Source organism: Lolium rigidum, chromosome 4 (genome assembly GCF_022539505.1).
Source record: "Lolium rigidum isolate FL_2022 chromosome 4, APGP_CSIRO_Lrig_0.1, whole genome shotgun sequence".
Taxonomy (NCBI): Eukaryota; Viridiplantae; Streptophyta; class Magnoliopsida; order Poales; family Poaceae; genus Lolium; species Lolium rigidum.
In genome coordinates, this window is record NC_061511.1 from 110,422,955 (window position 1) to 110,495,043 (window position 72,089).

The 72,089-nt window shown below is 45.1% G+C and overlaps 1 protein-coding gene across 5 annotated transcripts; it reads right to left on the reverse strand.

Annotated features, from left to right (window-relative positions):
- Nucleotides 1-21,970: 21,970 nt before the first annotated feature.
- On the reverse strand, nucleotides 21,971-48,976 carry LOC124650424 (phospholipid-transporting ATPase 3). Of its 5 annotated transcripts, XR_006986990.1 has the most exons (28): nucleotides 48,504-48,976; nucleotides 41,382-41,447; nucleotides 40,669-40,730; nucleotides 40,366-40,447; nucleotides 40,161-40,271; nucleotides 39,934-40,011; nucleotides 39,721-39,817; nucleotides 39,467-39,573; nucleotides 38,454-38,519; nucleotides 38,247-38,368; nucleotides 28,442-28,526; nucleotides 28,290-28,367; nucleotides 28,100-28,216; nucleotides 27,730-27,885; nucleotides 27,535-27,639; nucleotides 27,159-27,301; nucleotides 26,591-26,692; nucleotides 26,445-26,508; nucleotides 26,156-26,368; nucleotides 25,319-25,484; nucleotides 25,070-25,149; nucleotides 24,303-24,542; nucleotides 23,640-23,861; nucleotides 23,391-23,558; nucleotides 22,949-23,311; nucleotides 22,757-22,863; nucleotides 22,168-22,636; nucleotides 21,971-22,048 (listed from the first exon to the last, which is right to left on the reverse strand). XR_006986990.1 is itself a non-coding variant. In XM_047189954.1 (27 exons), exons 1-27 carry the CDS (start codon nucleotides 48,732-48,734, stop codon nucleotides 22,318-22,320), a joined length of 3,750 nt encoding a protein of 1,249 aa, XP_047045910.1. In that variant the 5' UTR covers nucleotides 48,735-48,976; the 3' UTR covers nucleotides 22,077-22,317. The 5 variants fall into 5 exon arrangements, 4 of the variants coding, with proteins under 4 accessions (XP_047045910.1, XP_047045911.1, XP_047045912.1 ...); XM_047189954.1 differs by lacking the exon at nucleotides 21,971-22,048 and having other exon boundaries at nucleotides 22,077-22,636; XM_047189955.1 differs by lacking the exons at nucleotides 21,971-22,048; nucleotides 28,290-28,367 and having other exon boundaries at nucleotides 22,077-22,636.
- Nucleotides 48,977-72,089: the final 23,113 nt, after the last annotated feature.

A 72,089-nucleotide genomic window follows, 5' to 3' on the forward strand; every position in this document is an offset into this window, starting at 1 on the left:
TTCCTCAGCCAATGTCATTGCATCAAGTTTCTCTGCAGTCTTCTTAACCTCTTGAGTGACAAACAAGTATTTCTCATTACTTTTTGATCCATCAGATGCTACATTGATACAAACTTTGGATAGCACATTAAATCTCATGACTGCACTCTCCAGTCATCTCCAAAGGTACATTGTATCTCAAATCCCTTATATCTTTCTTCTCTCTAGGCATCCATCTAGCAATAAAATATTTTTTGTAATGTGCACAATGTTTAGATGGACAAGAACCTTGAGAACATGAGAGCGTAAAATTCCATCCTTGTTGAACTTAGAACAAGTGCATATTAAATCTTCACTTGTTAAATCAACAATAACTAGATATCTCCTTGTCCTGTAATCTCTTGTTGCAGCCAGGCCAGATTTGTACACTTCATATTCTTGTTTGACTCATCATCTTGTACATGTAGATAGACAGTAAATTTCAGCTGCTTCTTAAACCTGTAAAGTATCTTCCGATTGTACCTTTTTCGGCTTGCACTTCCATGTCATTTCCACACCAATAGCTAGGTGTTGTTGTTCTAGTGATCGAATCTTCGTGTTTCTCATTTTCTTCAATATTTTCTGCTATCTTATCATACTCACTCAAGAAGTTGTTGACACTGTATGTAGAGCCAACATTGTTTTTGAAAATAGCATTAGTGCCTTCACTCATTGTTGTACTGTGAATGAAGGGGAAGAAGTCATTCTTGAAGAATACAGGGACAAACTTCGCCCTATTCTCCCACATTGTTTTCAAGTACTTAAGGTTGCTGACTTCATATTTCTGTATCATTTCTTGCCATGGAGCTTCAAACTCAGCCACTATCAATGAGAAATGGATAGTGTCTTTCAATTCATTGTGTAGATTAGGTATTTTTCCAAAGCTTCTTGGATATTTCTCTTCAGCTTTCTTTACAACATGGAAAAAGCAATTTATGTGTATGGCATATAGGAAAATTGCAGGAATTTCTTTGGCTATAGCTGCATCTTGGCTAGTTATGATGGTCTTTGGACACCTTCCACCCATGCATTTCAAGAAAGTTCTGAATAACCACTCAAATGTTTCAGCACTTTTATTCTGAAGGATGGAAGAACCAAAAAGACAGTTGTCGCCATGTCTCGTTACTCTGACAAAAGGAGCAAACGGCATGTTATATCTATTGGTCTTGAATGTGGTGTCAAAACTGATACAATCACCATATAGCTCATACATTCTTCTAAATGTAGCATCACACCAGAAAATGTTCTCCACTGTATTTGTTTTCTTGTCCACTTTAAAATCATAGTAGAACCTTGGATCATCAGCTTGCTTCTTCTTAAAATATTCAAGAGATTGCATCATGTCATTGAGCCTGCTTTCTTTTCTTATTGTAGTTCTTAAGTTGCTTACATATTTTTTTGGTATATGGAACAACCCTTGAACAACCACCTCTCAAATAAGTTAGTATTGCCATGATCTTTCTTATGGGAAGCTTCACTGAATTGAATGTCCTTATGAAAAGCTTTTCGCATTTGGCATGTGTTTGTGTGACCTCAAAAATCTGGATTCTTCGGTGGGGCTCAACTCATGGTTATGTTCCATATTCAGACTAGTGATCGTCCATTTATCTCCTTTTAGTGTCACAATCATTTTAGCAAGACAACCTGTAATTTCCACATTTTTACTCTTTCTCTTTTTACGTTGATCCGTAGGTTCAACTACTTCGGGTTCGAGAGGTTGCTGAGGTTGCAAAGGTACAGTCTCTCCTTTCTCTAGCATTTTATTCCAATTTGTCTCCTGCCTCTTGATATCTCTTTTCTTCTTTAGTTTTTTCATCTAGTACTTTTCCAGAACGATTGCATTTGAAAGTATACCCAGTAACTTTATTATTCTTTCTGCAGTGATAATTCCCAGCTATTTTTGCTGAAAAGCTGATAATCTCTGAATATAAGTTGTAGAACTCAAAAGACGATAATCTCATTTGTATCAAAAATCTGATTAATATGGGGTACATGATGACTACGCACCTCCTGACTGCATGTTTTGACTGCATGTTTGAGCGGCCATCACACTTTTGTTCTCAAGGTACATTTCAATATCTTCATGACACAGTTCTTGTACACCTCCATCTACTTCCAATGACCTTACTTCACCATCACTTCCATCTGCTGCTAAATCATCTGTGCTACCAACATTTGGATCATTTTTCTTGTCATGAATATCTGGCCGAGAGCATTCTTGTTCATCACAAGAACTTTTTTTCTGAATTCTGATCTCACTGCAGTGGATTGACCCATGTGTCCTTGTACTTGTATGCACTATCTCCATGACCATCTGAATACTCTGCTGGCTCAAAAATATTCCCGCAGGTGTCATTGTCGAAGCAGTCATTATCTCCTTGAGCATCATCTTCCTCACTATTATGAACATATTCACTTCTGCCTGTTATCATGAACATTTTGTTCTGCAATTTGACAACGAAATACAACATGTGTGAAACAATAATATTTGTTTGTAATTATTGTTTAAGATTTTATAATTTTACCTCATATCCCATTGGTCCAATTAGCAAATCAATATAATTGCATTTACCTTGCTGAAATAATCAACATATTAGTGCAATTCCTTTTTTTGTGCAGTTTGTTGAATAAGTGTAAGAATTTAAAATGTTGTGTGCATTAACCTTTGAAAATTGCATTGTATCCATGCTCTGCATCATTTGAGAATATGACATGCCACTGCCTTGCGATAGATTAACCTGCATTTTTATAAGGTTTCAATCAGTTTATATTCTTTTTGTAAATGTACTATATCATTTTTCAAAGAATGGAAATTCCAAACTCACTGCAAATTCATCCATGTCTCTGCTTGCAGGCACTAGGTCTAAGTGTGAGAGCGGAGGAACCTGTAGAAATATAAAGATCAATTTTATGCATTGTTGCGCATTACATCAGAAACTACAAGACAATAAGATAAGCAAACTCATTTTATACTCTCGTAATTATACATTTTCCATGTTTTGTCTTACTGTTTGTTGTTGTCCTGATCCACCATAGTAATCCATGTTGTAGCACATGGCATCATCTTTTCGAACCTACCATAATTTGATGAAAATACATATTAGTTGGTTTTATCAATTTTGTATATGTATTTGTACACTTACCTGTGTACAATCTACATTGTGCAGACCTTTAAAGAATTCAAACTGCATTGCGAAAACATGTTCAAGGTCGGTACTAGCAAAGAAAGAAATTCAAGATACAACATACGTTGTAGGTTATTACACATTTATCTGAATTTACAAGCGTCACTGAAATGCAAAACTTAAGAATCTAAATAGTATTTCATATGACAAGCATAAAATCTTCATGGCTTCTTAACTTATTTTTTACCTGTGAACTAGATGAAGAGCCCATAATAGGATTCATGAAGGCAATGTTCTATGAATCTCTTGTTGAATGATCATTTCCAAGCAATCATTGAATTTTGGTCATGTTCTTTCATACTGAATTTTTACAAGCTAATTTCATTTGTTTCGCATTCTGTGTAAAAACTATCACCTGACTTCTATCCTTCAGGTATGAACTATATGATCCATATAGTCTTGCCTCTTCTTGAGCTCTGTCATTCCCTGTGAATTTAAACACAAGTTCATGATATTTTGACAACTGTAAATGCGAATATGGTCTCATCCAACATAGTTTCAGTAGTAGTAGACTTGGCAGATTGTGCTTGTCATTTTCTTTTCCTTTTGCATGCACTGTTTTGATCATACTGTAAGTGCAAATTGCATAACAAACAGGTTTTGCAAGCTACTATGAATTCCATCTGATCTGACAGAATGCTTACATTTTTTATCTATATCCTACATGCAGGGATCAACAAAGAAGCTTGGTACTGTAGGATGATGCTGGTACTGTGGAACTTAATGGAAAAGCTGGGCTATAGAAGGACCAGATTAGGTAGAGCACAAGCTCCCCTCTTTCTTCTTCTTGCCAGGTTGATGCCTTTGCTGCTCACATGACTATTGGCCCTATTTTTCGTGCAGTTATCTTGAACTGAAACTAAAGTGGAGATAGATTGGCAGTAAGACAAGAAGACATGCTGCTCAACAAACTACTATTTCACAGAGAAGATCTGGGAGGAGCTTATCAACAGAATTTTTCCAAGATTTACAAGACAACATACCAGGGTAAGATCCTGATCTATCCTCCATGTCCAGCAAGATTCCTGTCGGGGGAGAACAGAGCAGATCTTCTTCTTTTGTATCTTTTCTGGGATTTTTTCGTGGTGATGCTGGTTTCTCTTAGGGTTTGCTCCACTCTCTTTCCCCCATGGCTCCGATGGTGAGGACGACGGATGGGGGCGAACTGATCACGCAATGCTCGTTTCTTTTCTTGCAGAAGGGGTCTCGGTTGGAGTTGGTGGTGAGCCCATGGACCAGATAAAAACCCGGCATTAATTATCAGGTGGCAGCCCACATAAAGACAACACATGGCCAGGTGACAGGTGATAGTGACAGGAAGCCCAGACAAAGACAGGTGATCGTGGACTTTTTGTGATCAACGGCTGAAAGGATCGACCGAGACTAAAGGTTTTCTCGACTGTGACCCAAGCAGTCCCTACATTATAGAAAGCACCCATACAAAGGCCAAATCTGTGTTTGTAAATTGTCTGTAAGTCATACAAACTATTTGTACTCGGAGAGTGGTGTTTTAGCATATGGGAGTATATGCTCCATATCTAGAAGATGTTAAGAAGCTTTTTTCAGACAGAGAGAGTAGAATTCCTCTGAAAAAATATCTGTAGAATTAGGGTGTGTTTGGTTCCTCAGACATGTGGTACTGAAAAAAATATTCCTTTTGGGGTAGCTAGACAAGCCATGCTAGGATCTCCTCGCTTTTGAGTGAGAGCCGAATTGGCTTGCCTCCGACGGCAAACTCAGATCGGGCGAAACAAATCCACGGAACTGCCAGGGACAGAGATCCAGGCAGCAACAAATCGATGTATTTTCGTGAACCGTCTCTTTCCTTTTCCCTGACTATTTCTCATCTTCTTTCGATGTATTAAATTGAAAAAGCGATCGTGGTACGTCGCGCTGTTTTTCATTCAGGCCCCTCGAAAATTTTCTATTCAACCTACAGTACACCATGTCGTCCTAGCGGAGGAGCGCAGCAGAGTGCGGAGCAGGGAGGGGTGGTTCTTGATGCGGACGCGAGCGACGGGCGGCTCGAGCGCTGCATGGTAACAAGGTGCGACGGAGGAGCTCAAGCTACGGGTAGGCCGTCCTGGTCATGGCCAGTATACGGAGGCGGAGGAAGCCCCGGGCAGGCCAGATGCACTAGGCCGCAGCAGAAGAGAAGGTCACGGCGGGAGTGAAGAGGCGGGGCGGCGGGCGGTCGATCTGGGGAGGAGGCCGTCGGGTCGGGGGGTCGGGGGGTCTCGCGCCGGTGCTAGAAAGGTGCATCCATCGGGCTGCGCGGGAGGCAGGTAGCTGTGGGATGAGAAGAAACGAGGCGAGCTGAGCGGCAAGGCATGCGCGACATGGAGGCGTTGTGACGACACGCGAGGAGCTAGGTCCTAGGGGCGCAAGCGAGCACCAGATGGTGCTGAGCAGAGAGGCGAATTAGCAAGACTCCAAAAAAGCAGAGGAGGCGCCGCCACGCGATGAAGCATGTGGCACCAGATGAATCACACGAAGAATTGGGGATTTCTGGAAAGAAGTCCATATAACCCCCACAAGTTTCAGAGTCTGGACGCAGCACCCCCTCAAATTTGAACTGGCGCACTTAACCCCCCAAACTTTGCAAAACCGGGCAAATGACCCCCTAGCCATGTCTTAAGCTGTTTTGGCTGGTTGTTTTACATATGTGGCAAGCGGTTTTGCACCGGCTCGCTTCTCTCTCTTGTGAAGTTGTGATCCGTGGTACGCGTGCAGCCGCGAATCGGCGCACCCGCGTCGGCATCTCCAGCTCCGCGTGCACCGCCGCCGGACCAGCCGTGCCCGTGCATGCCGTTGTATGACACTGTAGCTATGTCCGCGTGCTGTCGATGGCTGTCGATGTCTGGCCACGACTCGCCTGGTCATCAGCCCATGGCCCCATGCGCTTCCGCTATATGCAAAGTATGTGTGTGCTCGCCACTAGATGGATCGGAATCAGCTGAGCAATTAATGTATGTGTGTGCTCGCGTGTATAGGAACCAAAGCAAACAGCTGAGCTACTAACTCAGGTTTATTCTAGACACTCTCACTAGTGGAGAAGAGGCCTTTGGTCCCAAGCAAATGACCCACTGCTGAACCAAACCGGGTCCAATGCCCCCATTGGACCCGGTTCGTTTCTGCCCAGGACGACCCCACCCGCTGGCGCCTGTCTCGTAGCGGCCTTTGGACCCGGTTTGTCATATAAACCGGGTCCAAAGGGTCCACCCGCAGGCCGCGGCAGGCCGTGTCAGCCTGGGGAACCCTTTAGTCCCGGTTTGTATGACAAACCGGGTCCAAAGGCCCCCTCCGGCTATATAACCTTGCCCCTGCCCAAGTGTGAGCCACACTTAGCCATTTTTTCACTATCTTCACAAGAGGGTGTATTGCTCTCCTCTCTTCTTCACATGCACAAGAGGTGTTCGATGAAATGCTTAAGAGGATTTGCCACTTGAGTTTACACAAATCAAGCCACACTTAACTTGCTTTTTTCTTCTTCATCGAGGTTAACAACTTTATCCTTTTCATCCGCAATTGATAAAATGCATGTGTATATATACATCGTGATGTTCCGTAATGGTTTTGACCAGCTTAATTATATCATGCGGATGAATCGGCAATGGATGTACATTGACCGACGGTTTGACGAGTTCACTGCGGGCCTGGATAATTTTATGGCCGTGGCGGAGGCAAACAAACATGGTGGCTTCATGTATTGTCCATGTGTGGACTGCAAGAATACCGTAAATTACGCTCGCTCGAGTCTCATTCACGACCACCTTCCGCGATCCGGTTTCATGCCCGAGTTACTATTGTTGGACCAAGCACGGAGAAAGAGGGGTTATGATGGAAGACAATGAAGAAGAGGAAGAGGATGATGACGGTTATCCCAATTTCCCCGAATACGATGATACTGCAGAAGGCAATGAAGACAATGAAGTAGAAGATCAAGAGGCACCAGATGAGCCTGCTGATGATGATCTTGGCCGGGCCATTGCTGATGCAAGGAGGAATGTGAAACTGAAAAGGAAAGGTTGGCCTTCGACAAGATGATAGAAGATCACAACAAATTGTTATACCCAACTTGCGAAGATGGCCATAAAAAGCTAGGGCAAGCACACTCGGAATTGTTGCAATGGAAGGCGGAGAACGGTGTCACCGACTCGGGATTTGGAAAGTTGCTCGACAATAATTAAGAGGAAGCTTCCAAGGGGTAACGAATTGCCCGCCGGTACGTACGAAGCGAAGAAGATTGTCTCGCCCTCTAGGATTAGATGTGCAAAAGATACATGCATGCATTAATGACCGCATCCTCTACCGCGGTGAGTACGAGAATTTGGATGCATGTCCGGTGTGCACTCGCATTGCGGTATAAGATCGGACGAGATGACCCTGGTGATGTTGAGGGCGAGCGCCCCAAGAAGAGGGTTCCTGCCAAGGTTATGTGGTATGCTCCTATAATACCACGCACTGAAACGCTTGTTCGGGAATAAAGAGCACGCTAGGTTGTTGCGATGGCACAAAGAAGACCGTAAGAAAGACGTGATGTTGAGGCACCTCGCTGATGGATCCCAATGGAGAAAAATCGATAGAGAGTTCCCAAACTTTGCACAGGATGCAAGGAACTTAAGGTTTGGTCTAAGTACGGATGGCATGAATCCTTTTGGAGAGCGGAGCTGCAGCCATAGCACCCGGCTCTGTGACTCTTTGTATATATAACCTTCCTCCTTGGTTGTGCATGAAGCGGAAGTTCATTATGATGCCGGTGCTCATACAAGGCCCGAAGCAACCCGGGAACGACATTGATGTGTACCTGAAGCCATTAGTCGAAGAACTTCTACAGACTGTGGTCCCTAGCAGGTGTACGTGTGTGGGACGAGCACAAGCGGGAGGAATTTGACCTAAGAGCGATGCTTTTCGTAACCATCAATGACTGGCCTGCTCTTGGTAACATTTCAGGACAGTCAAACAAGGGATACAATGCATGCACACACTCGTTTACATGAGCTCGAAGGTGATTATTTGGAAAAAGGTCGGAAGGTCGTGTACACGGGGCATCGTCGATTTCTTAGGATTACCCATCCCGTAAGAAAGAAAGGAAAGCATTACGACGGTGAGGCTGATCACCGGAGGAAGCCTCCCCATCGTGATGGTGTTGATATATTTGGTATGGTCAAGGATCTAGATGTAATATTTGGAAAGGGTCCCGGCGGACGGTCCGTTCCGAATGACGCTGCCGGACACGCGCCCATGTGGAAGAAGAAATCTATTTTTTGGGAGCTAGAATATTGGAAAGTCTTAGAAGTCCGCTCTTCAATCGATGTGATGCACGTGACGAAGAATCTTTGCGTGAACCTCGCTAGGCTTTCGGGCGTGTACGGGAAGACAAAAGATACACCGAAGCACGGGAGGACCAGCAACGTTGGAAAGACCCCAAAAATCTGCATGAGAGAGTTAAAGGACGTCATTTATCCAGCTACGCTCTTACAAAAGCGAGAGAAGGAGATATTTTTTGAATGTCTTAGCGAGTATCAAGGTCCCGTCCGGCTTCTCCTCCAATATAAAGGGAATAATAAATATGGAGAAGAAAACATTCCAGAACCCGAAGTCTCATGACTGTCACGTGATAATGACACGGTTGCTTCCGATTGCATTGAGGGGGCTTCTACCGGAAAATGTTCGACCGCCCATTGTGAAGCTATGTGCATTCCTCAATGCAATTTCTCAAAAGGTAATAAACCCGGAAATTCTACCGAGGTTGCAGTAATGATGTGGTCCAATGTCTCGTTAGTTTTGAGCTGGTGTTCCCACCATCCTTCTTCAATATTATGACACATCTCCTCGTTCACCCGGTCGATGAGATTTCCATTCTCGGTCCTGTGTTTCTACACAATATGTTCCCCTTCGAGAGGTTCATGGGAGTCTTGAAGAAATATGTTCATAACCGTGCTAGGCCGGAAGGAAGCATCTCCAAGGGCTATGGAACGGAGGAGGTCATTGAATTCCGTGTTGACTTTATTCCCGACCTTAAGCCGATTGGTGTTCCCGAATCGCGGCATGAAGGGAGACTAAGTGGAAAAGGCACGCTAGGAAGGAAATCAATGATATGTAGGGACGGGATTTCTTTGACTCAAGCACACTACACGGTTCTACAAAGTTCCACCATGGTGGCTCCGTATATCGGTGACCACAAGAACTTTCTACGCTCCCGAACCCGAGGCGGTCGAACGATTGGATTAGACGTGAACACATGTCGACTTTCGGCGGTTGGTTGCAAAAACATCTCCCGAATAACGAAGATATTGAAGATCAGCTGTACTTGCTGGCCCGGACACCATCTTCGATCTGTAGTGACTTTCCAAGGGTACGAGATAAATGGGAATACATTTTACACGATCGCCCAAGATAAAAGAGCACCAACCAAAACAGTGGTGTCCGCTTTGATGCAATAATGAATGAAGGCCCAAATGACACATATTATGGTTACATAGAGGATATCTCGGGAACTTGAGTATGGACCTTCTTTTAAGGTCCCTTTGTTTAGGTGCAAATGGGTCAACAAAACAGGAGGCGGGGTTCGGGTAGACAAGTTGTATGGAATGACAACAAGTGGATCTCAACAATCTTGGGTATAGAGACGAACCATTCGTCCTAGCCAAGGATGTGGCCCAGGTTTTCTATGTGAAGGATATGTCTAGCAAACCAAGAAAAAGGAAACATAAGGAAACAAATACATCAAACGATGAGCCAAAGCGCCACATAGTTCTTTTCGGAAAAAGAAACATCGTGGGAGTGGAGGACAAGACAGACATGTCGGAAGATTATAATAAGTTTGATGAAATTCCACCCTTCAGAGTGAACATTGATCCAAGCATCAAGTTAAATGATGAAGATGCTCCATGGTTAAGGCCGAAGAAGATTAAATGATGAAGATGCTCCATGGCACAAATGAGTATCTCAACATGGCAATCAATTTCCCATTTATTTTTGTGTAATCATTTAATTGTATGTAAGATATGAAAAGTGGAGATGTGGTTGGCTTTTTGTACCATATATATAGAGGAGATGTAGTCGTTCACGGGTTTGCGGGGAAAAATTCCGAGGCGCGGTTTCCGAAGATGCCGTAGGGCATGTGCACCAACAACATCTTCGAGAAACCGCGCCACGGGAGATTTCCCAACCCTTTCCCCAACACTATTAGAGGAGATGTAGTCGTTCAGGGGGCTTGCAGGAAAAAATTCCGAGGAGCAACTTCCGAAGATGCCGTAAGGCTTGTGCACCAACGACATCTTCGAGAAGTTGCGCCACGGGAGATTTCCCAACCCTTTCCCCAACACTGTTAGAGGAGATGTAGTCGTTCACGGGCTTGCGAGGGAAAAAATTCCGGCGCAGCTTCCGAAGATGCCGTAGGGCGTGTGCACCAACAACATCTTCGAGAAGCTGCGCCACGGGAGATTTTCCAATCCATGGGAATGAATCTCCGCTTGGCTTGTTGATCTGCTTGGCAAGCCGTATCGATGCTCCTTTTATAGGCACAGCACCGCTTCTACTCGACAGGGCGTCGTGCGCTACATGCTTTATCTCATCGAGCGGTGCGTCCACCCATGCGTTCTTATCTCGCCGACATCTTTAGTCCCGGTTGTACCCACCAGCCGGGACTAAAGGTTACCCACACGTCCTTATCCCACCGACAGTTTTGTTAGATGACAAAAAAGGATCTTTAGTCCCGGTTGTACCCACCAGCCGGGACTAAAGGTTACCCACACGTCTTTATCCCACCGACGGTTTTGTTAGATGACAAAAAAAGGATCTTTCGTCCCGGTTGTACCCACCAGCAGGGACTAAAGGTTACCCACACGTCTTTATCCCACCGACACTTTTGTTAGATATGACAAAAAAATGATCTTTACTCCCGGTTGTACCCACCAGCCGGGACTAAAGGTTACCCACACGTCCTTATCCCACCGAGCAGTTTTTGGCGCCACTCGCGTTCCCGCCTATTTTTCTTCCCGCGCTTTCCACCGCTTCCCGCCTCCGTCCTCCCGCCATTTTTTCACTATATATATGTTGGCTTGGCCTCCATTTACATATCACATCTAGACTCATATCTGCAAACCTCATCACCAGGTCACATGGCTTCCATCGTATCTCTAACCCTCCGGGAGGCGGAGGCGCTTTGCGCGTCGAACTACCCCTGCCCGCCGGCTACCGCGTCCCTACCGGCTGGTTGCCGAGCGTCGGAGGGGTACCGGTCCCTCCTCGTCCCTCTAGGTGTGGCGCGCGAGATGGCCATCACGAACCACTACTACTTCGAGCTCACGCCGGAGCAGGCGGAGGAATCCCCGGTGGCATCCCGACTACAGCCCGACTTGGGAGAGCTTCTTCATCAATCGGCGTGAGAGGGCGCTCGCCGAGCACGAGGACGGCGGCCCGCCTCCTTCGAACTTCAACGAGGCCGGCCGTCGGCTGTGGTGGCGCGACCGAACTCTCCGGGCGTCATGGCCCACCGTGGCCCCCGCCTCGCGCTACCCTCGGTCCCAGCCCACGCGTGCTCTCCCGCCGAGGTTTGACTACCGCGACCCCGATGCCAGCGACGATGATGACGGCGACTACGACGACTACAGTGGCGAGTACTATAGGGCCAGGCACGAGTATGACTGAATGACTCGAACTGTCGAATCTGGCCATGTATCTTAATTAATTTTCAGTTGAGCTAGGCACGAGTACTATAGGGCTAGGCACGAGTACTATCTGGCCATGTATCTTAATTAATTTTCAGTTGAGTTATGTACTTTAATTCCACATGTAATCCGGCGGGAAACTTTTCTCATCATCAGCGTCTGCCACAACGACTTTATTGAAAATACAATAATATAGATAAACAACTAGTCTAGTCGATCTACTCGTCGTCGGAGGTTGTCTCGGTCCAAATGTCGTCCCACCGAGGGTCGTTGTCGGCCCAAGTTGTATTCGGGTTATCGAGCTCGAACACGGCGACGGCCCGACGATGGCGCCTGTTGGACCTGCGTTGTGCCCGGAGGTCAGCGAAGAACGCGGCGGTGTTGTCGACGTCGTTGGGGAACTGCGCCCTCCACCGGCGCATCAACTCCTCGTCGTGCTCGGCGATTGCGATCCGGCGCTGCACCGGCGGTGGCGGCGACGGTCCTCGTCGTCGACGAGGCACGGCGTCGGCGCGAGGAACTCCGCCTCCTCTAGCGATTCGACGTCCGGGAAGTTCATGTCGCACCGTGGCCGCCGAAATCGCCATGCGGCCGCGTCGTAGCGCGCGCCGCCGGCTCCGGGGTGTTGTACGTGCCGAGGGTGAGCCGGAAGCCACCGGCACGCATCTCGGCGTAGAACCTACCGTTCGGCCGCGCTCGGACGCCACGGAACCGGACGAGCCGCGACGGCGCGGCGGCATCCCGGCGACGAATGAACGGAGGCGACGGCGACGTGTGGTTCCGCGCGCACGCGGCGCTTATAGCACGGCCGACGCGGCAAGTTTGGCGACAGGTGGCGCGGGGAAGCGGCGGGGCGTGGCACGTGGAAGCGGCGGCGACGGTGGCGCGGGAAGCGGCGGGCGTGGCACGTGGAAGCGGGATCTACACGTCGCACGGCGGTGGCGGCGGGGCGAGGCACGTGGAAGCGGCGGCGACACGTGGCACGGGGAAGGGACACGTGTGGCGGTGGCGGTGGTGGGCAGTACACGGCGGTGCCGACGGTGGCCGGCACACGGCGGTGGCGGTGGTGGGCGGTACACGGCGGTGGCCCGTACATGGCGGTGACGGCGGGGCACGGGGAAGGGACACGTGTGGCGGTGGCGGTGGTGGGCAGTGCGGTGGCTTTTTTTCATTTGAAATAAGGCGGGAATGAAAATTTTTAAAAAAATTTGGCCTTTGGACCCGGTTTGTATTACAAACCGGGACTAAAGGCTATTTTTGCGCGCGCAGCAAAACGCAGCAAAAATGGCCTTTAGTCCCGGTTTGTATTACAAACCGGGTCCAAGGAGTCTTTGGACCCGGTTTGTAACACGCACCGGGTCCAAAGGGGGGTATATAACCGACACTTCGTCTCCGCGCGGAGATCAATCGCGCGGAGACGACGGGAACGACGCCGCCGAGCTGCCCCGCCCGCGGCCGCCGCACCGCGCCGCCGCCCACCGCTCGCCGTCGCCGCCGCCGTCCGCGCGCGCGGTCCGCCGTCCGCCCACCGCGCCGCCGCCCACCGCCACGCCCGCGCGCCCGCGGCTGCTGTCCCGCGCGCCGTCCGCCCGCCGCGCGCCGCGTCCGCCCGCCGCGCGCCGTCCGCCCGCCGCCGTCCGCCCGCCGCCGTCCGCCGCCGTCCGCCCGACCGCCGCCGGCCCGCCGCCGTCCGCCGTGCCGCCCGCCGCGCGCCTCCACTCCGCCGCGGCGCCAAGGTGAGCCGGCCACCATTTTTTTTAAGTTTTAAGATTTTTAGATTTTTGTTTTTATATATGTTAGATTAATTAGTTTAGTACAAAAATAGTTAGTTTGATTAGTTAGATTAATATATGTTAGATTAATATATGTTAGATTAGTTAGATAAAAAATTAGTGTTAGTGTTAGATAAAAAATTAGTTAGTTTGTTAGTGTTAGTGTTAGTGAAAAAGTTAGTGTTAGATAGAAAATTAGTTAGTTTGTTAGTGTTAGTTTGTTAATTAGTGTTAGTGTTAGTGTTAGAAAATTAGTTAGTTTGTTAGTGTTAGTGTTAGTGAAAAAGTTAGTGTTAGTGTTAGTGAAAAAGTTAGTGTTAGAGTTAGTGTTAGTGAAAAATTAGTTAGTTAGTGTTAGTGTTAGTTAGTAAGTATGTAGTGCCACCGCGCCCCCGGCCCAAAATAAAGTATGTAGTGCCGGCGCCCCCCAAACGGTAGTGCCGGCGCCGACTAAGTAGTGAAGTTATTTTTTAATGTATGTTAACGTTGGTACATATATATATGATTTGTTTTCGTAGCTACGATGCCGCGACAGCGACGGCCGGCGGGCCGTGGTCCGACTCTCACCGAGGAGATGGAGCGGATGGGGAGGTCCGGGACCGGGCTCCGCCAGGGTGGCACCGGGAGGTCTTAGCTTCCGGGTCGCGCACCTTGGTGCGGAATCCGAGTCCCGTCGTCGACCCGGATATTCTATGGTGGAGGTCTTATGGGCCACGGTCGTTTCGAGAGGGAGCCGGCCCCGCCGGAGGAGGTAGCTCGGCGCATTGCGGCGGAGGACGAGCACGTTCGCCGTTACATGTACGCGTTAGACAACATGTATAGGACCGGATGGAGCGTTATGCGGGGATCTCATGTTAGCTATGCTCCCGTTGTTGTTCCGTGGCTTTGGGGGCACACCCAGCGCGGCTCAGGACCCGGTCGGCGCCCTCTAGGACCCGGTCTGCGCGGTTGAGTGGTTGTAGTAGTGATTGATATGTATTAGGGTTAAATAAACATGAACCCGATCTATGTATGCATGTAACTGCACTATCTGCTTTTAGCACTATATTATCGATCCTTAGTTAAGAACTACACATATGTAACTCCATTTTTCGAGTTTTACGCATTATCCTTAATTTGATCATATGATGGTTCCTATGTATAGCTTGCAGGTCGTTGTAGAAAGCATGGAGAGAGATGAAATTCAAGAAAATTTCATGGAGGAACTCATAGCAAACGGTACTCGGATGATCGCGACGACGACGTTATTCCGGATGATGGCGGTGACGATGTCACCGCAACTTATTTGAATGACTCCGGTGAGGGAGCGGAGAATATTGAGGAAGAAGATCCTAGTGGCGCCGGTGAGGAACAAGATCATCATAATGGCTCCCGAACTGTAGTTATCACCGAGGTATATAAACTAATTAAGCCGTTGTTGATCGACTAGATGCATTAACTAATTAAATTGTACCGACTATGAATTATTTCTTTTTTAGCCCTCCGGATCGAGCACTTGTTCCGTAAAGTCGAGGAAGCGAGGCCCGGCCAAAAGTTGGATGACGGTGTTAGGCACGACATCACCCACATCGAAAATGATGGTAAACCGATTGCTCCGGAGAAAGGTGCAAAGGCATTTATAGCTCAATGCGGAGTGCTTGTTAGGGACCACGTCCCGATCACCGATCGAGAATGGCACAAGCCGAAGGGACTAGTGTCTGTCTCGCAAAGGAAGAAGGTCAAGGTCTTTATATCGATGATGTAGCCAAAAACAGCATTATGGACAAGCTCATGTCACATTTCAACATAGTACCCGAAGAGGGGGTGACGCCGAAAAGGCCAAGATGGAGCAGGCCCTCCGCGAGTTTGGCAAGAAGAAGATGGCCGAACTATTCAAGAGCCACAAGAAAAGATTGCGCCGCCTTATCAAGATAAAGAAGACTCCGGACAATGAGAAGGTAAAAACTCACCGGGAAGAATTCGTGAAGTACGGCACGGAGTCGAAGAATTTAAGAGAAGGTCGGAAATAAATAAGGCAAATGCTGCGTTGAAGCTATATCACCAAATTCCGGGTCCAGGTGGATACGGGGCTAACCGTCCTAAGTGGCGGGCAGGCGAGGCGGAACCGACCGATAAAGGGATCAGATTAGGGACACACGGTTGGATCGAACGGTGCAAGGAGTGGTTCTACGGGATTGGGGGAACGTTGGATCCAGAAACAGGGAAGTGCATCTATAAGAAAGCTCATCCGAAGGTTCCCATTGATGCCCTGGAAAAAGCACATAGGGACGTGGAGGCGGGGTTGTTCCAGCCCGAAAGAGAGAACGATGAGCTGACACGCGCCCTTGGGAACAAAGAACACGGCGGACGAACACGAGGCACGGCGAGGCTCCGTTCCGTGGAAGTATGGCTTTCCTGCGGAAAGGAAGAGATTTCACGATAAAAGCCATGAGAGGAGGAAGGCAAGGGAAACGGACCGCCTGGCTAACCTAGAGGAGGGTATGAGCACCATGCAAGCCCAATTAAGCATGGTAACCCAAGTACTTACATCTCGGATGGCTCGGGGGCGGGCGTAGATCCTGCACTTGCTCAATGCCATCGCCCCGCTGCAATCTCAACCACACCGGAAAAGCAGCGTGGCTTCCTCTCGGCAGGGTGGATAATGATGATGATGATGACCAGGTGGTCGAGCCTCCTCGCTACCCCCGTGGATGATCTCACCGAGAGCCGTCCTTGTGAGCTGCATGTTAAAGTTTTCAACCTATCCTTCAAGGCGGCGGTCGGCATCCTCTTACCTACAAGGTCTTACCATTGCCGTTCGGTCCAAGACGACTTTGCTGTTGTGATGGTGGATGAAGTGATGAGCGCTTATGAGGGGTTGGTGCTTGAGCACCCTGCAGGTGAAGATGGGGAAATCGAGCACCCTGCAGGTGAAGATGGGGAAATCAAAGAACTGGGTGAAGCCCGTAGAACCACCGTGCAATGGCGGAAGGAGAACATTGTGTTTCCAGGTGAGAAGCCAACAAGCATGCCACCTCCGCCTCCTCCGCCACCTGAGTCTCCTCCGCGTGATGATTCTCCCGTGCGCGATGATGATTCCCCTATCCATGACCGGTCCGCTCCGCGTGAAAATACTCCGCCGCCTCCTCCTCCTCCTCGTCGGGAGACTCCGCCGCCTCCACTTAAGCAAAAGAGGAAGCTGTCCGCGGCACCTCCTACAGCTCCGAAGAGATCATCAACTCCAATGAGGGCACGGACTCCGGAGTTGTTACCACATGAGCGGACCGAAGAGCAAAAGGCGTTTCTTGCGCCGAAGAAGGTGTTTATTCGACCGCGAACGGTGAAGCACTTTGCCGAGACGAGAATGAAGAGACCTGAGCCGAGAGCTGATTATGACCGCTCTCTTGGACAGTCCTCTAGAGCGAGCAAAGAAGCAAAAAAGTCGCCCGGCTTGGACGAGCAGGGACATTCGGGCCGTACCCCACTTCATCGTGGAGCCATATCATGATCCGGAGACGGCATCGATGATCGAACGGGCGGCTAGAGCTCGGGAGCATCGGTTGAGTACGAAGATTACTATCCAACGGCTCAAGTGGTAAACACGTATAGATACGGAAAAGATCTCGTCAAACCCGGCGAGCTCGCGCGTCTAGGGACTCGGATGCGAAGGTTGCATGACTGGTACCGAAAGCCTGTCGAAGATGTGAAACCTACCTCACGGTGTATCTTAGAGATGAGCATTACTTCCGGGGGAAGACGAGATAAACCTTGAGTTATGCGAACTGTTTCAGTTATTCAATCAAGACGCCCTCGACAAAGTCTGTCATCGGTTGCTACCGCTCGTAAGTGATTTATTTGTGTAATTAAGTTTGTAGCTCATTCATTTGCACTAACAATTATCCTCATTATATTCTTTGTGTACGCTATACATTTAATTATGCAGAATGAAGAAGTCTGGAATACAAAAGAGGCAAGCTCCTACCGCCGGGGTTCATAGACCCAAACACAGCTCATGAAGTTACGGTTCGAGACTTCGCCAAGGACACAGAGGACAACATCGTAATGTTTTTAGAGAAGCAAGCGGACAAAGAGGATATATTCTTTCCCTACAACTTCAAGTGAGTGTTATATATAACATACATTATGCTTGTGCATCTTCCACTTTATTCTCGTAATCATTGAGCTATGCTTGTGCAGTTTCCATTTTATTCTCCTAATCATTGATCTTCACCTTGGAGTCGTAAACGTCATGGACTCGAAACGTACGAGAATATGCGGAATGGGCGGACATGGCTGCCATCCTCCGGAGGTAGTTTCAATCAATTTCGTATTGGCATCTTCATCCGCTCTAATTCGAAGATATCATCAACTAATCAATTACTCATTTACTCATTATTTTTTGCCGGGCGGGGCTTGGAAACGGTTCATCAATACTGTTCCGGGTGAATGGTGGAAACCGGAGCTTACATTTAGAGATTACCACGTAAGTAGTACTATATATATAGCTATGTCCGTGAAACTTTATATATGATATTTACTTTCAATACGATGCTTGATTATTAGTTTGATCGAACTATTTTTTCGTAAAGTGTATGAGGCAGGAACAAGGGAATAACTTATGTGGATACTACGTCCGCACCTTCATGCGTGACATGGCCTGTCCCAAGGGTGGGGATCCCCAAATACACCACACTCGTGTACGATAACAAATTTTCACAATTAATCTTAATTAGTACCATCTATTGTATTGAGTTCCATTCATATATTGATCTCCTTTTTTAAATATAGATGACACGCCTGCGGGACACTCTCATAACAGCGGATCAAATAAAAGCAATTCAAGAGGAAATCGCGGGATTCTTTATTACCGAGGTCCTTACCCCAGGTGGAGAGCACTATCGGAAGATCGTGACGGCGGAGGATATTCGTTCGGGAAAAGTTGTATTGTAAATATGCATGCATTACGTGTACTCGTGTTGACTATGTCGTCTACCGTTGACGATGTCTATATATATTCATGACGATTTTTTGTGGTTTCTTGAATGATATAGATATGCATTGCTGAAACTTCGCCGCGGCAAGGGAAACAGATCGTTTCTCTGCCGCGGCGAGCAACGCCGGTACAGCCCAAATCCGTGCCGCGGCGGAGAAATAGCAATTCTGCCGCGGCGAGAAACATAGGCCCGGTTCGTACCACGAACCGGGACCAAGCCCTTCCAGCGGGAGCTCCTCGGTCGCACCACGTGTTGAGGCCTTTAGGCCCGGTTTATCTTTGAACCGGGACTAAAGGGTACCCCCTTTAGTCCCGCCTAGTTGGTCCCGGTTCGGGAACCGGGTCTAAAGGCCCAAATGGACCGGGCCTATTGCCCCGTTTTCCACTAGTGTCTGAGCACATGGTGACGCAAGGACAACCCATGCAGGCATCGCTTGACTAAGAAGTACGAACAGGCGGAGCAGCTGGACGCTCACCGCGCGAGGTGCGCCGCTTGCACCGCCTCGTCGACGACGGCTACAGCACCAACGCCATGTAAGCGCTGTCCCCAGCCAGAGCTGACCAGCTTAATTGGTGGCGTCGTCCCGGTAAGTTCAACTAGCACGGTGGAGGGCGGACAAGCGGATGGTTTGGGTTGCGCCAGTCGTCGGCCTCCTAGCATGCAGGGCCGCGCGAGCGCGGTTATGAGCGCCGCCCCGGTCGCGGTCACCGTGCAAAAGATGAGAGAAAATAAAATAGGAGAGAACCGATTCATCACACCGACATGTGGGTCCTAAGGTTAAATGGCAGTATAAGTCAAGTGATCGGCAGGTCCACCGCAGTCCACATCCGCAAAACCGCCATGCAAAACAGCCTAGGGGGTAATTTGTCCGGTTTTGCAAAGTTTGGGGGGTTAAATGTGCCAGTTTAAACTTGAGGGGGTGCTGTGTTCAAACTCTGAAACTTGTGGGGGTTATATAGACTTCTTTCGGGATTTCTGGGATGCCTCGCGAAGTCACTAGAAAGGAAACCGTGAGTCATCCAGTAAAAAGAAGTGCTACAGAGAAGCGATAGGTGGTGCGGTCCGACACTGCGACATTGAGCGAGCAGACGAAGCTTTCCCCCGTGTCGCCCTCCTCTGGCGACAAGGGGGAACCCTAGCGCCGCTGCCTCTAGACCCCCACCTCCTCCCTCTCTTGCCTCGTCGTCGCCGGAGGGGCCCCGGCAAAGCCGCGCGCGTCCTGAGGAAGGTGGCGGCGGGGCGCTTCTTCCCCTCCCGCATCCTCCAGCGAGAAGGAGCTCGCTCGGGCGGCGGGTGAGGCGGTGTGCTGCGGGCGCGGCGGCGTTCTGCGGGCGCGGCGGCGTTCTGCGGGCGCGGCGGCGTTCTGCGGGCGTGGCGGGGTGCGGCGGGCGCGGCGGTGTGCTGAGGGCGCGGCAGCGACGGTCAGGCGCGGCCGGGCCGGATCTGGGCCGGGTGTGCCGGCTCGGGGCGTGGGCGGTCTGGGCATCGCGACGGCGCTGCGGCAGGCCGGCGCGGGGCCCCTGGCCGTGGAGGTGCTGCAGGTTTGCAGAGGCTGCTAGGTGGTGGTGGTGGTGTGCCGGGGCGGAGACCCCGGGCAGCGGCAGCGTCATGGTGGGCGAGGTGGTCGACGGTGCTGGCGCGCAAGATGGCGTGCTCCGGCTTCCCTGCCGGTGAAGGAAGACTCGGTGGCAGGGTGTGCTTGCTCCGGGTGAAAGCTCCGCCCGACTTGGTCGGTGCCGGCGATGGCGACGCCTCAGGGCGTCGTTCCCCTTCTTGGAGGCATCGTCGTGGAGCACTGCCTTCGAGGATTCGTGCCCTCCGGGTGAAAACCCAAGCTCTGGCCTCGGCCGGAGCGGGCGACGGCGGCGGTCTCGTCGCTTCCCTTCTTGGAGGCGTCGTCTTTGGAGGGCATGAGCTTCACTCGGCGAGGGCGATGTTTGCCGGGCTGCGTTGCCTTACCGTCTCCGTTGGAGGATGTCGAGGCGGCGGCCTCGGGTAGGTGGCTGTGAGCCGGGGCGGCGGCCCCGGAAGGCGGTGCGGCAGCATCTCTACGATGCAGGGATGCGGCTTGTCATGGCTTGGGTGGCGACCCTGGCCGTGTGGGCGGTAGGGCAGTCGGCTCGGTCGGACGCGTCCTGGTGGGGACCGTCGGACGTTATGTCGGGGCGGCGGCCCCGGATGAGATGGTGTGATGCCCGTGGTCTGCGGCCTTTTACCCTGTGCAGCTTGGGTTGCGGGTGAACGGTTCGTGCGGCGTTGCAGCTCGAGAGCGAGCGGTGGTACGTCGGGGCGGCGACCCCGGAAGGTGGTGGTCTTTGTGGACGCGCAGGGCGCGACGGAGCAGCGGTATGTCGGAGCGGCGGCTCCGAATGTTCGTCATCTTCGAGGGTGCTTGACCTTGGGTCGCTTGGGCGATAAGGTGTCTCTCGATGGTGGGCTTGGGCGGCAACGACAATGATGCTGAGCATGGTTTGGTTGCTGCAAGACCGTGTTAGTCGGCTCCGTCCCGGCGTGTCCGAATGTCTTCAGGTTGGCATCCTCTTGTTGTGAAGTCGAAGCTGCTTTTGGGTGGTGTACAATGACCTTCGAGGGCGGCCCGACGGTGAAGGTGCTTTTCGACGCAGGTCTTGTGCATCTCCTCTCCGCGGCTCGTCGTCAGAATCGGAGCTACCGGCCTTTTCTTGGGGAGCCATCTGTTTGGCATAGGCCAACTCGGGCTTCGCGTTTGTGTAGCTTATATGGGTAGCCAGGGTGGCTCGGTGTGCCTTCGCGGCGTCGTGTGGGTGGGTGTGGGCTTGGCCCCATCATTGTAGGTTTTTGCCCGGTTTTTTCGCACCTTATGCTTAATTAATGGATGAAAATCAGGCACCTTATGCTTAATTAATGGATGAGGCAAAGCTTTTGCCTCCGTTTCAAAAAAAGAAAAAAGACATTGAGCGAGCATTGGGGCTGGATGGCTTGCTCGGCTGCGCCTCTCAGTTGGCTGGTGCAGTGGAGATCCCATTCTTTCTCCTTCAAACACTCTTCTTAGTATTTTCATATTTTGTATTTCTAGATATATCCATGATGCACAAAAAAATATTGCAAATTAGGTGTTCAGTTTTTATTTCTATTTTGAGAGTTTCATGTACTAAATCTATAGGAGAAACTAAAATATTTCAAATGATACAAACCAAAATTAATCAAGAAATATAATATATATAAAGAGCTAAAATTACATCATCTCAATTTCAAGGTTTGCAAGAACATATTAAATTATTTTAAAACCATTGCATCACACATGCACCTCTCCCCCTCCCTCTCCCCCTCTCCCTCCCTCCCTCTCCCTCTCTCTCTCCCTCTCTGGCCCTTAGAGACGATTGTCCAGAGTGTTAAGTGCTAACCATCCAAGCAAGAACCTCCAGGTGGAAGTTCCATAAAATGCACTGCAACAAAAGACCATGAGCCGAGACAAAATGCGTAAACATCTAATCCTGTAAAAATCCCAAAGAATTTTGCGAACTGCATTTCCAGTGTCCAATTTGTTAACTAAGCGCGTGCCTACCTGAATCTTCAGCCAACTGAATCAATGGCCACCTACTGACATCGCCAGCATAATGGATGACAACACAAAAAAAAAAAAAGGCTAGAAGGCTACTTATACACACTCCTGTGGTCTGCTCTCTGCTGGCAAAAGAACATGATGTACAGAACTTTACACGGAAGGGGGATTACGCCGATGTGGCTGCTGGCGCTGCTGCTTCATGCTGGCTCTCCTTGCGACGTCCCATGGCTTATGAGGCACGCAGACACCTTGCTGCGACGCGAAGAATGACTCATATCCCGGGGAGTCGAAAGCAAAACCAGTGTGCTTGGAGTTCTCTCGGGGAAGCATGGAGATCGCATAGCTTCTCGCTTCTTCGGGGCTCAGATGGCTCCTCTCTGGCAGATGTATCATGCTGTATTCATGAGGATCATCCTTGTGCATCTCTTGAACTACTTGGTAGTCATAGGGGGATAGCCATCTCTGAAGCCTGAGATATCGACGGAATATCAGAGACAGCACACAGTTGATCTACTACTTCAGTGTAAACTGAAAGGTAGCTAGATGGTATCAACTAAAATATTATTTTGCAAAAGGAGAAGCTGCTTACGATAGATATAGGAAGTCGCCAAAGAGAGCGATGACCGGAACAAGCATTAGTGTGAGGTAGAAGAAAAAGGTACTCATCAGAACATAAATCACAAAATATACATTTTCCTGCAGAAAGCAGTATGAAGTTAATGCATATGTAAAAAAAGGGTGGTCATCAGCAAAACAATAGATTTCTGCATAATTCACCCACCTGTCTGTCAAATGATGTCATTATTGCAGAGTATACAAAGATAAACAGAAACCAGGCAGCTATACTGCCAGCTACACTGAAATAATGCCATCTTGTAATAGAGTTGCACGACATGAGGAGACGGAGGTTCACAGTCACCACAACACAAGTAAAGGCCATCGTGCTAACATCCCATTGACCAAGGATCTTGCCAGATGAGCCATGACCATGCTGACTTGCAGCTGCAGTGAAGTAATAGAACACTATTGACTGGTAAAAGGCAAAGAAAGCCCAGACCGCTATCACTTTCCACTTGAAGAACGTATTCCTAATTCCTTCCTGGTAAAGTTGCGGGTATTTTTTTGATAGAGATGCACTCACATCCTGAAAGGGTTCATTTTAGTGAATGCAGCAAATAGCATCACTCCAGAGCTAAATGTATAACAGATACAAGCAACTATACCTTATCAAACAAGCCAACCATAATTACAGGCAGGGCTGTGAAAATGACATTATACAGAGACTGGAACCAGTCATCATAAAATCGTTGACCAGAAAAGCCAGTTTGGAAAGTGAACCAGAACTGAGTTAGCGTAAATGTCAGATTCTTGTAGAAGAAGTATGTGATAACCTGAAATTGCAACATGTCGGCACTTAATTTTTGTGAACTATACATAGTGAAAGCTACAAGCTAGGGAAACCATAAGCATACCTTGCACAATCTCAAGTAAGACCACCGTCCATGTACAAGAAGTAAATCGGTAAGATATCGAAACTGAGCGATGGCGAAATCACTAGCCATAACTGCTTGCATTCCTTCTTGCCCACTAATGCCAATCCCAACATGAGCAGCTTGAATCATGCTTACATCATTAGCGCCATCGCCAATGCTCAGAGTTATCTTACGAGCACCTTTCCTAACTAAGCTAGTAACCTACAAAATGTGTGTCACCATTGTCCAATTTGACATCATTTTAACACATAGTTTATGCAAGGAAAGAAACACACAAAACATAGGTTTTGATATTCTAATGGTATGGGTAATAACCAACTTAGCGCATATGATATGTCATAGTGCATGATTGAGTAGAGAAAAAAACTGCAATAGCAAATGCATCCTTGTACAATGATTAATAACATATCTGCTGCACAAACTCTTATAGTGGAGGCACAATATAGGTTATTCCCTTTACAATGCAACAATATCAAGATAACTATTTTCATGACTACGCATCCTGAAGAGCATCCATATGAGACCTTGAGTACAAGAAACATAGATACCCCAAAATCAAGCATGACATACCATTAATTATTCCCTGGGGGTAATGCAAAGTTATGCACGAATAAGATACTAACAGCAATAAATAAAATTTACCTGTGCCTTTTGCAGTGGAGAAACACGACAACACACAACTGAGTGGCAAATTAAACTCAAACCAAGAAGATTCACACGCAGAGCTGGATCTAGAGCATACATCAAGCATCTTCCATCGATAATGAAAGCCAACTTTCGTCCTGGTGTGCTACTTAGAGAACGGTGGGCTTCCTCGAGGTAACTTCTCAGACTCTGTTTTACTGAGTCTTTGATAACTCGGGCAACTTCCACCGGGTCGCCCTGAAAATGAGTGACGCGTTATAATATGGCAAAGGCATGTCCATAACAAAGATCACACGCTACATGTAAAAGTTGGTTTACACCAATGAGATGCAATCATATTTGTTTATGGTTGATCAAAGTACAATGAACAAGAAGTACAATGCAACACAATCCACATAGAGAAATAAGATTATATATTTATGCTATCTATACAACAATAAAGGCTAAAATCTACACCACAAATTATTTAATGCCCCACAAATCGAAGTACAAAGGGGAAAATGTGCCTTCTAACCGAAAAGAATACGTCCAGGCATCCAGCTGAGGCATTCCTTTATTTTAAATGATATGAGTTAACACCTTTAGCAGAGTCTTCACTTGCATGTCCATGTAATATAAGATGTTATTACGTCCAATACTCTTATATTTATTGTAATAACATCTTATATTAAGGGACAGAGGGTGTACAAGATAATATACGTTACGGCTTAACAAGCTCCATGACAGAATATCATTTCGAAGTGCAATCTCTATGATTGTCTTACCCTATCTTCAGCCTCTCTAATTGCATTCGTCTCTGAACTGATGATGAACTGTTTTGTGTCGTTGTTCACCAGACTGCATGCTGCAGAGCAAATAACCAACTCAAAAACTTCTGAAGCTTTTCTAGGCCAGGTGAAAGAGGGAGAAAACAGAACCCAAATTGTCCAATACTGAGCTATTTGTGTATATATACCTTCATTAAGAGAGAAATAAGCAAAGGTTAAACAAATAATAAACAATTAAAACCTCACCGTATGCTATATTAATTGCAGTTTCCATTTTATCTCCAGTTAGCACCCAAATTTTTATGCCAGCTGCAGAAAGAGTTTCAATGCACGCTGGCACCCCTTCTTGCAGTTTGTCTTCTATAGCAGTGCACCCTATTAATATAAGGTCCTTTTCAATCAACTCAGCCACCTACAAAAAAGAACAAGAAGAAAATTATATCACAAGATGACCCAGCAATAGAAGAAAATACTTCAACATCAATTATATTTCGTACAAAGCAGTCTTTGATTATATGACAGATTGCAAATACAATGCTTTTCTGGTGACAATCTTTGAATATATTTTTTTTTACACCCAACATATTTTTATATTGTTATATTCATAAATTTATGTTTAGTCATTAGTCATTACAGTGAAAAATACACCAAAAATACGTATTTTACGACGTATTTTCGTATGTCACTTAAATAAATATTTTTTACGTCATGTCTATTTTTCCATACATTCTTCTGCACTTCCGGAGTAAGACAAAATTTAGGAAGCGCTATTTGACCGTACATGATTTGTCAAGCACTCCCTCCATTCCCTATTAATTGACTCTGATTTAGTGGTTGGAATGCAAACAAAAAAAAAACCCTAAATATCGGAATAAGGCTTTTCAGAAGAAAATGCAGAGCTACAAAAATTTCCTACGATGAAATAAATAGCATGCCCAACAGTGCAGGTCTAGTAGTGGATGATAGTAAACCGAGAAGTCAGGCAGGCAAGCATAGAAGGGCTTGGGGAGGCAGTAACATAGTTTGTAAGAGGTTATTATCATGTCATGTTAATAAAAGTATTTAGAAGATAGTGATGCATGCCTCATCAAGTTTCTTATCGCGATCACGTAGAGAGGATTTAGCTTGCACAAACTTCTCATTCCAGCTTTCATATTGATCCCTGCTGAGATCTCGATAAGCAAGGCAAAGTGTACGCAAGCCAGCAGACCCAAATTGTTCTAGATGTTCTCTGCTTTTCTTCTTAATGTCATGATTTCCATCAGCTAATCGTTCATAAATCACATTATCAGCACCCTATTACACAATATTATAAAGTTAGTGTGACAATCTGCAAAATAAAAGTTAAAAGAAATTAAATTATGTGTATTACCTTGCAATAGAGAACAAGTTTACCATTCGGGAAATGGCAAACCACAGATTGGCGCTTCCTTGTACTGTTAGTTGCAGCAAAGTGTGAAGTGTAGAAAAAATAATAATGTCATATCATCGAATTTCAAAAGAAAAAACAACGCAGACCTGTTAAATTCCAAAACATTCAAAATTTCATATGCAACGTCTTGTATACTCCCCATCCTCTCAACATGTGATTCGCGAACCATAACTGTGGATGGCGTACGTCTACAGAACACACAAACATATTTTAGCTGAAAAAATTGCAGCAAATTTATAAAGAACTATGGATGATTTCACAACTCTGAGCAGTTGTCATATCCATGGGAAGAAACCATCCCAATAGAAGCATAGAGCTAACAGAGATCTAATTTACATAGGGATTTTTTATAAATGGGGTACTAGCTCATTTTGCTACTCCCTCCGATCCAAATTAATTGACTCAATTTTATCTAGATACGGATGTAACTAGATGTGTTTGTTGACTAGATACCTCCGTATCTAGACAAAGTGGAATCAACTAATTTGGATCGGAGGGAGTACCAAGAATGTCAATTCAGTCCTTTATACTACAAAAATATACTTGTAAGCAATAACTTGGATGTACAGCTAAACGTAACGGAGTTTTTCTATATATCCTGTTGGGAACAAAATGGCAAGAGCAAACTAGGGCCACTTTAAGGTAAGGGCTTACCTATAAAAGAAGAAACCAAAATTCTTTGCAGCAGCCACAAGCGCAGCCTCATCAGGAGAGGCAGCTTGATAAGTGATCTTTTCTGGTGTCTCCTCACCCTCAGGAAGAACTGTATGACAGATTGCAAGACATCTAAAGAATTCCTAAAGAGAAATAAGAGCAAATAAGGAATGGCTGTTTAGCAATTAGCACACTAAAAATGGAAATCATCATACAGGAAACATAGGATTTAAGAAAAGTTTATATTAAAGGCATCAATCATGATATGTAAATAATCATGTAATGAGACCAGAGATGATCATGAAAAAAATGAAACCAACGTTACTTAAGGAAGGAAAGAGTGAAAACTATTGCACAGGTAGTCTGATATATCTACCATGCAAGCCTCGTGATTTGGTTCATTTCTCCATGCACCACACATTATTCTAGCATCATCGAAGTTGAATCCTTTCTCATGAACTGCAGTGGCTGACCTTTTACCCTAAGAAAAGTACACAAACCAAATATAAGGGCAGTTGCACATATTCACAGATACCACGCTAACAGAAATAGCAAGGTAAGTGTTGGACACCTCATCATCATCAATACTGACTCCAGCTCGCTCAGCTCCTCCTTTCTCGATCTCTGTAATGCCAGTTCCATATATTTCTCCACCAATAGAACATTTAAAGAATTCCATCAAGTTTCTTGTAAGTGTTCCAGTTTTATCAGAAAAAATATACTCAACCTGAACCATTAATGGTGAAAAAAACAAGGTAACAACAGATGTCAGAAATGTAAAATTTATTTTTAAGTGCTAAATCATTTTCAAGTAACACAGTAACACTGAGCATTTACTTTAGTAGTATATGTATTTATAGGGGCCTAATAGCCAATTACGAACCAATACTTTCATCATGGAAAAAATGAAAACTGAAGCATTTTTGCTAAGGGACTATTACCTGCCCAAGCTCCTCATTCAGATTAGACGTACGGGCCAAAGCTGGGGTGTTGCTCTCCGCATGATACATATTCAGATCATTGTTAATAAACTTTGCACATTGAATAAATTTAATCATCTGCAAATCAAAGGTATCATAAGGTCTGGAAGTCCAATTATAAGGTGTACTGAATTTGAAATTGGGCATATACCTCTATGGACACATAAAGAGATATAGGGATGATTGTTGAGTATAGAGTTATTAGAGTAAACATGGTTAAAATGGTCACCTGCAGAAGTACAAATGTATGATATAAGGCTGCTTGGAGCAGATTATCTGGAAACGTATTTAAGTAATACATACCACAAATCTGTTCTTGGGATTAAACTGGTCCTCAACATGCCCACGCAATCCAAGATAGAAGTATTTCTCATTGATAAACACACCACTGTTGATACAAGCCAAATATAAGGTCTATTAGTGAGATCTAATTCATTTCTTAGAGAAAGTGCAAACAGAATAGGCACATGCATTTAGAAGATCAGCCATCATAGTTACAGGAAGGTAACCAAAAGCAATAGTTAGGTCATCAACTGTACAGATGCCTGATTCTTTTACAGTTTTACCATGTAAGGATTGATAACTTTCATTGTTAACAAGGATATTATCCTTCCCTGTCAACCTTTGAAGAAATCAATTTGCTGAAAAGAGCCATTCCTACTCTGTGCATCTAAAAAGAGCCCAATCTGTCCACCCATCCCACCTCCCACGTATAAAACCGTAAAAAAAGTTATTAAGATTATTAAAACCTAAGTCCTGCGCTCATCCGTAATCCTGTTATCCCACACAGAAGCACTACGACTTCGTTTGGATGTAGGTACTGGGATGCTGGAATTGAATTTGGGTTCAAGACCAAATCAGCTTCTGCATTGAATTGGGCCACAATAACAATTTTGCTTTTGGGGTGTACAAAATATTCGTGGTTGGAAATGAGGAGTCAATTCAGAATTTCTGTTTGGATGTCCATCCAATTTAGTTTCAATTGAGCCATCTTCTCAGTCAGCACATCTCTCCCCGTAGGTGGTGCCAAGTTACCAACACCGGCCTGGAGCAGAGGGGCGTGGAGCAGTGAAGCAGCACAAGGTTGTGGAGGAACAGCTCCACCGTGTTGTTACTTGCTACAATGTGGACAGTACAAATGTTGAAGGAACCGCTTCAACGTGCTGCGCTAGATATCGCTCTAGGGGCGTAACCTAGATATCTCTAGGGGCGGGGCTGTCAAGAGTTCAATTCAAAACTCTCAACACACAAGATCTAGTCCAAGATCTAAGACAGAACACAAGGTTCCATTTATTTGATAGGTAGGGGTAGATAGTCCGATTTCATAGGTAGAGGTTGGACCTCTATTTATAGGCTGCATGAGACTTCACTACTTAGCTCTACTCACAACCAGAGTGTTCTAGAGAACACTACATAAGCTAGGAAAAGAAACACACACAACCTAGTTACAACTCATAGCTAGAACACTCTAGAAACCACTACAACACATATGACTATGGGACCAAACTACCTAGAATACACACAATCTTCCTTAGAATAGAGAAGGGTCCGTCATTCCGCCGTCTAAGTTTCCCTTTAATGTGTAAGGCGGTCTTTCTTTCCGGAGGCATACCATCACCTTATCACCAACTTGGAATGATTTTAGCCTCTGTTTGTAGTCACTTTTCTCCTTCGCCTTGGAGCTATTACGATTTGATTGGTTTGGTACAATGATGATCTTCCGCTTGTTCCAAGTGAAAGAGTAAGAACTTTCCTTCCCTTTGTGTGTTGTATCCACATCAAATTGCCAAGGTCTCCCAAGAAGAACATGGCTGGCATCCATATCAACAACATCACATAACACACTTGAGCGGTAGTACTTGCCCAAAGAGAGTGGCAGGTTGCATTGTTTGGTGACCCTCATATCCACTCCTTTCTTGATCCATCCAATAGTGTAGGGGTTTGGATGATATGTGTCTCAAGCTTTAAATGGTTCACCAAATTCTGAGATTAGATTTTCACAGCTGCAACTATCAATCACTAATTTGCATACCTTGCCATTCACCGAGCATTTGCTCTCAAATATTTTCTTCCGTTGTGTGTTGTCGGGCTGTGGTGTTGAGCACACGAGGGGCTGAATCATGCATATCACCTCTTCTCCCTCCTCTTCACAAACATCGTGTCCTTCTACATCGTCAGATTCATATTTTTCGTCGTCTTTGCCATCATGGATTGTTGTGTTGACAGATTTCCTCAATGGGCAGTTGCTAGATACGTGTCCCTCTTCACCGCGTGTCCCTCTTCACCGCATTTGTAGCAGTTTTGCCTTACTCTTGCCTCCGGCTTGCTTTGGGACAGGTTGTTTTGCCTTAGGTTGGACTTCTTTTTCCTCAACTCCATGGGAGTAATTCCTGGATGAGCCTTCTGTATGAGGGTATGGAGTCTTACTTGCCCTTCTTGTCCACACCAACCTTTCAGCCTTTAAGGCTAGAGCTTGTGCTTGATCAACCGACCAAATTTGTTGCGTCATCAAACGGTCTTGGATAGCATCATTGAGACCATTGACATACCTTGCAACTTGTTGATCTTCGGTTTCAGCAAGGGTGCACCTCACTTGTAGCCTTAGAAACTCTTCTGTATATTCTAAAACAGTCCTATTACCTTGGGCGCACTTGTGAAACTGAATGAATAGGAAACCTCCCTTTCAAAAGGTTCTTCATTTGCCGCCAAGATCGTACACGAGGTTTTCCTCTTAGTCCGCGGTCTTCTTGAAGGCGATGCCACCATGCACCAGCTCCCCCTTTCAGCTTGTATGCAACCAAAGAAACTCTACGGTCTTCTGGAATATTCATTACCTCAAAGAAAGTCTCCACCTCATACAACCAAATCAAGGCACCCTTCAATATCAACATTTCCGTTGAAAGTAGGGATCTCAGCTTTCACCTTATATGTATCCCTTGCATACGTAGTGTTGGGTACTCTTGGATGTGCATAGGGGCCAGGTTCTTCAAGGTCCTCAACATATTCTTCATCTTCAGAAGTTTCAGCATAAGTTGGCCTTCTTGAGGTACGCTGAACAACATGTGGTTGAGGTGTTTTTGCGCCAAAAGGACCTCCCTCTCTTCTCCATCCTTTGATAATTCTTCATCATTGGCAGTAGGAGGAACACCATTTCTGATCATCTCAACTAGCTGACCAAATCTCCGGTTAAAATCTTCATGCAACGCTTGGATTTGCTGTTCTGCAGCATTCATTCTCTTTCCAACTCCTCCATTGCTTGCTGCAGCTCGCTCTTAGTGAGGGAACCAACAGCTATAACGGATCAGCAGGGCTCTGATACCACCTGAAGCAGCACAAGGTTGTGGAGGAACAGCTCCACCGTGTTGCTACAATGTGGAGAACACAAATGTTGAAGGAACCGCTTCAACGTGCTACGCTAGATATCGCTCTAGGGGCGTAACCTAGATATCGCTCTAGGGGCGAGGCTGTCAAGAGTTTAATCCAAAACTCTCAACACACAAGATCTAGTCCAAGATCTAAGACAGAACACAAGGTTCCATTTATTTGATAGGTAGGGGGTACATAGTCCGATTTCATAGGTAGAGGTTGGACCTCTATTTATAGGCTGCATGAGCCTTCACTACCGAGCTCTACTCACAACTAGAGTGTTCTAGAGAAAACTACATAAGCTAGGAAAAGAAACACACACAACCTAGTTACAACTCATAGCTAGAACACTCTAGAAATCACTACAACACATATGACTATAGGACCAAACTACCTAGAATACAATAGAAGTGTGTAGAAGCTAGTACTAGATTTTAGTTGGTTCTATTTTATTTTATTTTCTCTTCTGTCCCTCATCAAGCAGCATGACAGAGATCATCGTGAAGCAGCGTGAGAATGGGCAGTTCCCATTGCAGCAAGGAGGTGTAGCTGCTTGAGTGGGGATGACGACGACCAGGAGAGACAAAGAGGGACGCGGGGTGTGCAGTAGAGGACCTCACCCTCGGCAAAGCTCCGACAGCATGTGCTGCATCACGCTTCGCTTCACCGTCGGAGGGAGAGAGGTAGCAGATGGGGCTGCGGCGGAGGTTCGCCAGAGACGTCGCTGACGGAGCACGCGGAGTAGTCGCCAGGGAAGAAAGGCGGCTGGCGGCGGTCGTCTTGTCAAAGGGATGAGGCTCATTTCCATCCAATTCGGAGGGGTCGAGCTTTGTATTGGAGATAGGCTATTCTAGTAGTCCATGATTCCATGTGGTATTGGGCCCAAATTCCATCTCCCAATTTTGAAGACATCCAAACAGCAGAACTGTTGGAGTTAACCTTGTTGTGTAGGTGTCTATCTCATGTTAAGTTCAGTTTCGTTTCTAAGTTTATTTGCATTCAGTCAAAGCTGCGGCAGTCTGCACCGTAGATGTGTTTTCAGGTGTACATGCAAGCTTGTTAGTCATGTCAGGGATTAGCTTGGTGTTGTGCCTGTACGGTGCCAAGCATAAGTGTGTTAGTTGCATGCCTTGCTAGTAGGAGAGATATACATGTGCATGCGTAGATAGAGTCAGCTGATAGATAGGGTTAGTATGGACCAGGTAATCACCCGTTGTCTCCAGCTGCGAGGTGTCACGGCCAACGTGTGACTTAGACAGAACGTGCGTCTCCAGGTGACAGGTCCTATCTGGTAGGCACCAGCTGGGCTCGTGCGTTTAGGTGAGTCTTTATTAGATGGGTGTGTGTGCTGTAAACGGATCATGAAAAAAGATGAAATAGAAAAAAAATCTGTTGAGACTTCCTTCCTCGTCTCTCTTTCCTCTCTGTTCTTCCCCGCAAGTAGCGGAACAGGTCGTAGAAGCTCACGCCGGCGATCATACCGGCCAAGGGTGAACTACACGAGGCGAGCGGCCGAGTGGTGTGGCCGTCGTGGTTACTGGGTTCCTATCTGTAGGCTTTTGGGGAAATTGTGGATGGGTTGATCCCTTGGACCTCCACACCCTCTCATATATATAGCTCAACTTAGGCTTACATGTTAACTCATACACTAGAATAGTCTAGACACTACTACTATACTAACACTCCCTAGAATACTCTAGACTTTGCTAATAAACTAACTTAGATTCTAGCACACTACTCGGAATATTCTAGACTTTCCTAGGAGACTACTAATCTCCAATTCCCCTAGAGCATTCTAGACTCTACTAGAGTACTATTACACTAATCTTAGATTCCAACACTCCCCTCAAGATGGGCGATGGATATCTATCATTCCCATCTTGTTACATGCCAACAAACATTCCTTACTACCTAATCCTTTGGTTAGACAATCTGCTATTTGTTCTCTAGAGGTTACATGGCTTAACTTCAAGGTTCCTTCGTCAAGCCGTTCTTTAATGAAGAATCGATCTATTTCCACATGCTTTGTTCGGTCATGCCGAACGGGATTGTTAGCAATGTTTATTGCCGACTTGTTGTCGCACCAAAGATTCAATGGCCCTCTCCGCGGTAGCTTCAATTCGATAGGAGGCCTTTCATCCATAACATCTCACACAAACACACCGCCATTGCTCTATACTCGCTTCGCAGCTTGATCTTGAGACCACATGCTCGCTTCTTGCTCCTCCAAGATACCAAGTTTCCTCCTACGAAGACACAAAAGCCTGATGTTGACCTTCTGTCATCAAGGCAACTTGCCCAATCAGCGTCACAATATCCCTCCACACTCAAGTGCCCATTGGCCTTGAACCATAGACCTTTTCCAGGACTTCCTTTCAGATAGCGTAAAATTCTATGAGCTGCCTCTAGATGTCCACTTCTTGGGTCATGCATGTAGCGGCTCGCCACACTCACGGCATAAGATATATCAAGTCTCGTATGGCATAAATAGATAAGTCGACCAACAAGCCGTTGGTAGCGCTCTCTATTAACTGGATCTCCTGACTGAGCACATAGCTAGTGATTTTGCTCAATAGGAGTTGAAGCAGGCCGACACCCAAGCATACCAGTCTCATTGAGTAGATCCAACACATATTTCCGTTGAGAGATAACTATTCCTTTAGGAGATCTCGCAATCTCAATACCCAAAAAATACTTGAGTTGTCCTAGATCCTTAACCTCAAATTCTCTGCTCAATCTCATCTTCAGTCGGCTTATTTCATCATTATCGTCTCCAGTGATAACAATGTCGTCCACATAAACCGCAAGGATGGTAATACGACGCCCCGAATGCCTATAGAACACGGTATGATCCCTATTACATTGCTTGTAACCCATATTGCGCATGCCTCTCCGGAACCTATCAAACCATGCCCTTGGTGATCGCTTGAGACCATATAAAGACTTCTTCAATCCGCACACCTTCCCCGGGTGTTGGAGTTACTAAAGCCAGGTGGAATGTCCATATAAACTTCTTCCCGGAGATCTCCATGCAAGAAAGCATTCTTGACATCCGAGTCGATGCAAGGGCCACCCAAAGTTAGCAAGACAAGAAATAAGAGTTCTTATAGTACTCATCTTTGCAACGAGCGCAAAGGTCTCATCATAGTCAATCTCATATGTTTGACTCGTAACCCCTTGCCACCAACCTTGCCTTGTATCGTTCTATTTTCCCTTCCGGGGATTGCTTCACGGAATACACCCATTTGCAAGTAATCGGACGTTTTCCAGCTGGAAGAGTAACAAGATCCCATGTATTGTTCTTCTCAAGAGCTTTCATTTCCTCCAACATGGCCTCGTACCACTTTGGGTCTTGTTTTGCTTCTTTCCAATCTTTTGGGATCACCACAGATTGCAATGATGCGATGAAGGCCCTGTAGTTCGTAGATAGAGATGCATATGATACATAATTAGCAATGTCATGCTCCTCCTGGTACCAATTTGGAGGTTTTCTAGCTGCAGCTCGGATTCCTTTTCTTAAGGCAATGGGCAAGTCCATTGAATCCCTCGTACTAGATGGACCTGCGTCATCAGACAATTCATCGGCTTCAACACTCGTTGGAGCATGTTGCTCCCCCGCACTCGTGTGTCACTTGTCGTGGGAACTCGTTGTTGCACATGTTGCTCCCCTGCACTCGTGTGTCACTTGTCGTGGGAACCCGTGGTTGCCGCTGCTCATGCTCGCGATTTTCTCCGTGTATACACTTTCAAGTTCTCTTCCTCGTTTGGCTTTCTCCATCTCTCTTCACTTGTAGCTTGTCTCCTTGTAGACACCCTTAGATTTTCTTCCTCAGTTGGCTTTGTCCATCTCTCTTCACTCGTAGGAGATGGAATTGAACCAACAACAACTCTGGATGGTTCATGTTCCTTTGTCCTCAAAAGTTCACTCTCCCCCTCTCGACTAGCTTCGATTGTGCTAGGAGAGTCAAAGTCAAACAACGAGCTGAGATCCGTCTTCTCTCCATAGAACGGCTCAGACTCTCTAAATATCATATCCATGCTAACAAATGTTCTCCGCTCACTAGGGCTCCAACACTTGTATCCCTTTTGTCTAGATGGGTATCCAATGAAGATGCACTTCACGAAGACGAGGATCCAATTTTCCCACCGAAGGTCTATGGTCTCTAACAAAGCAAGTACACCCAAACACCTTTGGCGGAAGGATGAACTCATTTTGGCCATAGATCATTTCATATGGAGTCTTCATCCCAAGCACTCTTGAGGGCATCCGGTTGATGAGATAAGTAGCGATCATAACCGCTTCACTCCACAAGAATTTGGGCACATTCATGGTAAACATAAGTGATCGAGCCACCTCCAGCAGATGACGATTCTTCCTTTCGGCTACTCCATTCCGTGGAGAAGTATCAGGACATGAAGTTTGATGAAGTATTCCTTTTTGGGAAAGAAAATTGCCAAATTCATTGTTCACATACTCCGTCCCATTATCTGTCCTGACAATTTGAATACTAGCGTTGAAGCGATTTTGGACATATGCATAGAAGTCCTTGAAACATGTAAGCACCTCACTTTTATGTTTCAGAAGATATATCCAAGTCATTCGGGAGTAGCAATCAATGAAGGTGACAAAATACTTCATCCCGCTAACAGACCACCGGGGAAGTCCATACATCAGAGTGAATCAGTACAAAGGGCAACGTGCTCCGCAGTCCACGACTCACATATGATATCCTGGTGTGTTTTCCAAACTCACATGCATCACACACAAGTTTTTCTTTGTCCACCTTCATTTCTTCAGGGAATATCTTACTCATAGTATCAAAGGACATATGGCCCAATCGACAATGTTGGAGTATCAACCTTGCCTCATCATCATTGGTAACAACTGTGAGAGCAGTGCACAACGCTTCATCGGTTTCCCTTCTATCCAAGTACCACAATCTCTTATGTCTCACACCTATCCCAAGCCTCCTTCCAGTCTTCCTCTCTTCAATTATACAATTATATCGATCGGCAATTATTCGACAATCAATATCATCAACCAAAGAGCTCATAGACACCAAACTCACCGGAAACGATGGAGCATATAATACCGAAGACAATGTAATGGACGGAGTGCATTTCACTGTGTCAACCCCTTTCACAGGTTGATAAGTTCCATCGGCTGTTTGGATTGTCTCTTTATGCATGGGTGGATGTGGAGTATATGATGCAAACTCACTCCACTTACCCGTGACATGTGCTGATGCTCCCGAATCCAGAATCCAATTTGAACAAGTTCCATTTAATGCAGGAGCCTGATTTGAGATTGCTTCTTCTGTTTGTGCAAGATTCACACAATTTCCTAAGACAATTGTTTTTCCACTTTGTTTTGGAATTTCTGCACTCTCCCTTGATTGTCTCAACTTCTCAATCTCCTTGAGCAATTGAGTCATTTTCTCAAGTAGCTTCTCAATTGTTTGATTCTCCCCCATTGATCAATATTGCTGAAAATCACCAACAAACCAGCTTATGTGCTTCTTCTCTTCTCTCGCTATATTTGACCTACTCTTGCGCATCTCTCGACCCCTCCGGATCTTTCTTCCGGCTGCACACGCAGCCTTAGGTCTCTCCTCTCGTCCTCTACTCGCACACGCGAAATCAGCACCTTTGCTTCTCCCTCTTCACTGCAAGCCACAAGCAGCTGCACCTCACCCAGCTGCTCCCTTCACCATCACACCGAACTTTGCAAGATTCACCACCACTCCGAACGCTGCAGACGGTTGGCTCCTCACCTCTGCAGCAGCTCACATCAACACTTCTACCTGGGCAGCACTCCACTCCTCTCGCCCGTCTGTTGTATTTCCCCTGGATTTTGCGGAACTCCACCTCACTCCACCGAATCACCACAGGCAGCCCGTAGCACACACCATCACTGCCTCTAGCTTTGATACCATGTAGGCTTTTGGGGAAATTGTGGATGGGTTGATCCCTTGGACCTCCACACCCTCTCATATATATAGCTCAACTTAGGCTTACATGTTAACTCATACACTAGAATAGTCTAGACACTACTACTATACTAACACTCCCTAGAATACTCTAGACTTTGCTAATAAACTAACTTAGATTCTAGCACACTACTGGAATATTCTAGACTTTCCTAGGAGACTACTAATCTCCAATTCCCCTAGAGCATTCTAGACTCTACTAGAGTACTATTACACTAATCTTAGATTCCAACACTATCTATCGGCTAGTGGAGATCAAGCAGTCGTAGGCTTGACCGTGTATGTGCATGCACTACTTATAGGCACTGTAACCAGTTTGTTTAGCAAGAGAGAACAAGAGAAAAGAGCACAAGTGCGTGTGTGGAAAAGCTCTCTGTGTGTTCATTGTATCCAGTGTGTGCGTGTGAGTCTTCTTCCTCCTTGGGCCTAATCTATCAATTGGGAAAACCTGATTCCAATTCCCTGCCTGAAATCTGAATACCTACATCCAAACGGGATGTAAGGAGGAGGACAAGAAAATAAGAACTTCCCCCAACGAACTCCAGACATCTCTGTCTTATTTTTAGAAGCATATATTATGCTAATAATTTGTTTTTTATGATTAATTGAGAAGCTGAAAAAATAGTGTGCAAGTGTAAAGCCTACATAACATCAACCTAATCAGTATAATTGATCTTAAGAATATACATGTAAGCAAATGATACAGAATAGACATCTAATATATTAAGTGAACGGAGAAAAAAAAAACTTACCTTCCAATAGCACCAATGACACACATTGTGAACAGGGTTGCAAATAGAGCTAGTATAAGCTTGTCTAGTTTTTTCTCCAAGGTACTTCTTTTAGAAGGAACATTCATTGAATTCATCATAACCTGCAGTAGTGCTCCATAGCAGTAAATCGCAGAACCAGAAGCAAATGACAGGTTGAATACATATATAACACAAAATTGCCCATACTTTTGTCTCATGGCCCGTGAATATAACAGCTGCAACAATGTTTTCCGTATTACGAAGGCTGCATCCCTGAGGCAAAAAGGTAGGAAGAAATTATTATCTTATTTGCATGTGTGCCCACATACACAGAGAATTGAGTGATGTGCAGGAAAAGGCTCAAGTCTGATGAAAGTGAACTCTTGAAAGTCCATACAATCAATGAACCATATCTAAGTGCTGACAAGTAGGTTTTGGTAGTTACCACTCTCCATCGTAAAAATAAATTACATCTAAACAGATTCCACATTGGAGCAACTAGAGGTCTCTCACTTTCTCTGGTCTTAACTCATGAGGAATTTACTTACTGTCTTGGAAGCGTACTTTACTGCACATGTGCACATTTCTTATAAACTTTACAAACATTGCTTAAACAAGTCACTGCATGTCCAACATGTGAAATTAGAGAAGTGGAAAGTTCATGAGATGATTGAACATTTTGAAATCTAAAACTACAAGACTTGTATCATAGCTAGTCTAGTTGGCAAAAGCTATAGAACTGTAATATTACACAAGTATGTGACAACAATGTGAATATGGCCAATGTAGGATGATGGTGTTATAGTAAGAAGAATGTGAGTGAAGGCATTCAGTGGTGACATTGTTTTAACCTGAGGGGTACTTATAGGAAAATCATGCTAATCTGGAACATGCAACAACTTGGCAAGCGATTAATCATGTAAATAGATAATGAGGGCCCCTCTGGATGAGAGGCATTAAGTTGGAAGGTTTGGTACCAAATACCTAATCTCTCCAAGGAAATTAAAAAAAGAAACTCATTCCAACAAGTCCTAGATGAAAATTCTGAATCATGCCACTGCGAGGCTGCAAGTTCGAAAATTGCCACCGGATATCCCATTTATCCATATGTCATTTCTCACAGTTAGTCGCATTTTTTCAAAATGTCAACTTTGCAGTGGAATGACTCGATTTCTCAATAAAGATGCTAAAAACAAATAACACAGCATGAAAGAACTTACCCTTAGTAGTATCTGGTTTGGTGAAATTGGTATAGTTTGCTTGTCCACGATAAGATTCCCGGTGAATGTGTAAAGTGAATTGTTAGGCTGTTCACATTGTACTTCACCTGTAAGCCGTAAGACAAAAAAAAATGTGAAAGTTCACAGAAGGTACAATGCTTATGCGAAGTTCAGAGAAAATACAAAGTTTCCTAAGTTCCACCAACTACAGAATAGACTCCCATCAAGATGGAAAAAAATAAACATATAAAAACCTTTGAATTCATAAGCCTTTTCAGGAAGAAGATAGTCCCAGGTTTTCTCCAAAGCTTTCCTTATTTTCAGGTTGGTTTCCCCATCAAGATTTGCTGTCTGGGATAAATATAAAAGATCCAACACACTTCAATTAGAAGAAAGGTTTCGCTGAAGTTCATTTAATACTTCCAATTTGAGCAAAGAACAGAATGGGTAAGAATGAATTTATTAACCTCTATGTAGCAAACGCCATCAGGGTTTGTACTCGATAGGAAGAGCAAGTCAGCAGGGAAATAACTGTCTTGCTTGATCTGCTCTAAAGAAGTGCCCATCACTGTTAGTTTTTTCTTGTGTATGTATTTTAAGCTCAAGATTAAACTCAAGACACTTTATTAACTTTGGTAGAATTCAACAGTTCAAAGGATTAATTAGCTGAGATAAGGAGGATTCAAGACATTACCCTCACAATATCTCCAACCTGCAGTCTTTTCCATGGAGTACTTTCCCATTTTTGACCTTGCAATACATCGACGTGTGCATTATTAATTGACATATCATTCTGGAAACGTTTCTGTATTAAGGACAGGAAACAAAAAGGGAAGGGCGTCAGATTTCCTCATTACGAATAGCACAACAAAACAGTGAAGCAGCTGAGCAATGCTAACCCAATCCTCAAAAGCTTCCTTGATGAGAGACACCAAAAGCACTAAACTAAGGGGAACCACGTTAGTGACAGGGTGAACTGGACTGCAAAAATACAAGCATGTATGATATTTGATTAATAGAAATAAAGATGAAGGGAAGCAAAGAATGTCTGAATCAACTCGTGGACTTGTTATGCTCAGAAGTGTCTAGCTGCAACCAAGAATTCCATAGATAACATAGGCCTACACATGCATCATGTGCAGTTGTGCACACGCACACAGGGAGAGAGAGAGAGAGAGAGAGAGAGAGAGAGAGAAAGAGACCTAATTGGTGTAGTCGATAAGATCGAAATCATGAGAAAGTAAAGATTTGCCACCCGCCTGAACTGTCAAAGCAAAAAAAACGAATTACAAATGGTTCCTGCTACTGAATAATACAGTGATAAAACGCTTGAATTGATGGTGGAGCTATCAGTGCAAAGCTGCTTTGTTTGGTACAGAAACATGCATTACATTTGTAACATGTGTTACTTGATTTGACAACTAAAGGCTTTTAGCTTCTGAAGCTCATTTAAATACTAGGATCCACAGCAGTGAACCATGAAAATGCCAGAATTATGCTGCCTAAAATACATCTTATGTTGTGTGACAAAATAATGGACCTTACTGCTTTGTCAAATACCATATAACTTTTATAATCACACTATCACAGTATCTTAAAAACATTAAAACACGGTGCCAGACCAGGTGAGCCTATCAAGCATCGACTATTTAAGCTAAGCACAATCCAAAGCTGAGGAAAGGAACATCTTTAAGGAGAGATCATTATGCAGAAGTTAAAATGATAAGATACTTATCTCATTGTGTTAATAACTCATGTGTCTAGTTTAAAGCAAAGTTCATATAATGAACAAGGGAAAGAGGAATAAAATTGTTGCCTTAAGGATAGAGACAAAATGAAATTTTGTTTTCAAGATGACAAACCTAGAGGGTTTATTGATAGAATATGTAACGAGCAAAAAACAATGTATAAATACCTGTTCAAACAATCCTTTAGGTAAAAATGTCAGGACGCTGTACTTTGTGGTCGACACAGAATTTCCCTGGAAATGAAGAACAAGACAGATACATAAATAGTTCATGAATTATCAGAAAATAAAGTATAACTCTGGCATTAGAGTTTGCAGAACTGATGGTTCGATACGCTTGCAGGAGAATGTTTTCCTAAACAAAAAGAGCTTAGTGCATGGTCAAACAAACTAGAAGCATATTCATAATATCAGAAATGATATAGCCCAGTATCAATTCCAAATAAATTCAATCATCTCTACTATATTAAATGCCTAGAGGTGGTGGGATGGTTGGTACGTCCGTCCCATCGCCACCAGCTCGCGTCCGTGGATCCCGCATCGTTCGAGACAAATTAAATGGAAAAACTGAAAGGAACCGCATACCCACGTTCGTCGTCAACCCCCCGCCCACGACTCCATGCCGCCTTCCCCAAATCGCCGCCCGCATCAACACCGGTGGCACCGCCTCCCCATACCCATGCTATGTCGCTTTCTCTACCATTTGCAACGTCTATCCGCGCTAGAGATCTTGATCCCTGTTGGCTCTCCACAACCGGAACCAGTCTACACACAGGTAACTACACTATCAGCCTCCATGACCAGTCGCAACGTATCCTCCATCTAGATCTCTGTCATGGAAGATGTCGCCGCTAATGTCCGCGAGGCCTTCATCACATACGGCGTCGGTGATGCCGTCCACAATGGGCTCCAGGCTGTAAGTTCCCCCGATTTCTCGATCCCCTTGTCATATCAATATCTCGGTTGCCGGTTAATTTTTGTGATTTGATAGTTGACGCTCCGATCCGGCTGAAAACCCCAGCTCTGGAAATGAATATGCCGCACCAGGGCGCAATCTCAGGGAAATCGACCGCCCCAGGGTTCCCACCGCGTCCACGGGAGGCGCTCCTACTGCCGGCGCGAAGCCCCTTGCACGACCTCAACGTCCCCTACGAGGCCATGTTTGAGGAGTACACCACCCCAGCCGCCGACTTGATGTTCCCACCGGTGAGGCCAACATCCCTCTATTAACCCCTCCAAATCGGCAGGATCTCCGTGTTTGAGATGCAGGGTGATGATGGGGGTAGTCGTATTTGGTTGTTGAGACCGCTACAGACCCCCATCCAGGCACCACTTCCAGGGATAGATATGGGAATGTACAACATACTAATGGGGCCGTATGATTAGGGCCCATCGCTTATCAGTGTTGTGAGAAACAGGATGGCGGGTGAATGGTCTGATCCAATGACTGGCCGCCCTAGCTCCTTTTCTTTCTACTACTACGTCAGTTCTAACTTTTTTAAAACTCAAATAGTTTCCACTTAAGTACGTGGATGGAAGGGTGTATCGGACGGCAGCACAGAGCGGTTCTGCCACCCTCACAACGCGGATGGCGCGATGGAGTACTGACTCGACATGTTACACTTCTTGGGTTGACATGCATGATCAGAACGGAGCTTCTTGAAATAGACATGACATTTTCAGTTTCAGTTTCAAATGGACATTACAGTTTCAGTTTAAAATGGCCACTTGTTCTGCACATCATACCAACATAATTCCACGTGCTAACATAATTTACTGATATGACTTGACAACAAATGTCCACTGAACAGATTGATCTTGACAACATGGAGTACATGAATTTGTGCAGGTGAAGAAACCTGGATTAGAAATGACTACTGAACAGAGTGAACTTGAAAGCAAATGCATCTAAACCTGGATTAGAAATGGTTACTGATATAGACTGGAGTAATCATTCATGATGCTTTGCTCCACCAGCTCATACCGTGCCATTCTTCAGGTACAGGTGAGTATTTGTTGCAGTACAGCTACATCGCGTTCGCTCTGAACTGATTCCTTTGAACTGAATCTGACTGTAGTCGACACAACAGATTCAGAGTTTGAATAATGGTGCCATCAATATTTTTTCCTAATTTATTGTTTTGATTTTGTTTTCAGATTCCAAGATATGGGGTCGCTGACCGAAAGGACGCACTGAACAACACGAGAAGAAGGCGAGAAGAAAAAGAGGCGAGCCCTTTTGTGGTAAAGTGGATTTGAATTTTTCCTATCTGTGCGGATGAGATTTTGTTTCGTTTAGCTGAGGTTCATGTTTGGACGTCTGTTTTAGCAGCAGCCACCATCACCGTGGATGAATGAGAGACCACTCTGGGGTTGATGTGAACGTTGGTATGTGCCTATGTTATGTCCCATTTTTGTTCTTGGCATGCCATAGGTCTTTACTCTGGTCGGAGCAATATTCATCGAAGAAATCAATCATGCTTGGACTATTTGATTGATGTAAGTGACAACCTAGCTTGATCGAATGTGTAGGATAGGTGGGAGGTGGTGACACACAACGACCAATCCTGAAAGACTGGCAGCACATTTGATTGCGCCGGCTGTAATTCACAGTTCTCTTCATGAGTAGTTAGTTTTTGTTCTGTTTTTAGGAACATTGTCCCTGATTCTTGCGTTTCTAAATTTATAAATCACATTTGTTACAGGATATCTATCAACCATGTGGGTAATTTTGGTCTAGAAATAATAATCTATGAACATGTGCTTATTACTCCCTTTGGACGATATTCAGGATTTTTGGGTTGGGGATTACCCTTTTCACCCTACATTGTCCTCTTTTATCACATTGTTTTGAAATAGTCAAATCATGAAATTATTATTTTTATCCGTAAGCACAGTATTTTTATGGTACCATATCTTTTTTTTTGGTGCACGAAGCAAGAACATTCCACTCTAGATAACCACTAAATCATCCATTTGAATAAGTACGGTGGATATAAGCATGAACTTTGCTGAAGGAAGAGAGATCCTGTTTTTTCTTTAAAAAAGTTCATTGCCATGACATTTGAGTTGTGATGAAAATAGTAAAATCAAGTATGTTTAGCTTGATCAATAATATTTCAATAACGTGTTCTGCATTGATGGCGGTCCGGCAAGTGGTAATTTGGCAGGGAAATCTTAGCAGTTTTTGGTAAAATAAAGTTTCAGTTTCTCTGTCCCAAATGCACCTTCCCCATACATGCAACTTCGGGAGTTGTTATATTTCGAGATACACAATCTCATGTAGTAATCAACTATCTGCATAGTTACCACCTAAACATGTAAAACCAATTATGCATGAATTGCAGTTCTGGATCATATCTTTTCATGGTACCATTTTTTTGGTGCACTAAGCAAGAACATTTTAATCAAGATAAGCACTTGGAACATTTAAAACTAATTTTTATGATTTTCTCTTTGTATGAACACAAGTAACTGCACTATCAGGTGCTCACAATCTCATCTGGCTGTCTTCAGAAAGAGGAAGTTATCACTGTGCGTGCAAAATTTGGTTGAAACTTGAAAGGCTGCTGTATCTGAAATTCTGAATGGAAAGGTTGTTTGTAAGATAATCCCCAATCCATGTGAAAAAGTTGCTTAGATATATCCGACATATATTTTCTCACATAAACTGAGATTTAGTGATCTATTTGACCATGATGCGCGATGAAGCGTGCATGAAGTAAGCTTCTCCCATCGATGTTTCACAAATTATAGGCTTACATAAAGTTCATGTCTGTATATTTCTATAGGGTTTGGAGGTAAGCTAGGATGTTTCTATTCTTTTTTATGTGATGTGAAGTTATTTCTATTGATTTCTTCTATGGGGCCTGATGGAACAAATAAAACTCCCATCCTTGTTTTAGGTGATGTTCAGTCCTATAGTTCTGTAACACAGTAGGACAGTAGGTTCTGCGCATTCAGTTGCGTGCATTGATCATGAATGTACCTAAATTTGTAAATTTCCTTTGTATTTTGTTTGTTTACTGAACATTCAGTTTGATGTTTCATAATGAGAAATATCATATTATTTTTTTAGTAGAAGTAGGATGATTGGAGAAAGATATTCTAAATTTAGGAAACATATCTGAATTATCGGGTAGCCAACAATTTTCTATCCTTTTGAGTACACATTCTAATTTTTTATCCACTCACCATTTCAGTATCACAAGACCTTCAAATGCTTCCATTTTACGCTTACTATAAGGATCCTTTTCAATGGGGAGAACATATGTAGATGTTTGGATCTGGAACAATTGAGCTAACTGACTGTTCTTTGAGATTGACCGTGTCTACTATTATCAGCACCAACAATTGTTTTTATTCATCGTGTGACCATTTTATTATTCCACACAGGAAAACAAGGTGGGAGCTTGTTGTGGGAGGCACAACAGGTCGCTCGAGCCGGAGAAGGCTGATTGTTATTCCACACACAGGTACAAGTATTGGAGCATGAGCACAGCTGATTGCAAATAGATAATGCTTAATTCAATGACTAATGAGTATTGCAACATACTTACAAGTTGAACTACTTTACAAGCGGAGTTGTGTGAAGTGGATCAGAGCAGAGATGAAAACAAATCCTGATGCAGAGCCAAATACACTCATCCCACTTGTAGTAATGTTGATCATATAACATGTGAGACGTATGTTGTGTATGAACAGTATGATCAAGTGGTCAGGGCGGTGGGGCAGAATGGAGGCTCTAGCATGTGGAAAGTCTTTTGAGAAATATATACTTTCCGCATTCTTATGTGATTGTGGTTTTCAAGTCACGGTGTATATACATTTTCTATGCTATCTCAGTCCAGTGAAAATATACAATATCTTAGGTGTTTGTTAGATGGTGATTATTTCTAGCATATGATTGGTCAGGTGATGTTGAAGTTATGTAACTGTAAAGTGAAGGAAAAATGTTTGTCACACAGCTATGAGAAATAACCAGTGTAGTTCCCGTCCGTTTCTTGAAAACGGGTAGAAAAGGTGTTATATTGAGTGTATTTGTTCCATCAACACTACTACCTCTGTCCCGGTTTACATGCCTTCACGCATCCCTATATTATCAATTTGACTAACATAGCATAAATAGTAAAACATAAAAATTATATCAATATAAAATAGAGCATCTAAATTAAGAGATTATGTTGTTTAAATTTACAGCCTACGCGCAGGGGGCATCCCTATGTTATCAATTTGACTAACATAACATAAATTATAAAGCATAAAATTATATTATTAGAAAATAGAGCATCTAAATTAAGACATTATGTTGTTTAAGTTTACAGCCTACGCGCAGGGATGGATGGAAACGGGTGGATGTTTACTCCTGGTCCTATGTAGAAGTCACATAAATGTACATTCATTTAGAAAACAAGGGGATACCGGAATTTTTTTTAAACTACCAAAATAGTCATCCAAATAGAATCAAGGGAATTGTAAGAAAATTATAGAAATTCATGTAAAACCAAATTGGGATTTTTTTTTCACATGGAATTTGTTGTTTGTTAAACTTCCCTTGATTTACTGAAGCTTGTGGATTTGGTCAATATGGATTATCTACACGTAATAGCTTAGGGACAAAAAGGAACATTTTTCTCATAGTTACTTATGAAAATAGCTACATCATGTAGGAACCAACAACAATTAACAAGGGCAATGTGAATAGAAGTGTGTCACTTCATATTGAAGTGATAGAAGTGGTCAAGGGCATGATATGAAGTTTGGTTAACCTAACTGCCTTTCTTTCTCTTGGTTGGTTACTAAATAGGTACTGTATATCTGTTTTCATACTTAACATGAACTGAAATTTTCAAATACATTATGTTCACAGTCAAGAAAAGAATTTGAAAAGCCATAGCAACGCACGTGCATTCAACTAGTATAAACTAATATCCAAGGAAATTGTGGGGTGTCAAGAAAATTCAGGAATTATCTACTCACACTAGCGGCAGTAGTTTTGCAGGGATTGGATAAATGTCATTAAGATGATTAAATATTAACAAGTGGCGAGTAGTAGAGTTTCCAATTATCGCAGAAAGCTAACATGGAAAGCAATCAATTCCCCCTTACAGGTAAATAGCTTTGCTTCAGCTTGCTGCCATCGGGAGGTGAGTTGGCCACACTGCCAGATACAAGTTCAGCTATTGGCAGAGCAAGCATCATTCAGCCGTGGTTAAGCGCATGGATGAATAGAATAGTACAGCCAGTGCACCCATGCTCTTGAAGCCCCTAAATGCCAGTAGCATTTATATATCCTGCCCATACAGGGCCGGATCTGGCCCAGGGCAAAAGGTGCGACGGCCCGGGGCCATCCTAAATACGGGCCCAATGTATTTAGTGTAGTATGTATATAGGGACGAGTAGAGGGGGAAAAGCCCACTATCGCACTGCCCAGGCCAACGTCTAACAGTAACAAGCAGGCAACCACACAGAAAAAATATCAGGCAACAGACATGCACGCATGCCCGATGGTTCGTTTTCTTCTCGATCGAATCACCGATCAAGCACAGGCCGCATGGAAGCCGAGAAGAACACAAGTCACACGGTTGAGCTGGAAGCCTGCCCCCAAATCCAATTTCATTTCCTAATCACTTTTAAGTTTTCCCTCACGCACGGCACTGTCGCGGAGGGCCGGCCCTGACGGAGAGTGAGACAGGGAGCGGACCTGCTCGGGCAAGTCCGCAAGAAATCGGAGATATTGATCAACAGGTTACATACTTACGGGTAATTCTCTCACCACAAATTCAATCAGATAGCCGACTCCATTTTTACATTTTTTAAATAAAAAAATTCTCAAATTTGCTGACCGAATTATCCGTGTTCATGAGTTAACAAAATTTTATCCATTGTATGCAATCATGTTTTTTATCCATTGGATCTATTGATAGAGTTTGCCCTGGGGCCCTCAAAATCTTAGAGCCGGCCCTGTGCCCATACTATGTCACTAGTAATCCTAAAAATCTAACTAGGTCTAATCCACCAATTACCTCAAAGTTAACTACAAATGCAGCTCTTAAGGACAAAGAGGTGGGGCGGTGACTTTCTGGTGGACTAATCAGTATGAATGGTGTAATCTCTCTGCAAGATGGGGCGAAACAAACCTAGTGGTACTCTACTAGCTTAGTATACCAAACGGTCATCTCCAAATCAACCACCGGAACACGCAGCATGCATGTGGTGACGAGATCTAGGCGTAGAGGCCCAAAGCCTGGAGGCGAAACAACCTGCGGATCAAACCGAATTAGTACGTACCTTGTAGGCGACGGGCGCGTTGGTATCGCGGTCGTTGCAGTATATGGTGCGTACAGTGGGCGCTTGCGGCTGCGGCTGCCGCCGGAGGCTAGCACCCCCACCGCCGAGACGTGCCGTCCTGGACCTCGACGACTCCGCGCGTCCTGGCAGAGAAGACCCCGCCCGCGGCGACGGCTCGCCGCCTAGCCTCGCGGTGGCCACCCGCACCATTTCCTTTATCCGGGAGCTCATCCTGCCCCCGCAGCGCTGGAGGAGCTGCGGGAGATCTAGGGAAATCTTACAGTGGACCGGACACGAGATCGGGGGGCAAATCGGCCGGATTTTGGTGTCTCGGTGACGACTGACGAGGGGATTCAATTTGGGTCACGCGTTCCCCTCCCTATGTGCGCGTTTTTTATTCAGCTTTTTTGTACTACTACTACTTCTTCTTTTCCTCCTCCGGCTCCGGCCTCCGGGAGAGCAGGACTGCAAGAGCCCGAGGCCGCGACTCGCCAGGAAGAAAATGAAGGGAATCTTGCATATTGCACCCTCTTTTCTACTAAAATGTTGAAAGCGTACACAATGTCTACTAGTCGCACGGTATCCATGTTGCCAAACTTCAAGAACACGAATAGTGCATAAAGCTCCTTGTCATACATAGGATAGTTTAGAAGAGCACCATCTTACTTTTCGCTATGATATGCCACGGCTTACCATCTTGCATAAGCACACCACCAGTTCTAAGACGACTTGCATCACATTCAATCTTAAATTTTTTTGCAAAATTTGATAAAACAAGAAGTGGTGCCTTGGCAAGTCTCTTCTTTAATTCATCAAAAGCATTTTTTGTGCTTTGCCCCAAACGAAAGGAACATTCTTCTTCGTTAAGTTCATTCAAGGGGCAAGTTCTGACGCTAAAATCTTTCACAAAGCAGCGATAAAAACCCGCAAGACCGTGTAAACTTCGGACTTGGCCAACGGTGGTTGGAGTAGGCCAATTACGAATAGCCTCAACCGTCAAAGAGTCCACTTCTATGTTATTCGAGGAAAAAAAAATCCAAGAAAAATCAACTTGGTTTGGGCAAAGGTGCATTTTGGAAGATTGGCATAGAGTTTCTCATTGCGGATGATGCAAAAGACTTCTCTCACATGTTGAACATGGTCCTCGAGATTTTTGCTATGGATGTGAATATTATCAAAATAGACAACAATATTTTTCCAATAAGCGGGCGCAACACGTGGTTCATAAGACGCATTGATATGTGCATTTTGCATCATCATTATTGCTACATATACGATTAGTTTTCATTGTTATTTGTCATCATACATCGTTATTTATGTATTTTCCTACAAAGTCCCTTTCATTGGTATTCAATTCCTGGAAGGCAGAAAACCTCCTTTCTCGTATTTTATTTGTTTGAGGACTTTCTGGATCGCTAAAAATCGAGGGAAAAATATCTGATTAGTTTTTCACCCGGAGAAGGACAGTGGCGAAAGAATCATGCGAGGGGAGCCACGAGGGTCGAACGGACCCAGGTGGCGCGCCCAAACATGTAGGACGTGCCACCCGAGGTCGTCCGCGCCTCGGGCATCGTTTCGGTCCCCCTTTTATACCAGAAGCTTCATTTTGCCTAAAAACCTAAGCCACATTTTTCCGAGATTTATTAAGGCAGCGGCGGCAAAAGTCCTCTCCTACTCCGGGAGAGGGTAGATCATGTTGCGTCGGTGCCTCCGGTGAAGGGGAAATCGACGCCATCGACATCCCCATCCTCCTTGGCTTGGGAGGAGGCATCTCCATCAACATCTCCAACAGCACCATCATCGCCACCATCTCCATCTACGAGATCGACATCATCCCCCTCATAGTTTGTGTTGAATTGAACCCCATATATTGTTTTCTAGTGTTGTTGCATGTTTGTGATTGGTACTTTGTCATTATTTGGTTGGAGATTATATATTCAGATTGTATTGTAATCATTATGCCTCTGGTCCATATCATGTTTGATACTTGTGAGTAGTTCCCCACGTTCCTGATTGCATAGGATGATCTGGCTATGATTCTATATGATGTGCAATGATTATTTGGTCAAGTTTTCTATCTTTTATGTTGTTCTATGATGGTTTTATGCGAACGTTAACTACGTATTACTTCACCTATATGGGCTCATAGGGCTGCACTTTAATGTAATGCATTAGTCTTGGAAGGGTCGGAACGACAGAAACCGTCTTCCAATACTTTGGGTTGCATTAGAGGGGTTTATGTCGGGGACCAATGATCTTATGGCTATGGTGGGACATTTATGTCTTAATGATTCCTACACTTGCTCATGAAAATGGCTCTAGAAGCCATCATAAGGGGTGTATTTGCACATATTTATGGCTGCACCTAACTTAGGATCCGCTCCTAATTGAATAAAGCTTGACAAAATATTTACCGTGTTGTTTAGAACTCAGATGCTAGTGAATTCATGCCGCCCTTGGAAACTTTAGTCTCATATAAGCACACACACTTGAGTTTGTCCTCTTGCTGCATAGAGGATTGGGTCTCTCATCGAGAGCATTTACTTATTTGCTATTTACTTTCTGCACTTTATTTTTATTGCAAACTATACACCCAAAAACACCAAAACTGCTACTTTATTATTATTGCTTTTTTGTCGATTTTGCTAACCAATACCTTCAGCTCCTCGTGGGTTCGACAACCATTCTTATTGAAAAGTACTACAATTGATCTCCTGCACTTGGGAGCAATCAAGATACTTTTCTGGCGCCGTTGTTGGGGAGCGTAGCGCTATTGGTAAGTGAATGGTAAGGAAGCTTTTATTGTTTTCATTATTTTCTGTTTGTCTCGTCATGGGTCTTTCTAGTCGTAATGAGATTGGTTTGATTTTATACAATTATGCTTATGTTCAATCTCTTAAAGAAAATGAAGAGAAACCACCTGAGCTTAAGGTGGCGTTTCAAATTCCTATTGTTATTGTCAAACAAGTTATGGAACTAACCTTCACAGGTGATAAAAGTAAAACTGATGTGGGACATCTACATGCTATTGAAGATCTATGCTCTTTATTCAAATTGGTTGATGTTCCTCATGATCATGTGAAGAGAAAGTTATTATATCTATCTCTTTCTGGTAATGCTCGCATATGGTTTAGATCTCTGGATATTAAATGTCGTCTTGACTGGGAATTATTGAGGAAGGCTTTCTACCAAGTTTTATACTCCTAAAGAAGCTTATGATGATCGCTGTCATATTTATAATTTTGGCCTCATCTTGGAGAAAGTATTGCTCAAGCTTGGGGGGTGTTAATGAACTCATCCGTAAGAACCCTTGTTTTGGTATTCCAGATAGTCTTATATTGATAAACTTCTATGTGAGGCTGCCCCGACATCATAGGGATTTTACGGACAATTCATCTGAAGGGTGTTTTACTAATATAACTCAACAAGAAACAAGGAATTTATTTGATACTATTGCTAATAATTCAGCTTCATGGGATCTTGACAAAGGTAATGAGCCTCGTTTTGATTTTGAATATGCATGTGTAGAGAATTTCTCTACTACTATATTGTTTGAAGAATTAAAGAATAAGTTTGGTCTTGATCCTCATATTTTAGTATAAATTTCTAAATCTTTTGCTAACCATTTGAATGTTCCTAAGAAAGGATTTAAGGTATTTACTGAACCTTTTAAGACTTCGCCATATATTGCTAAAGTTGAGAAACAGGTTCAGCAAGCTTCATCGGTTATTATAGAAGAATATGTGGAATCTCCTCCATACCCGAACAGGGTGAAAGAAAAATTTCTCACTACTGTTGCAAATAGGAGTGCTAGAAGATATGATGAGCCTTATGAAAAAATCTCTATGAAGCCTCAAAATTTGGTCATAAAATAATTAAATGAAGAGACTCCTTGCGATGTCTATTTATGCGAAGAATCCACTAAGGTAATTCAAGGTAAGACTACTAGAGATGGTAAACCTATTATATCTTCTGCTATTGCACTAGTAACAATCGGGGCTTTAATGATGGTTTGGGGCTGACGTTTGAGAAACCCGTCAGCGATTGTCTTTTTCTATGACTATACAGCGTTTTCGCGTCACACACTACAAGAAAAGTTCTGATAGACAACATCTCAAAATCGTCCGCTAAGGGGTATTTTTCGTCGCCTATGGGCCTAACCCGACGATATGGGTTCTGTTGTGGAAACTGCGTCAGGCAAAGTCCTACGACGATTTTTTCGGTCTGTCGCGCTTGAGCGCCCTTCCGCCACGGAAAATCGGACCGTTGCCCAAGTGTTTTCGGGAGCCCGTTTACTGCTGACGTCATGCAAACTGACACGTGGCAGACGCCGTTAACTAGCAGTTAACGGCGTTAACCGGCTGAAACCCCATGGTAGATGGTAGGCCCACACGAGGCCTGCCACGTCTTAAGCGGGCCGGCCAATTAAGTTTGCGGGCCGGGCCAGCGGACTTAGTTTGACCGGTCAACTATATAGCTGGGCTGGTCCATTAGTTACGTGGGCCGGGCCTAACCTCTAAGGTTGACTGGTCAAAACATTAATGGGTCGGCCCACTAAGCATGTGGGCCGGGCCGAATGCACTCGTTTGACCGGTCAACCGGCAAAAGGGCCGGCCCAAAGACATGTGGGACCCACTTTCCTGTTATCGGGCCGGCCCATTTAACTAGTGGGGTCCACCTTAAAGCAACTGGGCCGGCCCATTTAGTACGTGGGGTCCACAATAGATCAAATGGGCTGGCCCAACAAGAAAGTGGGCCGGGCAAAAACACAGGTGGGTCCCACTTTCCTGTTAAAGGGCCGGCCCATTTAGTATGTGGGGTCCACCATATAGCAAGTGGGCCGGCCCAACAAGATAGTGGGTCGGGCCAAAACCACAGTGGGTCCCACTTTCCGGCTAAAGGGCCGGCCCATTTAGTATGTGGGGTCCACCATATAGCAAATGGGCCGGCCCAACAAGATAGTGGGTCGGGCCAAAAGCACAGTGGGTCCCACTTTCTCGTTAAAGGGCCGGCCCATTTAGTATGTGGGGTCCACCATATAGCAAGTGGGTCGGGCCAAAAACACAGTGGGTCCCACTTTCCCGTTAAAGGGCCGACCTATTTAGTATGTGGGGTCCACCATATAGCAAGTGGCCGGCCCAACATGCTAGTGGGCCGGCCAAAAACACAGGTGGGTCCCACTTTCCGTTAAAGGGCCGGCCCATTTAGTATGTGGGGTCCACCATATAGCAAGTGGGCCGGCCCAACAAGATAGTGGGCCGGGCCAAAAACACAGGTGGGTCCCACTTTCCTGTTAAAGGGCCGGCCCATTTAGTATGTGGGGTCCACCATAAAAGCAATTGGCCGGCCCAACTAGTTAGTGGGCCGGCCCGGTAGTGGGTGGGGTCCACCTTAAAGCAAGTGGACCGGCCCAATTAGAGTGTGGGGTCCACCGTAAATCAAGTGGGCCGGCCCAATAAGTAAGTGGGCCAGCCCGTTTAGTTGCTCGTTTATATGCCGGCATAATAGGCGCTTTAGGATTTTGCGGGCTAAGCACATATGTGATTTCGCTTAATTGGGCCGTTTAAGGGATGGGAATTCGTGATTTAGATACCGAGAATATTTACACGACATTGATTTCCGTCGGATAGCCTCACTTACCACAAGCACCAAAGAAAAAATGCGCGAAAGAACTATAAAAACTAACTAAATATTACATCACCGCAAGACTTTGAAAAAATATTACGGAACCCGGAGAAATTGAATGGTAATTAAACCTAGCAATACAATGAAGCGATCCGGCAATCTTTTAAGTTGTCCATGCAGCACCTATATCTGAAACAAAGACATTACAAGTTAAGACAACAACAATGGAAAGGAAAAGACACTACAATATTGTTTGCCAAAGAATTTGGAACTCATCATTTCGTCGTTATAACAAGATCATTGTAATGCGCACAATAAGCAAACAAAGAGTGCATGCCGCATACCAACAACCAATATAACAGAGCATGTTAGAATGAAACAACGAGGCTTACTATCGTCGAGTCCCATGCAAACCAACATGTTCAGGGAGTACAAAATTGGCATGAACAACATAGTAGCGAGGCTATAAATTTTGTAACAACGACTGAGCAAGATGAAGTTATGATGGCTACATCTACAGAGCGGGGAATGTAAACCAAAAATAGAAGTTACGATGGCAAAAGCTAAAGAGGAGGGAATGTGAACCAACATGTGCCAAGTGCAATTACTTCATTTTAGCCGTGAACTAAATAATACTCCTGAACTTATAGTGAAGGGGATGCAAATCAAGATGTTTCGGGATATAAACTTGTAATGAGCAACACATAGAGGATAGTTAATGCTGGGAGCTTAGGATGGACCGGATACGTAATATAGTGGGATCACCTGTGAACTTGTATAAGAGGGAATGCAAACCAATATGTTCAGCATTCCATATGTGAGCGTCATGCCAAGTCGGAGAAACAAGTCAATAAAGCAGACTTTTGAAGAACAAGATGGCACGCAAAATTATTATCTAGTAGTGTGACAAGTTTATTTGTACTACAGAGCTAGATAGCAGAGTGATAGCATGCCAAACTAAGTCCTTACTTTGTTAGCTTACAATGAACTAGATACAAAACAATGGCATCACCCGTAGTACAGGGAATGCAAGCCAACATGTTCATGGAGTAAAAAATTGGCACAAACAACATAGTAGCAGGCCATAATTTTTGTAACAACGACCGAGCAAGATAAAGTTATGATGGCTAGATCTACAGAAGCGGGGAATGTAAACCAAATATAGAAGTTACGATGCCAAAAGCTATAGAGCGAGGAATGCGAACCAACATGTGCAATTACTTAAAATTGGCCATGAACTAAATAATAGCGAGGATGTTACTATAATACCTATAATTTTTGTAACAACGATCGAGCAAGATAGAAGTTATGATGGCTACATCTACAGAGCAGGGAATGCAAACCAAAATGTTCAATCGCTTAAAGTTAGCAATGAACTAGAAAATAGCAAGGTGTTACGGTCATAGCTAGGAATGAACTAAAAGTTCTTCAGACAAATAAGCATCTGAACCCAGAACATGGCGCTAAAACAAGAGACTTACATTAGGAGAAACACTCTGTGGGAGTCACGACAGATCTTCCTGGGGTTGAAAGATCCGGTGATGAAGTACGCTACATGTGCTACTTGGGGTTGGAGAGACGGCCATTACACTTCATGGTTACTCATCTCATCTGCAAAAACGTAACGGCGCGTCGTTAGCACAAACGAGTTCCCCCAAGATTAAACAAGAACTTGCAGTGCAAGCAATAGAAAAGCGACAGTAGAAGAGTTTAGATCATGCACGGCGCCGATGAAGCAGATCCGGTTCATGCACAGCGGTGTCGGTGAGCAAGATCCGATGCGGTGGAAGACGGATCCGGCGAAGCGGCTCCGGTGGGGTGGACGATACCGCAGCTGAAGCGACTGCGGTAGACTGCTGGATGAGCATATGGTTTCGAGGTTCGGCGGGGATGATCCGGTCCGGTTGATGACGGTGTCGATGAAGCGGCTCCGGCAGGCAGCCGGATGACGAGGATCGCGAGGCCTCGGGTAGGCCAGGGAAGTCCGGCGGGGATGTTCCGGTGCGGTGGTCGTGGAGGTGGGAGAGAGAGCGACTTGGGAAGTCTCAGAGGAGAGACTGAGGGAAATGAATTTTTTTGGGGAGGGTTTCCGGGCTAGGGAGGTGGTGATCCAAAAAATGACGGGCATACCCCCCAACCAACCGACTTTGCTGCCATCTCCACAGGGGTAGAATGGGAATTTGGAAGCGTGTGAAATTTTTGTATTTTATGGGCGGGAAGTTTTGCCGCTATGAGATTTTGAATTTGGCTATGGTCAAGTATAATGATAAAAAATTGTGACACCGTACTAGTACCTCTGTTCAAGGCCGAGTGCAAAATCAAATCATCATCACGTTGAATATAGGTCACTACCATGATTGATAGGGCAAAGGTGGCCGATCTTTCGATGAGACGGGGATAAGTCGATTTGTTGGTGGAGTTCGTGCTTGACGATCCGACTACACGTGCAAAGCTCGTGCGCCAATGCAATCGCTAGGACAATCTCCGGGAGTTACCGATCTTGCGGATGCTCGATCAGCCTGACCGACGAGGGTCTTAATTCCTACCTGAAATCGAGAACAAGTAAGAACTAATATTGCAATCAGAATATTACGGATATAGATGAAAGCTTTATTGAAAAGGTGGGATTCCGAATAGTCGGTCTTGTTCTGGGCGTTGGCCTCAAAAGAAGTACACGAGAGTTGCAGCAATGGCTAACTTTTAGTCTAATCAAAATCCAAGTCTAACCCTAATCGAGCTAGCTATTTATTGAGAACGAGCAAAGTCTTGTTCCGTATCGTGATGAGCTGCTGAGATATTCTTGGTCCGCTAGCCGTGATAGACAGGCCTTGGGCCGCGTGCATGTTGGTGCCCATTTCACGTGATGGCCGGCCGGTATCTGGTCACCATCAATTACAACATAACAACAACTGCACTTGACTCTGAAAGCTTCTACGTGCATGCAAGAAAGGGCAGCAATGAAATAACTTTGATCTTCACGTCTTGCATCCAATACACATGCACATGCATATATACGCCCAGCGCCTGATTCACGTTTGTATTGATCTCGCATTTTCACTCGAGGTACATGTAGATCTTCAATGTATCTGCATATAATACATGGATATGTAGTAATTTTGTTTCTAATATTTAAATAATATATTTTAGAGTTAATACTAGAAATCACCTGATAAATATATCCACGTATAATGTATTCGGTTGTATCTGCGATATTTATGTCCACATCATCCTCCCTTTCTTTAAAGTAAATCCGTCCTCGGCGATGTTTATTCTGTAAACATGCTAACAAAAGAGACAAAGTGTGTACATGGTATATGTATATATCATCCATTTTATTTCCTCTCCCGTGTTGGAAATTTAATGTTGAACATAAGTAACTGTCGTAGTAGCTCAAAAGTGTACTAAGAATATTCCAACATGCATCGCAACTCAGTTTGCAGATATAAGTGAAGCTTATCTTATTAACTCGCAACCTAAAATTCTCATCATTAAACCATCCCAATATTGGTAAACCAAAATTCAAAATTTCCAAATTACATGCTACAACTAGCTTAAATAAGCAATGGTGCAACAAGCTATTTGGCATAAAATTTATACCGCTATTGGAGGTCATATCAAAATGATTGAACATATGCGAAATTTTACTTCCTCTCAAACTAAGCATATATGGAAAATCATCACATGTAATGCATATTTTATTCACCAAAAATTCATTGTCTACGCCATACTCTCCAATTAAATTAAAAGTAAAAGTAGGGACATAAACACTCTTCAAACATGTGATTTCAGCAATTTTATTTCTAGCTTGCGATAAAGACATAGGAGAATCCAATGTAATAGACCACAAAGAATTATATTGAGAAATTTTAGCTGAAACTACATCATTCTGAACTAATTTTATATTATCCAAATAAGATTCATCAATTATGTCACATGGTCCATTCTCATCATCAATTATTTCAGTGTGTGCACTCAGATTTAAAGAGGGATTAAAATGAGCAATAGGTGCACGCAGAACATAACCTATCTCAGTTGTTTGATCACAAGGTACATGCAAATCAATGGCGAAATCCTCTAATACAGGCGACATGACCAAATCATTAGCTAACTCAACACATGATATATTTAAGTCAACAAGTGAATCATCAATCTCATGTGGAGGAACACAATCAATACCTTTACTATTACCTTGTAAGCCTAACTCACTTGGTGTTGGTACTGTTGTTGGTGACGCGTCACAAGATGCTAGTGGAGTAGGCTCCAAAGGTGCGTGAATGGCTGTCACGGTTGATGCAGCGGTTAAGAAGGTAATCTTTTGTGATGCGGAAGATAAAGATTCCATGGCATACTTGGTGGTCTTGCGGACACATCGTCTTAATTTCTGTTCAGCTTTGCAAGCAACACGAAACATACCATTGATAGAATAATATTCTTCATGCATAAGTATATCCTGGATATCATGATTTAAACCATTCCAAAATCTATCCATTAAATCATCTTCAGTTTCTTCAATAAAGGCATATAACAAGGTAGTTTCTAAAGCATCAAAATATTCTTGCACGGTGTCACTACCTTGACTTAAATTCTGTAATTTCCTAACCATGCCGCGAGTATAATATGATGGCACAAATCTAGAGCGCATGACAAGTTTCAAATCATTCCAAGTAGTAGGCATATAATCTGAATATGACCGACAATAGTCAATCCACCAAATAGATGCCACATCAGTGAATGTACTAGTTGCGTCATCTATTTTCTCACGCTCAGAAAAATTATAGGAAGCAAATATAGCATTTAATTCATACTCCCACTCAATATATACATAGGTTTATAACGACCATTAAATGGTGGCATGTAAAGTGTAACCTGATCATGTGTCTTAACCTCTCGCGGTCGTTGTTGCAGTTTGCTAGGTGACGGCACATCTCCAACCATTGTGGAAGCCCAAGAAATTCTTAGTCCAGAAGCTGCCATGATTAGTAGAAAACAAGAAACAAATAACAAGTATATGTTCCTATCAACTACTAGGTGGTAATGGTGGTATGCCGCTCACAAAATTGCAGATCTAAAATTCTTACAAGTTCTTACCATTCAGGAGGCGGCGAACGGCAACCAGCAGTATCAAGTAACTCCGAAAATTGAGCGAAGCGATTGCCAGGCACACGTACAATGTAGAAATATGTATAGCTGTAGGTAGGCTCAAAATATGTGGAACTACCACCATGATAATCAATGTAAAGCTGAAAATTTGTTCAATGTTGTCAAGTGCTAGTCCTAGGCGCTAAACTGTACTAGAGACGCGAGCCTAAGATACAAATGATATATCACACGTAAGGATAGAAGATATTTGACTGTCTGTATATGAAACAGATGCGTTTTAATACAACGGAGAGACGAATGTTGCGGCGTCGCTACTGAGAACAACTGACATGTCCAAAACACAGTGAGGTAGTATGTATGATGACACAACCATTGTATACCAAACTGGCCAGCAGCTGAGAGCCGTAAACCAGACCGACGCGCCTGGTCGAACGACAACTCCTGCACTCGACAGCAGCCTTCGTGCGAGATGATCGAGGCAAGCCTGCCAACGAAAGTCTGCCAGCGACAGACAAGATTGAAAGGAAAACAGCGATCAAGTTCCAAGACCTCTACTTCTCTTCTTTGATACTATGCACGGTTCCAAAAAGATCAGGAAAACAACACCTGAACCAACGATAGAATCTAATTCGTATCTGTATTTTTTTCTCTTTTTTTTCTTTTTTTTACTTCTTTTTTTTCCTTCTATTTTAACAGATCGGAATCTAAAACAAAAACTTCCTCACGGTCAAAACTTTCAATGTGACTTGAAACAGATCGTGGTGTATCCAAACTTTCCAAAACGGCCGGACAACAACAAACAGAAAAGAAAAACTGTTTCCGTGAGATCCGAACCAAAAGGATCTTGCTTTGCTGTCTAGATGGAACAAAAGAACCAACCTGGTCTGATAGGATTGGGAGATGGCGAGTGAAAGTGACCAGGCGGCAAACAAAGTCGGACAAAGAATAAACTTTGCGTCGTGGTGGACGAAAGGTGATGATCAAGAAAACAATTTGGATGGAGTGCGGCGGAAGATGAATATAAACACAACGGAGTTCCGACGTGGACAAGCACCGTGTAAAGAACTCGAAACTCTAAAAATCTAGGACCTAAAACCAGCAACCTGACACACGATGCAACGAAAATTCAACAAAACAAAAACAAAGTGGTGATAGCGAAAAGGCTAAAACTGGTTTTAGGCGAGGATGAACTAATCTAACTTCTTTTTGTGGGGCTTTTTTCTGGGTTATAGGTAAAAACAAATCTACACTAGGAAAACTGTAAATCTCACCGAGCAACCTGAAATCTGATACCACTTGATAGGGCAAAGGTGGCCGATCTTTCGATGAGACGGGGATAAGTCGATTTGTTGGTGGAGTTCGTGCTTGACGATCCGACTACACGTGCAAAGCTCGTGCGCCAATGCAATCGCTAGGACAATCTCCGGGAGTTACCGATCTTGCGGATGCTCGATCAGCCTGACCAGCGAGGGTCTTAATTCCTACCTGAAATCGAGAACAAGTAAGAACTAATATTGCAATCAGAATATTGCGGATATAGATGAAAGCTTTATTGAAAAGGTGGGATTCCGAATAGTCGGTCTTGTTCTGGGCGTTGGCCTCAAAAGAAGTACACGAGAGTTGCAGCAATGGCTAACTTTTAGTCTAATCAAAATCCAAGTCTAACCCTAATCGAGCTAGCTATTTATTGAGAACGAGCAAAGTCTTGTTCCGTATCGTGATGAGCTGCTGAGATATTCTTGGTCCGCTAGCCGTGATAGACAGGCCTTGGGCCGCGTGCATGTTGGTGCCCATTTCACGTGATGGCCGGCCGGTATCTGGTCACCATCAATTACAACATAACAACAACTGCACTTGACTCTGAAAGCTTCTACGTGCATGCAAGAAAGGGCAGCTATGAAATAACTTTGATCTTCACGTCTTGCATCCAATACACATGCACATGCATATATACGCCCAGCGCCTGATTCACGTTTGTATTGATCTCGCATTTTCATTCGAGGTACATGTAGATCTTCAATGTATCTGCATATAATTCATGGATATGTAGTAATTTTGTTTCTAATATTTAAATAATATATTTTAGAGTTAATACTAGAAATCACCTGATAAATATATCCACGTATAATGTATTCGGTTGTATCTGCGATATTTATGTCCACATCAATGATCATGATCTATCTTCTGGACAGAGATCCAGTGCCCCCACGTTCACAGGGCACAACGTGACCTGAGGCTTCCCATCCACCATTCGTTTCAATCCAACGGCAAGGAAAGCAACAACGTGGCCCGATTAATTTCTGCTGAGCTGAAGAGATGCTGTGTTCTCTCGAACCTGAAGAAATAGAGAAGGGAACAGAAGATGATTTCGGTTCCGAGCGCATCTGTCCGAGCCAAAAATGTGTCTGGTACAAACTCCAGCGGGACGACGCATAGTGACTGGGCCGTTCGCAGCGACGCAAACATGCCCAAATATGCATCTCGGATCCGTCGCGCGGACGCTGCGTGGACGCGTAAAGTGTCCGCTCGCGTCTGGCGAACGTTTCGTCGGGCCCGCTTGGCAGTGACCCAGCGTCGATGCGTCTTCTCAGCGGCGCCGCTTCGGCAGTCTGCGGTCGCGTAAAATGGCGATGCCTCGGGTGGCACGCGTCATCACCTAACTCTGCGAATGGCGATGCCACGCGTGCAGTGGCCGTCGCGTGCCTCCGATCTATATAAACAGGAGCGTACGCATATCATCTCCTCCCACACTAAACCCTAGCCGCTGTCGCTCAACCTCCTACTGGGTTTTGTATAGAACTAGAACGCATAATTTAATCTCAAGTTTGATGTGCCCTGTGAACGTGGGGGCACTGGATCTATGTCCCTATCTTCTTAATCCCATTCAAAATGCATTTGAAATATTTCAGGATTGGTGGGAGATTTTGCCGCCCGACTGAGATTAAATTAAACCACGCGTTCGACAATTCAAACTTGAGACCAAGGCTATGATACCATTTAAGTTCGAACTGATTGAAAAAGGCTATGCAATTAATTTATATAACATCCACAGGAACAACTACCAAGTTGATCCCAACCGCAAATAAATGCATCCACCAACAAAAGTAGTAACGGTGCCTTATTCTAAGGAAACATTTCACAAGACCAATGTACTCACTATGTAGTGTTCATCTCCAATTATCTATGGCATTTTCTAAGTCTTTGGGAGATTATAACAAACTTGATTGGCCTCGTGCAGTAGGGCATCACATGCTTCTAATCTCGATCTCAACATGTCAACTTTTGTTCTTAGCATAGCTGTTGCAACTAGTTCTACTTGGAGTTGTTCCTCCAAAACTTGAGCAGAGAAAGACTTGGACTTGGGCTTCAAAACCCAGCATTTCGTAGGAAAGCGATATCTTTATCTTTCCCATGTTTTGCCATCTCGAATTTCATATTAGCATGACAAGTTTTGAGTTGTGTAAAAAGAAAAGTTATTACAGAGAAAAATGCAGATGGTAGATTTAATGTGTACAAACTACTTTTAATCATACAAGTTGGCATGCCTGACTATAATAAGGTGTTATCACCGGATTTTGGCCAAATCAGGAGATGGGCCGTAATTGAGATGGGCTTGGAGGATATACACGTGGAGCGTCCATGAAGCGGCCTTGCACGAGAATTTGGGCTAGATTGCCCGTGTATCTGTACATTATAGTAGATTGCATCTTAGTTTAGAATTAAAAGATAGAGTTTAGCCCGTACACCGGTTAGGTGTACTTCCGAATTAGAAAGTCCCTTGGACTATAAATATGTACCTAGGGTTATGGAGAAAGGAGGACAATCACGTTCACAACAAACACAAACCAGGCGCATCGCCACCCCTTGTTTCGAGGGTTTCTTCCGGTAAGCATCATGCTGCCTAGATCGCATCTTGCGATCTAGGCAGTATAGGTTTATTCGTTATCTTGTGTTGCTCGTGCTGAAGCATTGTTGATGGCGAGTAGCATTACTTATCGTAGATGTTTTGGGGCTTGCATCGATGCTTTTCTCTTACATATTTGCTTAGCTATGCCGTCCCTCGATATCTAGCTGTCCTGGCACCTATCTAGGTGTAAGGGTAGCACCTTGCTTGTTCTTTATTTAGTAGATCCAATCTGTTATAGTTGCTCCTTGTTCTTCAAGGATTAGTTTGATATCTGTATGATTAGGCCTTATGCTCGGGGTTGGATGATCCGGTAGTGCGTGAGGTGTGGTTTACCGTTCCTAGAAGGGATGTTCCGGGAATTGACTTAACGTTGGTTTTTAGGCCTCTTTTAGGAGTAGTTTTCCATCATCTTTCGTATCTACTAGGCTCAACTACGCGTAGGATGTTCCGGTTATGCGGTGAAAACCCTAAACTGTCGTAGATTGGTTTAGCTTTGTTTTGATCAAGCAGGATCCCCATGTCATCGTAAATCCAACGTGAACCATGGGGCAATCGGCTCTCCGAGCCGATCCATAGGGCAACCTGAGAGCCGATCGGGCTCATATTTAATGTTTACGTGTCTACCATGCAGGAAACTAATCGAAGCAATCCAACACCTTCCTGGCCAGGTATAGGTCAGGTGGCACGCCCTTGCAACCGCTAGGACGTGTGCCGGAGCATTGCGGGACGACGTCGAGGGACCAGGGCCCACCCAGCAGTCTTGGCAGCCTCCCGGCTCTTCGTGTTGCTTAGTCGCTGCCCGTCGGTGGGTTTTGGCAGGCAACACATTCTGGCACGCCCGATGGGACACTTTCTGCAACAACCACGTCAACATATGCAGCCAAGATGTCAGACGGACCGATCAAGTACGAAGATCTGCCTGAAGAGCACAAGAAAAAGTACGATGAGCTCAAGGCCGTCTTCGAAGCCGATCTCATCGGCTCTTTCGAGAAGACCCGTTCACACGGTATCAGGTTCAAAGGATTCACACCCGAAGGCGTGCTAGAGGGACTAGATCTGTCTCTCCCTTCGGAGGAACGCACCAGAGCCCTGCGACAGGAAATTAACTATTCGGTGGCTCATTCGTTGCATCGTCATTCTGAGAGCCTGGTGAACACTCTCGAGCGTGTTGCGCTTCGTGTGGTGCAAGAAATCATGAAGCACCAGTATTCTCCGTCAGGACCTGCTCTAGGGACTCACCAGGGAGAGATACCGTTCCACACTAGGCCACCATTGCCATTCACGTTGGCAGCTCCACAGCAACAAGGTTCACCGGCATACGTCGTCTACAAGGTTGGAGGTGATCCTGGCGATTACCAATTCCTGTATGAGCCGCCCAAGGAGATCCCACATGGATACGTGTGCACATACGTGCCGGACTACAACAACTGGGCGCACACGGTCCAGACTACAGCAGGAGGGATTACTGGAGCAGGAGGGAGTTCTGGAGCAGATGCTGAGAAACAGGCGTGGCTAGCTAAATATGCCACCGGAACGAGTCATGAAAGCTCAACCCCTGCAGCTCATACCGTGGATCAGATCAGTGCTATCTTGAGAGACCAGTTCGGTATCCTGCCGAAGAAGAGAACAATCGGCTACTCCAAGCCGTATCCCAACGAGTATGACCTGATCCCGCTGCCACCTAAATATCGGCTCCCTGACTTCACAAAATTCAGTGGATCGGAAGGGTCTAGCTCAATTGAGCACGTGAGCCGATATTTGGCACAATTGGGCATGGTTTCAGCATCAGACCAGCTACGTGTGAGGTTCTTTGCGCAATCTCTCACGGGTCCAGCCTTTGGGTGGTACACCTCGTTGCCACCAGATTCAGTTCGGACTTGGAAGCAGCTGGAAGAGCAATTTCACATACAATATCACTCAGAAGCTACCGAAGCTGGTATTGCCGATCCGACACGAGTTCGGCAAAGGCGGGGAGAGACGGTGTCCGAGTACATTCAACGTTTCGGAACCGTCAAGAACCGATGTTATTCGGTTCGTTTATCCGAGAAGGAAGCAGTCGAGCTAGCAGTGGCAGGCCTCGCGTCGCCGCTTAAGGATCTGACTTTCCAAGTAGAGTACAATTCACTGGCGCATATGGTCCAGAAACTGACATCATATGAGCAGCGCCACCCAGAATTGTACCAAGACAAGTACAAGCGCCCGATAGGTCTGGTCGAGGCAGAAGAAGTTGAAGACGCCGCGAAGATCGTGAAGTCGCTGTGGCTGAATGGGCTCGGGGGGCAGTACCCGTGTCCTGCAAATGGGTGAAACAGCCAGGGCCTGCAAAAGGGTTTGACTTTGATTTGAGCAAAATTGAGCAGATTTTTGATTTGCTCCTGAAGGAAAAACAGCTGAAGTTACCCGAAGGCCACAAAATCCCCACGTTGCAAGAGATGAACGGGAGGCCATACTGCAAATGGCATCACACGTTCACCCACGCCACCAACGACTGCAAAGTACTGCGCGGACAGATTCAAATGGCGATAGAACAAGGCCGATTAATCTTCGGTCAGTTTGCCATGAAAGTTGACACACAGCCGTTTCCTGGCGTCAACATGGTGGATTTCAGTCACTCCATAAGATGCGAGCCAGGTTTCTCTTTTGGTGTCAACATGGCAGGGCTTGTAGACCGCCATGGCAAGGATAAAGCAGAAAGCAGTCACTCCCGTGGTAAGGATAAGCAGGAGGCCGATCCACGCGACCAGCCCCAATATGATGACAGACGGTACCTGACCGAGGAAGAAGTGAGAAGCGTGCGGTATCAACGACCACTCTCCGCGCATCTCCTTAACAAATATGAGCATCAGTATGACCGACGTCGGCGGTACGACATGGATGACGAGAGATATCGTCGGTCTGATGCAGATGACAGGAGGTATCGTCGATATGATAGAGACGACGAAGGGTATGAGCGTCATGCTAGAGGGAGGTAAAGAGAGCAAGAAGACATGGATAGGCATTGGGACTGTCCTTTCTTTAAACACTGCTGGGACTCAGGAATGAGCCGATTGCCTACGATCGACAACTGCCCAGAATGTAAATAGCAGAGGAGGGGCGCAAATGAAGTTTCAGTGTTCAAGCGTCTAGGGCCTCTCCCACCTCAGAACAGACGAGCTGAGCCATCTCGAGATGAAGACTCCGAGGAGTCAGATGAAGAAGAAGATAGATACCACCGGCCAAGGTGGTGCCCTGATGGACTCAGCCATTCCCAGAACCGTAGGGTGCAGCGGCTACGAAACCTGGAGGAAGCCGAGGCGCAGTACCTGTACACGTTGAGGAAAGCGCGGCCCGATCTGGCCGTGAAAATTCAGCAAACGTTGGAGACGGAAACGCACCCGCCAAAGAAAGTGTGGCACCCCAAACAGAAAAAGCCGATGCGGAGGCATCGGCCGATACAAACATGGTGTTCATACCGCCGTCGAGTTTCGTACTCCAAGGATCGAAGAGGTGCCAAGTGGCACGCTTTGATCGCGGTCCGCGGCCAGTTATCTTTGAGAAGCCACGAGAGAGGAGCTACAGGCATTTGAAAGCTCTATACCTGAAGGCTTACATCAATGGGCAGCCTGTCAGCAAGATGTTGGTTGACACGGGAGCAGCACTCAACATAATGCCATACTCCATGCTGCGACATTTGGGATGCTCCAACGAAGATCTGATCAAGACCAACGTCACACTAAGTGATTTCAACGGCCAAGCATCAGAAGCACAAGGTGTTCTGAACGTGGATTTAACCGTGGGCCGAAAAACCATCCCTACTTCGTTCTTCATCGTCGACAGCAAAAGCACTTACACTGTCCTGCTAGGAAGGGATTGGATTCACGCTAACTGTTGCATTCCATCCACAATGCACCAATGCATCATACAGTGGGATGGAGACGATGTGGAGGTCGTTCATGCAGATGACTCGATCGAGATCTCACTAGCTGGCATGAATATTTGGGATGCAGACGACCAAGAGCCGCTCTCTGGAATCAGTTTGGATGGCTGTGAGCGCATCGAAGCTTCAAAAAACGGGGTGAGGCTGGTCTTATCCACCGGCCTGACAGAGTAACAAGATCCAAGTCAATGGACGAACGTGGCAAGGCCGATCACTGCGATCGGCCCCAAAAAATAAAAAGCAATGAGCTTACCTCAAGCATGTCACTTACTCATAGTAGAGCACCAAGGAGTTGTAGACCCTCATTGAGCATTGCAATGAAAAAGGAGGCCGATTCTAGCAATCGGCCAAAATTATCCCCAATATGCATTTTGCCTGTGTTCAACATTGATCTAGCAGGTGATGGAAAGCTGGGGTATGGGTTTACATCAGCTGATGAGCTGGAAGAGATTGACATTGGTCTTGGGGATAAGCCACGACCAACATTTATCAGCAAAAAGTTAGATCCACATCCGAGGGGCCTGATGATAGCCTTGCTAAAAGAGTACCCAGATTGTTTTGCATGGGATTATACAGAGATGCCTGGGTTAGACAGAAGCATCATTGAGCATCGGCTCCCTCTGAAGAAAGGATTTCGGCCGTTCCAGCAGCGAGCACGATAGATGAAGGCCGAAATTTTAGTAGAAGTCAAGAAAGAGATCGAGAAAATGTTGAACGCCGGGTTCATCAGGCCATGCATGTATGCTGAGTGGATTTCCAACGTCGTACCTGTGGAGAAAAAGGATGGCCGATGGCGCGTCGCCATAGATTTTCGGAATCTCAATAGTGCCACTCCAAAGGATGAATACCCAATGCCAGTAGCCGAGACATTGATCAATGCAGCTGCTGGTCATAAAATTTTGAGTTTCATGGATGGCAATGCCGGCTACAACCAAATTTTTATGGCCCCGGAAGATATACACAAGACTCGCTTTCGAGTACCGAGGCTCGGTAGGTTTGTTTGAATATGTGGTCATGACATTTGGACTGAAGAATGCCGGCGCGACGTACCAAAGAGCCATGAATTACATATTTCATGATCTGATCGGCAAATTGGTGGAGATTTACATTGACGACGTGGTGGTCAAGTCTGTCTCAGTGGAAGGACACTTGAAAGATTTGCAAGACGTCCTGGACCGAACTAGAAAGTTCGGACTAAGAATGAATCCAAAGAAGTGTGCTTTTGGTGTGACGGCCGGTCAATTCTTGGGTTTCTTGGTTCATGAACGTGGAATTGAGATCGGCCTGAAAAGTCAAGAGGCAGTGCGCACGATGAAGCCACCCACCACGAAGAAGGAGCTCCAGTGTCTCATCGGCAAAATCAATTTCGTCAGAAGGTTTATCTCCAACCTGTCAGGACGAATCGAGCCGTTCATGGGATTGGTAAAAATCAAGTCTGATGAGGAGTTTCGCTGGGGGGCAGAGCAACAACGAGCATTTGACGAGATTAAGGAGTACCTAACGAAGCCACCTGTGTTGGTTCCGCCTCAGCAAGACAGGCCATTCTATATTTATTTATCAGTAGCTGACACCTCCATCGCGTCAGTGGTGGTGCAAGTATATGATGGTCTGGAGAAAGTGGTTTTCTACCTCAGCAGAAGGATGTTGGATGCAGAAACAAGGTGCCCTGAGATCGAGAAGTTGTGCCTCTGTTTGTTTTTCACCTGCACCAAGCTTCAGCACATCTTGCTGTCAGCGGAAATTATCGTCATATGCAAATCGGATGTTATCAAGCACATGCTGTCGGCTCCTGTGTTGAAAGGCCGACTCGGCAAGTGGATGTTTGCATTATCGGAATTTGATATCCGGTATCGACTCGCGAAAGCGATCAAGGGACAAGCGTTGGCCGATCTTATTGCTGAACGAATAAACACGGATGTAGCAGCACTATCTGTGCGTGCATGGGCCATGTTCTTCGATGGATCGGTCTGTGAGGATGGTTGCGGCATCGGCGTTCTACTCGTGTCGCCTCGGGGGGCAACATATTCCTTCTCCATCAGGCTACATACCCCTTGTACCAACAATGTCGCTGAGTATGAAGCAATCAGCAAAGGAATGAAGTTACTGTTGGAGACAGGAGCGGAAGCAGTGGAAATTTTTGGGGACTCCAAATTAGTGATTTCTCAACTCACGGAGGAGTACAAGTGTGAGAGCGAGTCGCTCTTCCCATTATGGATACAATGCCGTGAGCTGATGGCACAGTTCAGGTATATAAATTTCAATTGGATCCCAAGGTCGCAAAATACCGAGGCAAACGATCTCACACAGATGGCGTCAGGATACAAGGACGTAGTAGATGGAGCCGATTTTCAGGTGCAGTTCATGGAACCAGATGATTGGAGAGCCGATATCTTCAATTACTTGAAAGATCCGGCTTGGGGGGCACCTAAACGGATAAGATACAGGGCCATGAAGTACGTCCTGATTGGCGATAACATGTTCTACGAGACTTTGGAAGGATTACTTTTCAAATGTTTGGGACCAGCCGAGTCCAATCGGCTCTTGCATGAGGTGCATGAGGGTGCTCGTGGAACTCACCAATCGGCTCATAAGACGAAGTGGCCGATCGAGCGATCGGGATTTTATTGGCCCACCATGCTTGAAGATTGTTTCAAGTACTATAAAGGGTGTCAAGCATGTCAGAAGTTTGGGAGCATTCAGATGGTACCCGCATCAGCAATGAATCCCATCATCAAACCTTGGCCATTCCGAGGTTGGGGCATGGATATGATCGGCAAAATTCATCCTGCATCGAGCAAAGGCCATGAATGGGTTCTGGCCATTACAAATTATTTTACTAAATGGGTGGAGGCCGTCCCTTTGAAGTCAGTAGCATCGAAAGATGTCATCAGTTTCGTGATGGAGCATGTCATTCATAGATTCGGGATTCCCCAGACTATCACGACCGATGGAGGTTCGGTCTTCGTTTATAAGGAGTTTAGAAAGTTCTGCGAGGATATGGGAATCAAGCTGATCCGATCATCTCCATACTATGCTCAAGCAAATGGGCAGGCTGAAGCATCCAACAAGAGTCTGATCAAGCTGATTAAGAGGAAAATCGACGAGCACCCTAGACGGTGGCACGAGGTATTGTCAGAAGCTTTATGGGCTTATCGTATGTCGTTTCATGGAGCAATAAAAACCTCGCCATACCATCTGGTTTATGGACAAGAAGCTGTGCTGCCCTGGGAAATCAAGGTTGGGTCGAGACGGATTACATTTCAGAATGATTTAACTACTGAAGAATATGCAGCCCTGATCAGTGACATCATTGAGGATGCAACGGAACTCAGACTATGGTCGCTTGAGAAAATTAAGGAAAATAAAGCCAAAGTGGCTCGCGCATATAATAAGAAGGTTAAACCGAAGGAGTTCCAAGTTGGTGATCTGGTATGGGAAGCTGTATTGCCGTTGGGGACTAAAGATAAAATGTATGGTAAATGGTCTCCAAATTGGCACGGCCCGTACAAAGTCGACCAAGTTTTAAAGGGGAATGCATACATGCTCGAGCAGTTGGATGGTGTGAAGTTCCCAGTGGCCGTCAATGGCCAACATCTCAAAAAGTATTTCCCAAGTATGTGGGATGATGGGCAGTAAAATATGGAGGCCGATGCACGAAATCGGCCAGTAAATTTTTTTTTGGAAATAGCCGATGCACGAACATCGACTTTAGAATAAAACAGCCGATGCACGGACATCGACTTGAGAATAAAATAGCCGATGCACAGCCATCGACTTTAGAGTTACAAAATATTATGGTCAGATATCAAGTTACAGTCTGAATTCGAGGAGTGTTTGCTTGGATATCTGTCTGATTTGGGATTTGAGTTCGGCCTTATGGGCGTTTGAGGGTGAAAGACCGATACGTTGCTATCGGTTCTTGGTGCGTTGACCTGTTTGGCAATCGGAGGATTTGAAATTGAACAAATGGAGAATCACATTGGAAGAACGATTTTCATTGATTCGAAGAGGAATTTTTACAAGGAAGAGCCGATGGCTCTCAAAAGATCATCCGATGCCTAATGCACTACTACTACTAGCCCTATACTACTCCCTAATCTAAGGGCCGTCGCTGCCCTCGTCGTCGCCGTCGTAGCTGCCGTCGGCGCTGCTACCGGCGGGCTCCTCATCGCTGCTGATGAAGCCGCCGGCAGGGGCTTCATCCTCCTCGTCGTCGTCGTCGTCGTCATTCGACCAGGGCCAGCCACGGAAGCGCTTGGCCGGTGGGTACCCCGCGGAGGAGGAGTCCTCATCCGTATCCTCCGCCTCTTCTTCCTCCTCGTCGGAGGGGAGGTCCGCCTCCCAGGAGGGGAGGTCGTCGTCGCTCGCCGCCTCCAGTTCCCCGTCGATGAGGAACCGGAGGTCCTCTTCCCCGTCGGTGAGGGGCTCGTCATCCTCCGACTCGATGGAGGAGTCCCATTCTCTCGCGTCCCAATACTCGGGCGCGAGAGCCTCGTAGATGGCCATCAGATTGACCTCCGGCTCTAGCTCACTCGAGGAGGAGGATTGGGAGGAGAGAGCCGATGAAGCGGAGGAGGAAGAGGAAGACATGGCTACAGAGGAAGGGGTTTTTTTGGCTGACGGCTAGTACGGAGCAAGAGGATGAAGAGATGAACTGCTCAATGCGGTTAAATAAAAGGGGATATAGTGGAGATTTAATGCTTGAGCAGTTTTCGAGGATGCGGTGCCAAAACTGTCAATCGTGCAGAAGTTGAGAGGACAGGGTATCATGATGGAAAGATACTAAAGCGGTTCTGCTCTGCCACGACATGACCCTACGAAGGAAAAACAGAGTGGTTTTGAAATTATCATTACCAAAACCAGGGGGCATGTGTTATCACCGGATTTTGGCCAAATCAGGATATGGGCCGTAATTGAGATGGGCTTGGAGGATATACACGTGGAGCGTCCATGAAGCGGCCTTGCACGAGAATTTGGGCTAGATTGCCCGTGTATCTGTACATTATAGTAGATTGCATCTTAGTTTAGAATTAAAAGA

What these genes read in the sequence shown, in the direction of transcription:
- LOC124650424 (XM_047189954.1), bottom strand. Translation starts at nt 48,734, where the DNA reads ATGAGCTCCCGGATAAAGGAAATGGTGCGGGTGGCCACCGCGAGGCTA. An exon ending in TTTGGTTTCTTCTTTTATAG is followed by an intron (nt 26,693 to 27,158) that starts GTAAGCCCTTAC and finishes TGTGTTCTGTAG; the next exon opens with ACGTACGCCATCCACAGTTA. An exon ending in CTTACTTGAGATTGTGCAAG is followed by an intron (nt 23,559 to 23,639) that starts GTATGCTTATGG and finishes TTGCAATTTCAG; the next exon opens with GTTATCACATACTTCTTCTA.